This window comes from Balaenoptera musculus, chromosome 3 (assembly GCF_009873245.2).
Source record: "Balaenoptera musculus isolate JJ_BM4_2016_0621 chromosome 3, mBalMus1.pri.v3, whole genome shotgun sequence".
Lineage (NCBI taxonomy): Eukaryota > Metazoa > Chordata > Mammalia > Artiodactyla > Balaenopteridae > Balaenoptera > Balaenoptera musculus.
The window spans coordinates 155,168,087-155,240,175 of NC_045787.1; the positions used below are offsets into that span (position 1 = coordinate 155,168,087).

Consider the following 72,089-nt stretch of genomic DNA (forward strand, 5'->3'; position numbering starts at 1 on the left):
AGAAACACTGGTCTTAAATGACACATTAGACCAGATTGACTTAAAAGTTTTATTTACAACTTTTCATCCGAAAGCAGCAGAATACACATTCTTTTCAAGTGCGCATGGAACATTCTCCAGGATAGACCACATGCTAAGCCACAAAACAAGCCTCAGTAAATTTAAGAAAATTGAAATAGTATTAAGTGTCTTTTCTGAACACAAAGCTATTATACTAGAAAACAATTACTAAAAATAAACCACCAAAAACCTTCAACAAACAAAAAATATCTGAGGGGAATAAAGACAAAAACACAATGATCTAAAATCTGTGAAATGCAGCAAAAGCAGTTCTAAGAGGGAAGTTTATAGCAGTACAAGCTTAACTCAGGAAACAAGAAAAGTCTCAGATAAACAACCTACTCTTACACCTAAAGGAACTAAAAAAAGAAGAACAAACAAAACCCAAATTTAGTAGAAGAAAATAAATCATAAACATCAGCAAGAAATAAATGGAATAGAGAGTAAAGTACAATAGAAAGATTGATGAAAGTAAGAACTAGTTCTTTGAAAAGATAAACAAAATTGATAAACCTTTAGCAAGACTCATCAGGAAAAAAGAGAAAGAGCCCAAATCAACTAAATCAGAAATGAAAAAGGAGAAGTTACAAACAAAACCACAGGTATACAAAGAATTATGTGATTACTACAGATAATTATATACCAATGCAATGGACAACCTAGAAAAAATGGACAAAATCTTAGAAATGTACAATCTCTCACCTAAACAAGAAGAAATAGAAAGTATGAACAGACCAATTACCTATAGTGAAATTGAATCAGTAATTTAAAAAATCCCAACAAACAAAAGTACAGAACCAGATTGTTTCTTAGGTGAATTCTACCAAACATTTAGAGAATTAACACCTATTCTTCTCAAATTATTCCAAAAAATTGCAGAGAAAGGAATGCTTCCAAACACATTTGAGAACATCACCTGATAACAAAAACAAAGATATCACACACACACAAAATTACAGGCCAATATCACTGACAAATATAGATGCAAAAATCCTCAACAAAATATTAGCAAACTGAATCCAACAATACATTTAAAAGGTCATACACCATGATCAAGTGAGATTTACCCCAGGAATGCAAGAAATTTTCAATATCAGCAAATCAATCAATGTGATACACACAAACACACACACACACACTCACACAGCAATCTTATTCAGTCATAAAAAAGAAGGAAATCCTGCCATTTGCAGCAACATAGGCAAAACTTGAGGTCAATATGCTAAGTGAAATAAGCCAGACAGAGAAAGGCAAATACTTCATGGTATTACTTATTAGTGAAATCTAAAAAACAAACAAAAAAAGAAATTAAAAGATCAAACTCATAGAAACAGAGAGTAGAATGGTGGTTGCCAGGGGCTCAGAAGTGGGGAAAATGGGGATAAAGGGTACAAACTTTCAGTTATAAGATGAATAACGTATGAGGATTTGATGTATAACATGGTGACTATGGTTATAATACTGTATTGTACAGTTGAAATTTGCTAAGAGAATAGAACTTGAATTCTTACACACAAAAAAGTAACAATATGAGGTGATGGATATGTTAATTAACTTGACTGTAGGCATCATTTCATAATGTATATGTACCTCAAATTGTCACAGGTACACTTTTCATATATTATAATTTTATTTGTCAATTATACCTCAGTAAAGCTGAAAGAAAACTACTTTTTTAAACATAAAATGTATGTTTCTCACTGTTGGACAAAGCAGTTACAGATATGGAAAGGAGGCATGACCATTGCCAAAGCTGGCACTCTCTGGAAACTCTTTTCAATCTAAATTTTAAAAAATATCACAGAATTTGGAAAAATTTTGGATAAACAGGAATGCATGTAAAATAAATCAGAATCTTGATAGTGACATCTTTTTATATATGTTGATTCTTGCTTAGGATTATTCTAGGACCATATCCCAGGTATCTAATATATTTTGCTTTGCTTTGGAATTTTCCAAGAAAATACCTTTTAAAAATTCTTTCCTACAAAAGGAACAGTGATTTTTAAAATATATGCATGGAACAAGAGGAGTTTTCTGTCAAAAGCAGGCATAGTCCTTGGTAACAACTGAATTGTCTGGTGTTTCCACTTGAAACCTCTTAGCCACATTTCTGTTTCTGTAGGGCAAGAGCAAATCCCAGAAAAGTAAGTTTTCTTCCTTTATAGAAATTTCTTTATTTGGCAGAAAATAACTCATCAAACCTGTGGAAGGCAACTTTTCAACTCTCAGTCAATATAATCTACATTAAGCATCCATCAAATGAAGGATTTGAAGTGATAACTTAAAAAAAAATCCTGCTAGGCAACTAGTTATTGATTCTCTGTTCAGCCTGATGGATGAAGGTGCAAACACAAGTGATTGGAGAAATCACAAACCTGGCTGCCTGCCTGCCTGCATCAGGCCGTGTCAGGCAGGACTTCTGGCTAGAAAGCACCATCATTGGTTTTACCAAAAACATAGTTCCTTCTTCTTGATTAATCAGAATTTGATCCTAGCAGGAGGTCTGCTTTCCATCTTCTTTCTTTGGGATTTTTGGAGAAACCCAGAGGACAATTTACAATAAAACATAATTACTTTTAGCCTAGTTGCTTATATGCTTGGGATTATTTGAAGGATGAAGTTTGTGATTTATACCAAGAAAAAATTTGGCATGTTAATAGTATGAAGGAGCTTGTAGAAAGAGCTTAATTTATGTTAGAGATTAAATCCATTTCAGGGCCTTTAGAAGCATTGATTCATACTAAAATAAAAAATGTGCTAATTACAGTTAACAAAAAAGATCATACACCATGATCAAGTGAGATTTATCCCAGGGATGCAAGAAGTTTTCAATATCCACAAATCAATCAATGCAATACACCATGTTAACAAATTGAAGAATAAAAAACATACGATCATCTCAATAGATGCAGATATTTTTTGACAAAATTCAATCCATTTATGATAAGGACTGTCCAGAAAAAGGGTATTAAGGGAACATAACTCAACATAATAAAAATCGTATATGATAAGCCAGTGGTGAGCCATACTCAATGGTGAGAAGCTGAAAATATTTCCTCTATGACCAGGAACAAGACAAGGATGCCCACTCTTGTCATTTTTATTCCACATAGTATTGGAAGCTCTAGCCACAGCAATCTGACTAGAAAAAGTGAAAAAAGAAATCCAAATTGGACAATTACTATTTGCTGTTGACAAGATACTATGCATAGAAAATCCTAAAGATGGTACCAAAAAAACCAAAAAGACACATAGAGCTCATCAATGAATTTGGTAAAGGTGCAGGATACAAAATTAATATACAGAAATATGTTGCATTGCTATACACTAACAATGAACTATCAGAAAGAGAAATTAAGAAAACGATCCCATTTTCAAGTCACTTGAAAACCAATGAAATACCTATGCATAAACTTACCTAAGTAGATAAAAACCTGTACTCTGAAAACTGTAAGAAAGGATGAAAGAAATTAAACATGACACAAAGGGTGGAAAGATATACGATGTTCAAGAAACCAAGATGGAGGAGGAGTAGGAGAATGTGGAGTTCATCTCTCTCCACAAATGCATCAAGAATACATCTACAGATGGGACAGTTCTCACAGAACACCAGCTGAACACTAGCAGAAGACCTTGGACACCAGAAAGGACAAGAAAGATCCCTGCATACCTGGGTAGGATGAAAGAAAGAAGGGAAAAGCAAAAGGAGAGGAAGCAGGACAGAATCTGTGCCCTTGGGGGGGAGCTGAAGCAGAGGAGAGGTTCCCACATCCAAGAAAGCCCCCTCACCAATGGGGAAATCAGTTGGGACAGAAGGGGAACATCTGAAGCTGTTGGAGGAGGGTGAAATGGCCAGTCTGTGACAGACAGGACAGAGTGAGACCTACACAGATGTTCCATGCCACAGCCCTGCATGCCAGACTGGGATGTGTGTCAGTACACACAGGGGCTGAGAGCTGGAATGTGGGGATTGGAAAGCAAATCCATGGACCACTGATGGCTGTGAGTAGACAGCCTGAGGGGATGAGAGGGAGGAAGTCCAAAACCAGGAATGCTTGTGGAGGAAACCCAGACAGCCATAGAAACAAGGTGCCACTGTTGAGTGATGCTCAGGAGATGTAGCCACCATTGCAGCCTCTATCTCCCCACACGCCAGCCCCTGCCCCACCAGGTGCTAGGAAAAGCCCCCACCAGGGCTGGCCTTCTCACACCTGCCACTAGGCACTAGAAAAAGACCCCACCAGGGCTGGCCTTCTTGTGCCAGCTGCCAGGCGCTAGGAGAGTCTCTGACTAGTGCTGGATCCCTCACACCGGTGGCTGCCAGCTTTCCTGCACACCTGTTGCCACCAGGGCCCCCATGACCCAGGAAGTTGTGCCACCTCTGTGCCCTGTCCTCAGCGGGGCAGGCCTGAGTGCTCTGGGGCAGCCTCAGGAGCAGACTGCTGTGGGTTGCCCACACACAGAGCTGGGGCTAAAACCACAGCTGAGCCCCAGGAGTGGGGCAACTAAGAAAGAGGAACAAAACTTTTTCTGTGCAGCTGCACAAACCGCAGATTAAATCCTTGTTATCAGCTTGGTAAACCCTACATCTATGGAGTATCTGAATGGACAATGAGTGTTCCCACTACTGAAATCAGTCTAGCTCCAGCAACTGTGGACTTTGGGGACGAGTACACATGGGAGTTGGGCCAAGTCAGAGTCTGAGCTGCCCGGACAGTGCCCACAAAAGGATGAGAGACCTATATAGAGGTTTTGGAGGGCCCCCTGGGGAGGCAGAGGTTGGCTGTGACTCACATTGGGGCCAAGGAAACTGACAGCTGAGACCCCAGGAAAATATAATTATTAATATTTTTTATGTTTTCTTTTGTTCTGTTGTTTTTTCATTATTATTTGTTTTCATTTTTATTTACTTTAAAAAAATTTAATGTATTTTTAATTTTCTAATATTTCTATTTTTAGGATACTTTTCTGTTGTTCTGTGTTTTTTCCTGTTTTTTTCTTTCCTTTGTTCCATTTTGCTTTTATCTTTTTTCCTCTGTTCTATTTGTTCTTATCTTTTTTTTACATTTTTAAAATCATTTTTGTATGTTTGTTTTGTTTTCTTTGCTTCTTCCTTCAGTCTTCATTCTGCTTTTGTTTTGTTTTTTATTTTTCTTTTTGTTAGTTTTGTTTTTAATTGTTTGATTTTGTTTTGGGATTCTTTTGTTTGGTTGTTCTCTTGTTTTTGTTTCTTATTTTGTATGTGTGTGTGGTTCTTTGTTTTTTTCTTTTCTGTTTGTTTTTGCTTTTACCACTTATCTGGGGTTTTGTTTGCCTGTTCATTTGTGTGTTTTAAATTGTTACTGTTGGGGCTTCCCTGGTGACGCGGTGGTTGAGAATCTGCCTGCCAATGCAGGGGACACAGGTTCGAGCCCTGGTCTGGGAAGATCCCACATGCACGGAGCAGCTAGGCCCGTGCACCACAACTACTGAGCCTGGACGTCTGGAGTCTGTGCTCCACAACAACAGAGGCCGCAACAGTGAGAGGCTCGCGCACCACAATGAAGAGTGGCCCCCACTCACCACAACTAGAGAAAGCGCTCGAACAGAAACGGAGACCCAACACAGCCAGAAAAAAAAAAAAAAAGTTCTTTATAAAAAAAAAATACTAGCAAACTGAATCTAACAACACATTTGAAGGATCATACACCATGATAAAGTGAGATTTATCCCAGTGATGCAAGGATTCTTCAATATATGCAAAACAATCAATGTGATACACCATATTAATAAATTGAAGAATAAAAACCATATGATCATCTCAATAGATGCAGAAAAAACTTTTGACAAAATTCCACACCTATTTATGATAAAAACTCTCCAGAAAGTGGGAACAGAGGGAACCTACCTCAACATAGTAAAGGCAATATATGACAAACCCACAGCCAACATTGTTCTCAATGGTGAAAAACAAAGTATTTCCTGTAAGATCAGGAACAAGACAAGGGTACCCACTCTTGCCACTATTATTCAACATAGTCTTGGAAGTTCTAGCCATGGCAATCAGAGAGGAAAAGAAATAAAAGGAATCCAATTTGGAAAAGAAGAAGTAAAACTGTCACTGTTTGCAGATGACATGATACTATGCATAGAAAATCCTGGGGGCGGCCTTCAGGATGGTGGAGGAGTAAGACGGGGAGATCACTTTCCTCCCCACAAATACATCAGAAATACATCTACATGTGGAACAACTTCTACAGAACACCTACTGAACCTCAGAAGACCTCAGACTTCCAAAAAGGCAAGGAAATCCCCATGAACTGGGATAGGGCAAAATAAAAAATAAAAAAAGAAGAGACAAAGGAATCAGGACCGGACCTGCACCTCTGGGAGGGAGCTGTGAAGGAGGAAATATTTCCACCCACTAGGAAGCCCCCTCACTGTTGGGGATGGGAGTGGGGGGAGCTTCGGAACCTCAGAGGAGAGTGCAGCAAAAGGGGTGCAGAGGGCAATGTGGAGAGATTCCCACACAGAAGTTAGGTGTCGACCAGCACTCACCAGCCTGAGATGCTTGTGTGCTCACCTGTAGGGGCAGGTGGGGGCTGGGAGCTGAGGCTCGGGCTTCAGAGGTCAGATCCCAGGGAGAGGACTGGTGTTGGCTGTGTGGAGACAGCCTGAAGGGGGCTAGTGCACCATAGCCAGCTGGGAGGGAGTCAGGGGAAAAGTCTGGACCTGCCAGAGAGGCAAGAGAGCATTGTTTCTGGGTGCATGAGGAGAGGGGCTTTCTGCTCTGTGTGCCCACAGATGGCAGAGAACCATAAGCTAGCTTCAGAGGTGGGCGCGAGCTCTGGCTATCATCTCGGACGCCAGAGGTGGGCATGGACTGCTACCACTACTGATGCTGCCACCAAGGACCCTGTGTGCAAGTGCAGGTCACTACCTACACCCTCCCAGAAGCCTGTGCAGCATGCCACTGCCAGGGTCCCGTGATCCAGGGCCAACTTCGGGAGAACACATGGCACACCTCAGGCTGTTGCAACATCAGGCCGACCTCTGCCACTGCAGACACTCCCTGCATCCCAGTTGTGACTGCCGTATCTCTCCCTCTCCCTGGCCAGAGTGAGCAAGAGAACCCTAATCAGCCACTGCTTTAACACCCTCTTTTCTGGGTGGGGAACAGACGTCTGAGGGTGACCTACATACAGAGGTGGGGCCAAAACCGAAGCTGAACCCCAGGAGCTGTGCAAAGAAAGACGAGAAAGGGAAATCTCTCTGTGCAGCCTCAGGAGCAGCAGATTAAATCCCAGCAATTGGCTTGGTAAACACTGCATCTGTGGAATACCTGAATATACAATGAGTGTTCCGAAAATTGAGGTGGTGGACTTCGGGGGCAATTGTGGACTTGGGTTTTGGTTTTGGTTTTATGTTTATCTTAGCTTAGTTTTAGTGTTTGTCTTCGTTTGTGGGTTTGTTTATTGCTTTTTTTGCTCCCTTCCTTTTTTTTTTTCTCTTTTTGTGAGTGTGTGGGTATGTTTCTTTGTGTGATTTTGTCTGTTTAGTCTTGCTTTTAACATTTGTCTTGGGGTTCTGTCTGTTTTTTTTTTTTTTCTTTTTGTGAGTGTGTGTGTATGTTTTTCTTTGTGTGATATTGTCTGTTTAGCTTTGCTTTTACCAGTTGCTTTTGGGTTCTGCCTTTTTTTTTCTTTCTTTTCTTCCATGCCAAGCAGCTGGCAGGGAATTGGTGCTCTGGCCAGATGTCAGGCCTGAGCCTCCAAGGTGGGAGAGCTGAGTCCAGGATGTTGGACCATCAGAGAACTCCCAGCCCCCTGGAATATTAATTGGCAAGAGCTCTCCTAGAGATCTCTGTCTCAACACTAAGACCCAGCTCCACCCAACAGACAGCAAGCTCCAGTGCTGGATGCCCCATGCCAAACAACTAGCAAGACAGGAACACAACCCCACCCATTAGCATACAGGCTGCCTAAACACATAATAAGTTCACAGACAACCCAAAACACACCAATGGATGCAGCCCTGCCCACCAGAGGAACAAGATCCAGCTCCATCCACAAGAACACAGGCAGCAGTTCCCCCCCAACAGGAAGCCTACACAAGCCACTGAAACAACCTTACCCACTGGGGGCAGACACCAGAAGTAAGAGGAAGGACGAACCTGCAGCTTGCAAAAAGGAGACCCCAAACACAGTAAGTTAAATAAAATAAGGAGACAGAAAAATATGCAGCAGACGAAGGAGCCAAGCAAAAACCCACCAGGCCAACAAATAAAGAGGAAATAGGCAGTCTACCTGAAAAGAATTCAGAGTAATGATAGTAAAGATGATCCAAAATCTCAGAAATAGAATGGAAAAAATACAAGAAAAGTTTAACAAGGACCTAGAAGAACTAAAGAGCAAACAAACAGTGATGAACCACACAATAAATGAAACTAAAAATTCTCTAGAAGGAATCAATAGCAGAATAACTGAGACAGAAGAATGAATAAGTGACCTGGAATATAAAATAGTAGAAGTAACTGTCACAGAGAAAAGTAAAGAAAAAAGAATGAAAAGAATTGAGGATAGTTTCAGAGACTTCTGGGACAACATTAAACGCACCAACATTTGAATTATAGGGGTCCCAGAAGAAGAAGAGAAAAAGAAGGGGTCTGAAAAATATTTGAAGTGATTATAGTCAAGAACTTCCCTAATATGGGAATGGAAATAGTCAGTCAATTCAGGAAGTGCAGAGAGTCCCATACAGGATAAACACAAGGAGAAACATGCCAAGACACATATTAATCAAACTATCAGAAATAAAATACAAAGAAAAAAAATTAAAAGCAGCAAGGGAAAAGCAACAAATAGCATACAAGGGAATCCCCATAAGGTTGACAGCTGACCTTTCAGCAGAAACTCTGCAACCCAGAAGGGAGTGGCAGGATATATTTAAAGTGATGAAAGGGAAAAACCTACAACCAGGATTACTCTACCTAACAAGGATCTCATTCAGATTTGACAGAGAAATTAATACCTTTACAGACAAGCAAAATCTAAGAATTCAACACCACCTGACAAGCTTTGCAACAAATGCTAAAGGAAATCCTCTAGTCAGGAAAGAAACACGCAACTTAAAACAACCTTATATATATATAGACTGCTATATCAAAACCTCATGGGCAAACCTGGGCAAAACCTCATGCGCAAAACCTCACAGCAAACTCAAAAACTATAATAAATATACACACAAAAAAGAAAAGGCAACCCAAACACAACAGTAAAGATGGTCATCAAACCACAAGAGAAGAGAACAAAAGAGGAAGGAAAGAAAAAAGACCTACAAAAATAAACCCAAAGCAATTAAGAAAGTGGCAATAGGAACACACATATCAATAATTACCTTACATGTAAATGGATTAAATGCATCAACCAAAAGACGTAGACTGGCTGAATGGATATGAAAATAACACTCCTATATATGCTATCTACAAGAGACCCACCTCAGACCTAGGGACACATACAGACTGAAAGTGAAGGGATGGAAGAAATTATTCCATGCAAATGGAAATCAAAAGAAAGCTGGAGTAGCAACACTCATATCAGACAAAATAGACAAAAATAAAGACTGTTGTAAGAGACAAAGAAGGACACTACATAACAATCAAGGGATCAACCCAAGAAGATATAAAAATCGTAAACATATATGCACCCAAAATAGGAGCACCTCAATATATAAGGGAAATACTAACAGCCATAAAGGTAGAAATCGACTGTAACACAATAATAGTGGGGGAACTTTAACATCCCAATTGCATCAATGGACAGATCATCCAGACAGAAAATCAATAAGGAAACATGGGCCTTAAATGACACATTAGACCAGATGGACTTAATTGATATTTATAGAGCACTCCATCCAAAAGCAGAAGAATATGCATTATCCTAAAGTGCACACAGAACATTCTCCAGGATTGACCAAATCCTGGGCCACAAAATGAGCCTCGGTAAATTTTAAGAAAATTGAAATCCTATAAAGCATCTTTTCTGGCCACAATGCTATGAGATTAGAGATAAACTACAAGAAAAAAACTATAAAAAACACAAACACATGGAGACTAAACAATATGTTACTAAACAACCAACGGATCACTGAAGAAATCAAAGAGGAAATCAGAAATACCTAGAGACAAGTGAAAATGAAAGCACAATGATCCAAAACCTATGGGATACAGCAAAAGCAGTTCTCAGAAGAAAGTTTAGAGCAATACAATCTTACCTCAGGAAACAAGGAAAATCTCAAACAAACAACAGAACCTTACATCTAAAGCAACTAGAGAAAGAAGAGCAAACAAAAGCAAAAGTTAGTAAAAGGAAAAAAATCAAAAAGATCAGAGCAGAAATAAATGAAATAGAGACAAAGAAGACAATAGCAAAGATCAATGAAAGTAAAACTTGGTTCTTTGAAAAGATAAACAAAATTGATAAAACTTTAGCCAGATTTATCAAGAAAAAAAGGAAAGAACTCAAATCAATAAAATTAGAAATGAAAAAGGAGAAGTTACAACTGACACTACAGAAATACAAAGGATCATAAGAGACTACTATTTGCAACTGTATGCCAATAAAATGGAAAATCTGGAAGAAATGGACAAATTCTTAGAATAGTACAGTCTCCCAAGACTGAACCAGGAAGAATTAGAAAATATGAACAGACCAATCACAAGCACTGAAATTGAAACTGTAATCAAAAAAATCTCAGCAAACAAAGTCAAGGACCTGATGGCTTCACAGGCAAATTCTATCAAACATTTAGAGAGGAGATAACACCTATCCTTCTCAAACTCTTCCAAAAAATTGCAGAGGAAGGAACACTCCCAAAGTCATTATATGAGGCCACCATGACCCTGATTAAAAAACCACACAAAGATACCACTAAAAAAGAAAATTATAGGCCAATATCACTGATGAACATAGATGCAAAAATCCTCAACAAAATACTAACAATTCAAATCCAACAGTACATTAAAAGGATCACACACCATGATCAAGTGGGATTTATCCCAGGAATGCAAGAATTTTTCAATATCCGCAAATCAATCAGTGTGATACACCACATCAACAAATTGAAGAATAAAAACCATATGATCATCTCAATAGATGCAGAAAAAGCTTTTGAGAAAATTCAACATCCATTTAGGATTAAACCTCTCCAGAAAGTGGGCATAGAGGGAACCTACCTCAACATAATAAAGGCCATATATGACAAACCTACAGCTAGCATCATACTCAACGGTGAAAAGCTGAAAGTAGTTCCTCTAAGATCAGGAACAAGACAGAGATGCCCACTCTCACCACCTTTATTCAACAGTTTTGAAAGCCCTAGCTATGACAATCAGAGAAGAAAAAGAAATAAAAGGAATCCAAATTGGAAAAGAAGAAGTTAAACTGTCACTGTTTGCAGATGACATGATACTATACATAGAAAATCCTAAAGATGCTACCAGAAAACTACTAGTGCTCATCAATGAATTTGGTAAATTTGCAGGATACAAAATTAATACACAGAAATCTGTTGCATTTCTATATGCTAACAATGAAAGATCAGAAAGAGAAATTCAAGAAACAATCCCATTTACCACTGCATCAAAAAGAATAAAATACCTAGGAATAAACCTACCTAAGGAGAGAAAAGACCTGTACTCTGAAAACTATAGGGTGCTGATGAAAGAAATCGAAGAAGACACAAACAGATGGAAAGTAATCCATGTTCTTGGATTGGAAGAATAAATATTGTCAAAATGACTATACTACCCAAGGCAATCTACAGATTCAGTGCAACCCCTATCATATTACCAGTGTCATTTTTCACAGAACTAGAACAAAAAACCTTAAAATTTGTATGGAATCACAAAAGACCCCGAATATCCAAAGCAATCTTGAGAAAGAAATATGGAGCTGGAGGAATCAGGTTCCCTGACTTCAGACTTTCTACAAAGCTATAGTCATCAAAACAGTATGGTACTGGCAAAAAAAATAGAACTATAGATCAATGCAACAAGATAGAAAGCCCAGAAATACACCCACGCATCTATGGTCAATTAACCTATGACAAAGGAGACAAGACTATACAATGGTGGAAAGACAGTCTCTTCAAAAAATGGCTCTGGGAAAACTGGACAGATACATGTAAAAAAAAATGAAATTAGATCATTCTTTAACACCATATACAAAAATAAGCTCAAAATGGATTAAAGACCTAAATATGACACTGGACACTATAAAACTCCTAGAGGAAAACAGGCAGAACACTCTCTGACATAAATCACAGTTATATCATTTCCAATCCATCTCCCAGAGTAATGGAAATAAAAACAAAAATAAACAAATGGGACCTAATGAAACTCAAAATCTTTTGCACAGCAAAGGAAACCATAAACAAAATGAAAAGATCAGCCACAGAATGGGAGAAAATATTTGCAAATTATGTGACTGACAAGGCATTAGTCTCCAAAATTTACAAACGGTTCATGCGGCTTAATATCATCAAAACAAACAACCCAATAAAGAAATGGGCAGAAGGCCTAAATAGACATTTTTCCAAGGAAGACATACAGATGGCCAAAAGGCACATGAAAATATGTTCAACATCACTAATGATTAGAAAAATACAAATCAATAGTACAATGAGGTATCACCTCACACAAGTCAAAATGGCTATCATCAAAAAATCCACAAACAATAAATGCTGGAGAGGTTGTGGAGAGAAGGGAACCCTGCTACACTGTTGGTGGGAATGTAAATTGGTACAGCCACTATAGAGAACAGTATGGAGGTTCCTTAAAAAACTAAAAATAAAGCTATCATATGACCCTGCAATCCCACTCCTGGACATATATCCAGAGAAAAACATGGTCTGAAAGGATACATGCACCCCAATGTTCATTGCAGCACTGTACAATAGCCAAGACATGGAAGCAACATAAATGTCCATCGATAGAGGAATGGATAAAGAAGATGTGGTACATTTATACAATGGAATATTACTCAGCCATGAAAAAGAGTGAAACAATGCCATTTGCAGCAACATGGATGGACCTATTATACTGAGATAATGAGATTATCATACTGAGTGAAGTAAGTCAGACAGGGAAAGAGAAATATCATATGATATCACTTACATGTGAAATCTAAAACGAAATGATACAAATGATTGTATTTACAAAGCAGAAACAGACTCACAGACTTAGAGAATGAACTTATGGTTATTGGGGGGGCAAGGGTGGAGGGAAGGGATAGTTAGGGAGTTTGGTATTGACATGTACACACTGCTGTATTTAAAAAGAATAACCAACAAAGACCTACTGTATAGCACAGGGAACTCTGATTAATGTTATGTGGCAGCCTGGATGGGAGAGGAGTCTGGGGAAGAATGGATACATGTATGTGTATGGCTGAGTCACTTTGCTGTGCACCTGAAACTATCACAACATTGTTAATTGGCTATACTCCAATATAAAGTAAAAAGTTAAAAAAAATCTTATCAAGCATCTTTTCCAACCACAACACTATGAGATTAGAAATGAACTACAAGAAAAAGAACTGCAAAAAAACACAAACGTGGAGGCTAAACAATATGTTACTAAACAATCAATGGCTCACTGAAGAAATAAAAAATTCCTAGAAACAAGTGAAAATGAAAACACGATAATCCAAAACCTATGGGACACAGCAAAATCAGTTCTAAGAGGGAAGTTTATAGTGATACAAGCTTACCTCAGGAAACAAGAGGATAGGATATTCAAAAGACATCTGCTATTGTGAATAATGCTTTAATAAACATGGGAGTACAGATATCTGTGTGGTATTTATCTATCATTAATTGATCTACCTATATTTATATATGTTTTCTATATTGATAGATAGATAGATGATAGATACATACATACATATATGCATACATGCATACATACATACATACATACATATTATCCTGCCATTAAAAAGAAGGAAATCCTGCCATTTTTGACAACATGGATGGACCTTGAGAGCATTATGCCAGGTGAGATAGAGAAAAAGACAAACACTAAATGATATCACTTAAATGTGAAATCTAAGAAAGCCGAACTTGTAGAACCAGTTCATGGACCATTGCAGGGTCATAGCTGGGAACAAGGTCTGTATGCCTATTACCCAGTTCACAGGAGGGTGAGACTCCTACACGGTCCTTTGGCATATGGTACTGGATCTTATAGTTTCCAAAAAGACATTTTTTTGTCCAAGGTTTAATACCAAATTATTTTTGTTGAGGGTGGGGACAAAGTGAGAGATGCCTTATTTCAATAGATGAGGATGGCACTCGAGCTGATATTTTATTTTTAATATTAGTTTCCATGTGTTCCTTGCTCTTATATAGAAATATAATTTATATTTGTACGTTTTTCTCATATTCTGTGACTACTGAATTCACTTCTTTGTTCTCAGAGTTTTTTTGTAGATTCTTTTGTAGGTTCCACATCATGTCACATACAGTTAGGAAGTCTTGTTTCTTCTTTTTTTATTTATAAGATTTTATTTTATTTTCTTGGCTTATTGTGCTATGTTGAATAGCAGTGGTAAGAGAGAACATTCATTTTTGCCCTGTTGATAGTATTGGAGGAAAGCATTTAGTCCTTCAATATTAAATATGTTGTGGTAGATTGTCTTCATCAAGCTGATTAGGGTTGTATTGCTAGTTTAATGAGTTTTCCACATGTATTGATGTTGAATTTTGTAAATAACCTTCTTTTGTCTGTTGTTTATGGTGTTTACATTGACTGAGTTTTGCAAATTGAATCAACATTGCACCCTGGGCATAAACCTTACTTGGTAGTGTGTACAATTTATTTTATGTTGTTTAATTATATTTTCTGATATTTTGTTAAGGACTTTCATGTATACATTCATGAGGGATATATGTCTCTATTTTTCTTATTTTGTACTGCTCTTTCTGGTTTTAATATAAGAGTAAAACTGGCTTCATAAAATGAATTAGGAAGCATTTTGTCCACTTCTGTTCACTGGAAAAGAGTTGCAAAATTATTGTTAATTCTTCTTTACATGTTTTGTAGAAATTTCCAGTGATATCATCTGAGCCTAGAGATTTCTTTTTCAGAAGTTTTGTAATGATGAATTTAATTTCCTCCATAGTTATAGGGCTATTCAAATTGTCTATTTCACATTGGGCTAGTTGTAGTAGTTTGTGTTTTTGGTCTAATTGGTCCATTTCACATAAATGTTCAAGTATATATCAAATGTATGTGTCAAATGCAGGTATGTGTTCATAGTATTTCTGTACTATATATTGATGTCTGGGGTACCTAAAGTAATACCCTCTGTTTCATTTCTACTATCAGTCTTTTTTATTTTCTCTCATTTTGTCTTCATGAATCTGGCTAGATTTTGTCAATTGCGTTGATATTTTCAAAGATCATTGTTTTTTACAATGATCTTCTCTATTGCTTCCTATATTCAATTTCATTGATATTCAGTCATATCTCTATTGTTTCTTTCTTTTCTTGCTTTGAGTTTATTTTGTGACTACTCTTGTAATTTCCTGAGGTTGGCATTTAGACTATTAGCATGTGGCTTTTTCTCATATCTAATGTGAACATCTAGTCATAAAAATTTCTCTCTCAGAACTGCATAGCTGTCTCTCACAAATTTTAATATGGTGCATTTATTTTCATTTAGTTAAATCTCTTTTTAAAATTTCCATTGATGTATTATCTTTGCCATATAGATTATTCAGAAGCAGATTGTTTAATTTCTGAGTGTTTGGAGATTTTTGTTATTTCTATGTTATTTTTGTTATTTCTATGCTATTGACTTCTAACTTTGTTCCATTGTGGTCAGAGAACACACTCTATATGGATTCAATTGTCTCAAATTTATCAAGCTTTGTTTTATGGCTCAGGTCATGGTCTATCTATGTATATTCCCTGATCACTTGAAAAAACTGTGTATTCTGTTATTGTTGAGTAGAGTGTTCTGTAAATATCAGGTAGGGCCTGCTACTTGATTATATTGTTGAGTGTTACTATATCCTTGATAATTTCCTATCTAGTTATCTTTTCAGTAGTTAAGAGAGGGTTGTTAAATTCACCAACTGTAATTATGGATTCGTGTATTTGTCCTTTTAGCTCTTTTGCCTATTTTATAGCTCTGTTCTTTGGGGCATACATTTAGAATCACTATGACTTCTCGGTGGATTTATCCTTTTATTATTATATACTAACCCTCTTTTCCTGATAAATTTCTTTGCTCTGAGTCTGTTTAAATGATGTTAAATACCAACACTACTTTCTTCTGATGGATGTTCCTATGGTAAATCTTTTTTTTTATTATTTTACTTTCAACCTACCTATATCATTGTACATAAAGTGAATTTCTAACAGACTGAATATCCTTAGGTAGTTGAAATAATTCATTCTGCTCATCTCTGTCTTTTAATAGGTGTATTTAGACTCTTTACATCTAATGTATTATTAGCATATTAGGGCTATAGCTGCCATTTTATTATTTGTTTTCTGTTTATTTTGACTAATTTTTCCCTCTGTTTCTTTTCCTGCATTCCTGTGGGTTACTTGAATCTCCTTTAGAATTCCATTTGCTTTTTCAATAGTGTCTTTCTGGTATCTATTTTAGACAACTTCTTAGGTTTTTTTGGTATCACATTACTTATAATACATAGGTCTATTGGTGTCACCATTTCTCCAGTTTGAGTGAACTGTATATTTTTTTCCTTTATTTTATCTTACCTTTCCTCATTTATAATTGTCTTAAGGATTTCTTCTGCATGTGTTTCTTCAACATATATAAACATCACGGTGTTTTATGTTTGCTTTGACTGTCAAACATAATTTAGAAAACTTATAAAAAGAAAATGTCTATTGTATTTATGCAAAAGTTTACTCTTCCCAAAGTTTTTTCTATCTTCCTGATGTTCCAAGATTTTTCTTCAATAATTTCTTTCCTATTTAGAAAATTTCCTTTAGCCATTCCTTTAGGGTAGGTCTGCTGGCAAAAACTTCTCTTAGTATTTTGTCAGCTGAGAATGTGTTGATTTTTTCTTCATTCCCCAAGTATATTTTCAGTGGACATAGAATTATGGGTTGACTTTTAAAAACACCTAAAAAATACTGTGCCGTTTACTTCTGGCTTTAATAGTTACATTTTTAAATTAATTTTTATTGGAGTAGAGTTGATTTACAATGTTGTGTTACTTTCTGCTGTATAGAAAAGTAAATCAGTTATACATATACATATATTTTGTATATGAAAGCACAAAAGACCCTGAACAGCCAAAGAAATCTTGATAAAGAAAAACGCAGCTGGAGGAATCAGACTCCCTGACTTCAGACTATACTTCAAAGCTACAGTCATCAAAAAATTATGGTACTGACACAAAAACAGAAATATAGATCAATGGAACAGGATAGAAAGTCCAGAGATAAACCCACATGCATGGTCACCTAATGCATGACAAAGGCGGTAAGTATATACAATGGAGAAAAGACAGCCTCTTCAATAAGTGGTGCTCGGAAAACTGGACAGCTACATGTAAAAGAATGAAATTAGAACATTCTCTAACACCATACACAAAAATAAACTCAAAATGGATTAAAGACCTAAATGTAAGATGGGATACTATGAAACTCTTAGAGGAAAACATAGGCAGAACACTCTCTGACATAACTTGCAGCAAGGTCTTTTTTGACCCACCTCCTAGAGAAATGTAATTGTCTCTGATGAGAAGTCTGCTGTCACTCAAACTGCCTCCCACAACTCCCACCTACAGAGGTAAAATGCTATTTTTTTCCTCATGGATTTCAAGATTTTTTTGCCTATAGTTTTCAGAAGTTCGATTATAATGTTTCTTGATGTGGGTTTCTCTGCATTTACATGTTTGAGGTTCACTCAGCTTCTTGACTCTGCATGTTTATTTCTTCTGCCATTGTTGGACATTTTTCAGCCATTTTTTTAACATCTTTATTGGAGTATAATTGCTTTACAATGGTGTGTTAGTTTCTACTTTATAACAAAGTGAATCAGCTATACATATACATATATCCCATATCTCCTCCCTCTTGCATCTCCCTCCCACCCTCCTTATCCCACACATCTAGGTGGTCACAAAGCATTGAGCTGATCTCTCTGTGCTGTGTGGCTGCTTCCCACTAGCTATCTATTTTACATTTGATTGTGTATATATGGCCATGCCACTCTCTCACTTTGTCCCAGGTTACCTTTCCCCCTCCCCATGTCCTCAAGTCCATTCTCTAGTAGGTCTGTGTCTTTATTCCCATCTTGCCCCTAGGTTCTTCATGACCATTTTTTTTTTTAGTTTCCATATATATGTGTTAGCATACGATATTTATTTTTCTCTTTCTGACTTACTTCACTCTGTATGACACACTCTAGGTCCATCCACCTCACTACAAATAACTCAATTTTGTTTCTTTTCATGGCTGAGTAATATTCCATTGTATATATGTGCTACATCTTCTTTATCCATTCATCTGTTGATGGACACTTAGGTTGCTTCCATGTCCTGGCTATTGTAAATAGAGCTGCAATGAATATTTTGTTACATGACTCTTTTTGAATTATGGTTTTCTCAGGGTATATGCCCAGTAATGGGATTGCTGGGTCGTATGGTAGTTCTATTTTTAGTTTCTTAAGGAACCTCCATACTGTTCTCCATTGTGGCTGTATCAATTTACATTCCCACCAACAGTGCAAGAGGGTTCCCTTTTCTCCACACCCTCTCCAGCATTTATTGTTTGTAGATTTTTTGATGATGGCCATTCTCACCAGTGTGAGATGATATATAATTGTAGTTTTGATCTGCATTTCTCTAATGATTAATGATGTTGAGCATTCTTTCATGTGTTTGTTGGCAATCTGTATATCTTTTTTTTGAGACATGTCTAGGTCTTCTTCCCATTTTTGGATTGGGTTGTTTGTTTTTTTGATATTGAGCTGCATGAGCTGCTTGTAAAATTTGGAGATTAATCCTTTGTCAGTTGCTTCAATTGCAAATATTTTCTCCCATTCTGAGGGTTGTCTTTTCGTCTCATTTATGGTTTCCTTCGCTGTGCAAAGCTTTTAAGTTTCATTAGATCCCATTTGTTTATTTTTGTTTTTATTTCCATTTCTCTAGGAGGTGGGTCAAAAAGGATCTTGCTGTGATTTATGTCATAGAGTGTTCTGCCTATGTTTTCCTCTAAGAGTTTGATAGTGTCTGGCCTTACATTTAGGTCTTTAATCCATTTTGAGTTTATTTTTGTGTATGTTGTGAGGGAGTGTTCTAATTTCATTCTTTTACATGTAGCTGTCCAGTTTTCCGAGCACCACTTATTGAAGAGGCTGTCTTTTCTCCATTGTATATTCTTGCCTCCTTTATCAAAGATAAAGTGACCATATGTGCGTGGATTTATCTCTGGGCTTTCTATCCTGTTCCATTGATCTATATTTCTGTTTTTGTGCCAGTACCATACTGTCTTCATTACTCTAGCTTTGTAGTATAGTCTGAAGTCCAGGAGCCTGATTCCTCCAGCTCCGTTTTTCTTTCTCAAGATTGCTTTGGCTATTCGGGGTCTTTTGTGTTTCCATACAAATTGTGAAATTTTTTGTTCTAGTTCTGTGAAAAATGCCATTGGTAGTTTGATAGGGATTGCAATGAATCTGTAGATTGCTTTGGGTAGTAGAGTCATTTTCACAATGTTGATTCTTCCAATCAAAGAACATGGTATACCTCTCCATTTATTTGTATCATCTTTAATTTCTTTCATCAGTGTCTTATAATTTTCTGCATACAGGTCTTTTGTCTCCTTAGGTTGGTTTATTCCTAGGTATTTTATTCTTTTTGTTGCAAAGGTAAATGAGAGTGTTTTCTTAATTTCACTTTCAGAGTTTTCATCATTAGTGTATAGGAATACAAGAGACTTTTGTGCATTAATTTTGTATCCTGCTACTTTACCAAATTCATTGATTAGCTCTAGTAGTGTTCTGGTAGCATCTTTAGGATTCTCCATGTATAGTATCATGTCATCTGCAAACAGTGACAGCTTTACTTCTTTTTTTCCGATTTGGATTCCTTTATTTCTTTTTCTTCTCTGATTTCTGTGGCTAAAACTTCCAAAACTATTTTGAATAATAGTGGTGAGAGTGGGCAACCTTGCCTTGTTCCTGATCTTAGTGGAAATGATTTCAGTTTTTCACCATTGAAGAGGATGTTGGCTGTGGGTTTGTCATATATGGCCTTTATTATGTTGAAGAAAGTTCCCTCTATGCCTACTTTCTGGAGTGTTTTTATCATAAATGGGTGTTGAATTTTGTTGAAAGCTTTCTCTGCATCTATTGAGATGATCATATGGTTTTTCTCTTTTAATTTGTCAATATGGTGTATAACACTGATTTATTTGCAAATATTGAAGAATCCTTGCATTCCTGGGATAAACCCCACTTGATCATGGTGTATCATCCTTTTAATGTGCTGTTGGATTGTGTTTGTTAGTATTTTGTTGAGGATTTTGCATCTATGTTCATCAGTGATATTGGCCTGTAGTATTCTTTTTTTGTGGCATCTTTGTCTGCTTTTGGTATCACGGTGATGGTGGCCTTGTAGAATGAGTTTGGGAGTGTTCCTCCCTCTGCCATAAGTTGGAAGAGTTTGAGAAGGATAGGTGTTAGCTCTTCTCTAAATGTTTGATAGAATTCGCCTGTGAAGCCATCTGGTCCTGGGCTTTTGTTTGTTGGAAGATTTTAATCACAGTTTCAACTTCAGTGCTTGTGATTGTTCTGTTCATATTTTCTATTTCTTCCTGGTTCAGTCTCAGAAGGTTGTGCATTTCTAAGAATTTGTCCTTTTCTTCCAGGTTGCCCATTTTATTGGCATATATTTGCTTGTAGTAATCTCTCATGATCCTTTGTATTTCTGCAGTGTCAGTTGTTACTTCTCCTTTTTCATTTCTAATTCTATTGAGTTGAGTCGTCTCCCTTTTTTTCTTGATGAGTCTGCCTAATTGTTTATCAATTTTGTTTATCTTCTCAAAGAACCAGCTTTTAGGTTTATTGATCTTTGCTATCATTTCCTTAATTTCTTTTTCATTTATTTCTGATCTGATCTGCATGATTTCTTTCCTTCTGCTAACTTTGGGGGGGGGGGTTTGTTCTTCTTTCTCTAATTGCTTTAGGTGTATGGTTAGGTTGTTTATTTGAGTTGTTTCTTGTTTCTTAAGGTAGGATTTTATTGCTATAAACTTCCCTCTTAGAATTGCTTTTTCTGCATCACATAGGTTTTGGGTCGTCGTGTTTTCATTGCCACTTGTTTCTAGGTATTTTTTGATTTCCTCTTTGATTTCTTCAGTGATCTCTTGGTTATTAAGTAGTGTATGGTTTAGCCTCCATGTGCTTGTATTTTTTACAGATTTTTTTCTGTAGTTGATATCTAGTTTCATAGCATTGTGGTCGGAAACGATACTTGGTATGATTTCAATTTTCTTAAATTTACCGAGGCTTGATTTGTGACACAAGATATGATCTATCCTGGAGAATGGTCCATGAGCACTTGAGAAGAATGTGTATTCTGTTGTTTTTGGATGGAATGTTATAAATATCAATTAAGTCCATCTTGTTTAATGTATTATTTAAAGCTTGTGTTTCCTTATTTATTTTCATTTTGGAAGATCTGTCCATTGGTGAAAGTGGGGTGTTAAAGTCTCCTACTATGATTGTGTTACTGTCAATTTCCCCTTTTATGGCTGTCAGTATTTGCCTTATGTATTGAGGTGCTCCTATGTTGGGTGCATAAATATTTACAATTGTTATATCTTTTTCTTGGATTAATCCCTTGATCATTATGTAGTCTCCTTCTTTGTCTCTTGTAATAGTCTTTGTCTTAAAGTCTGTTTTGTCTGATATGAGAATTGCTACTCTAGCTTTCTTTTGATTTACATTTGTATGGAATATCTTTTTCCATCCCCTCACTTTCAGTCTGTATGTGTCCCTAGGTCTTAGGTGAGTTTCTTGTAGACAGCATATATACAGCTCTTGTTTTTGTATCCATTCAGCCAGACTATATCCTTTGGTTGAAGCATTTAATCCATTTACATTTAAGGTAATTATTGATATGTATGTTCCTATCACCATTTTCTTAATTGTTTTGGGTTTGTTCTTGTAGGCCTTTTCCTTCTCTTGTGTTTCCCTTCTGGTTTACAGAGTTTCTGCTGAAAGATCAGCCGTTAACCTTATGGGGATTCCCTTGTATGTTATTTGTTGTTTTTCCCTTGCTGCTTTTAATATTTTTTCTTTGTATTTAATTTTTAATAGTTTGATTAATATGTGTCTTGGTGTGTTTCTCCTTGGATATATCTTGTATGGGACTCTGCACTTCCTGGACTTGATTAACTATTTCCTTTCCCATATCACGGAATTTCTCAACTGTAATCTCTTCAAATAGTTTCTCAGTCCCTTTCTTTTTCTCTTCTTCTTCTGGGACCCCTATAATTTGAATGTTGGTGCGATTAATGTTGTCCCAGAGGTCTCTGAGACTGTCCTCAATGCTTTTCATTCTTTTTTCTCTATTCTGCTCTGCAGTAGTTATTTCCACTATTTTATCTTCCAGGTCACTTATCCGTTCTTCTGCCTCAGTTATTCTGCTATTGATCCCTTCTAGAGAATTTATAATTTCATTTATTGTGTTCCTCATCACTGTTTTTTTGCTCTTTAGTTCTTCTAGGTCCTTGCTAAACATTCCCTGTATTTTCTCCATTCTTTTTCCAAGATTTTGGATGATCTTTACTATCATTATTCTGAATTCTTTTTCAGGTAGACTGCTTATTTCCTCTTCATTTGTTAGGTCTGGTGGGTTTTTGCCTTGCTCTATTATCTGCTGTGTGTTTCTCTGTCTTCTAATTTTGCTTAACTTACTGTGTTTGGGATCTCCTTTTCGCAGGCTGCAGGTTTGTAGTTCCTGTTGTTTTTAGTGTCTGTCCCCAGTGGCTAAGGTTGGTTCAGTGGGTTGTGTAGACTTCCTGGTGGAGGGGACTAGTGCCTGTGTTCTGGTGGATGAGGCTGGATCTTGTCTTTCTGGTGGGCAGGTCCACGTCTGGTGGTGTATTTTGGGGTGTCTGTGGCCTTATTATGATTTTAGGCAACCTCTCTGTTAATGGATGGGGTTGTGTTCCTGTCTTGCTAGTTGTTTGGCATAGGGTGTCCAGCACTGTAGCTTGCTGGTCATTGAGTGGAGCTGGGTCTTGGCGTTGAGATGGAGATCTCTGGGAGATTTTCACCATTTGATATTAAATGGAGCTGGGAGGTCTCTTGTGGACCAGTGTCCTGAAGTTGGCTCTCCCACCTCAGAGGCACAGCCCTGACACCTGGCTGGAACACCAAGAGTCTTTCATCCACATGGCTCAGAATAAAAGGGAGAAAAAATAGAAAGATAGAAAGAAAAAGAGAAAATAAAATAAAATAAAATAAAATAAAGTAAAATAAAATAAAATAAATTTATTAAAATAAAAAATAAATAATAATTATTAGAAAAATTTTTAAAGTAATAAAAAAATAATAAAAGAAAGAAAGAAAGAAGAGAGCAACCAAACGGAAAACAAATCCACCAATGATAACAACTGCTAAAAACTATACTAAAACAAACAAACAAACAGACAGACAGACAGACAGAACCCTAGTACAAATGGTAAAAGCAAAGCTATACAGACAAAATCACACACAGAAGCATACACATACACACTCACAAAAAGAGAAAAAGGGAAAAAAAATATACATCTTTGCTCCCAAAGTCCACCTCCTCATTATGGGATGATTCATTGTCTACTCAGGTATTCCACAGATGCAGGGTACATCAAGTTGATTGTGGAGATTTAACCCACTGCTCTTGAGGCTGCTGGAAGAAATTTCCCTTTCTCTTCTTTGTTTGCACAGCTCCTAGGTTTCAGCTCTGGGGGCTCTGGCTCACTCAGGCCGGGGGGAGGGAATGGTATGGAGTGCAGGGTGAGCCTGCAGCGGCAGAGTCCAGCATGATGTTGCACCAGCCTGAGGCACGCCATGTGTTTTTCCAGGGAAGTTATCCCTGGATCATGGGACCCTGGCAGTGGTGGGCTGCACAGGCTCCCGGGAGGGGCAGTGTGGATAGTGACCTGTGCTTGCACACAGGCTTCTTGGTGGCTGCAGCAGCAGCCTTAGCATCTCATGCCTGTCTCTGGGGTCCGTGCTGATAGCTGCGGCTCATGCCCGCCTCTGGAGCTCGTTTGGGCGGCGCTCTTAATCCCCTCTCCTTGAGCACCAGGAAACAAAGAGGCAAGAAAAAGTCTCTTGCCTCTTTGGCAGTTCCAGGCCTTTTCCTGGACTCCCTCCCGGCTAGCTCTGGCGCACTAGTCCCCTTCAGTCTGTTTTCACACAGCCAACCCTGGTACTCTCCCTGGGATCCAACCTCTGAAGACCGAACCTCAGCTCCCAGCCCCCACCTGTCCCGGCGGGTGAGCAGACAAACCTCTCAGGCTGGTGAGTGCTGGTCAGCACCGATCCTCTGTGCAGGAATCTCTCTGCTTTGCCCTCTGCACCCCTGTTGCTGCGCTATCCTCCATGACTCCGAAGCTTCCCCCCCTCCGCCACCCGCAGTCTCTGCCTGCGAAGGGGCTTCCTAGTGTGTGGAAACTTTTCCTCCTTCACAGCTCCCTCCCACTGGAGCAGGTCCGGTCCCCATTCTTTTGTCTCTGTTTTTTCTTTTTTCTTTTGCCCTACCCAGGTACATGGGGAGTTTCTTACCTTTTGGGAGGTCTGAGGTCTTCTGCCAGCGTTCAGCAGGTGTTCTATAGGAGTTGTTCCACATATAGATGTATTTCTGATGTATTTGTGCGGAGGAAGGTGATCTCCACGTCTCACTCTTCCGCCATCTTGAAGCTCCGCTCACAAAGCTTTTTTGCCTACAATAGCCTATACAATTTAAAGCTTGCAAAATAAATTGAAAAGAAAGTATACCACAATACATTCACACAAAAATTTCCAGAATGAAGATAGAAGAGTTCCTCATTCTCATAAAGGAAATAGTAGAGGAAAAGCTCATTTAGAATGACGTTATGCTAAAATACCATTTTTAGCATCAATAAGAAAAAGTGTTTGAATAAGATTTTATCTGGGGAGAAAAATCTCAAAAAGGTGAAAATATACTTTATATTTAAAACACATTTATATGTATAAATGTAGATTTATATGTAAACTATATAGGGTCATAATAAAAACAAAGCATTAACTGTGTTTTCACGCCACAGAAAATTCTGCATCTGTGTGTCAGATCACAGTGTTTCACTGGTTCACTACACATTTAGAGAGCCAAGCTCCTTCCATCTTCCTTACCCATCATCTTTAGTGTGTGGCTTTTGTCTTCAGGCTATTTCTACACCTCCATATATTTCTTCCAAATTCTAAGAGAAAGGAGCATACAGTGAAAGAAAAGGCTTTGACCTTATGACAGCTTGCTTGAGGCATATCCATGCCAGATGCATTTATACAAAGAAATAAGTCTTCTGTCCATCTGGAGCTGTAGAAGGCTGAGAGACTAAATGTATTATTGGTAAACGTAGGAAGGAAAAGATGTCTAGTTGAACACATGATTTTAATATTTTTACATAGCTCTTAATCTTCTAAAGAGAGTTTCATATGCTACATATATAATATAACCTGCAGAAAAGACACTGAAGCATAAATTGAGAAAATGATTCACCTTATGCTACTACTGAGTAATGACAAAATCAGAACTAGAAATATATTCTGTAGGGTTTAGCAGAATGTTAAATATTGTATAAGTAATTAGCCAAAAGATAATGTAAGAAAATGATATAAATAAGCTCCTATTAAAAGATGTTTGGGACTTCCCTGGCAGTCCAGTGATTAAGACTCTGAGCTCCCCATGCAAGGGGCATGGGTTTGATCCCTGGTTGGGAAACTAAGATCCCACATGCCATGCAGCATGGCCAAGAAAGTATTGTAAAAAGTAAAAATTAAAAAAATAAAAGATCTTCATCACAGTATCACTTTAAAGTTTTAAAAGAATCATGTAACTATCTATCCCCAGAATCTTCCCTAGAATTTTTTTAATGCTCCTTTAACCTCTTTGCTTCTTAAAGTATAGATAAGAGGGTTGAGCATTGTGGTCACCACACTGTAGAAGAGGGAGACAAACATTCACTGGTCCTTGGCTCCACTCTTGGCTGACTGCAGATACATGAAGATGATGGTTCCATAGAAAATGGTGACAACCAGCAGATGAGAAAAGAAGTCTCAAATGCTTTCTTCCTTCCAGTAGCCAACTTGATCTTCAAAACTGCTTGGTAAATGTAGCCATAGGTCCAAAATAAAGGAGACAGGTACTATAAAAAGAGGATACCAGCCACACAGAGCTACATACACACACACACACACACACAAACACACACACTCACAAGTGGTGAAAGTGGTGTCCACACAAGCCAACTGGATAAACACAGGAACTTCACAGATGAAATGATCCACTTGGTGATGACTACAGAAGGGCAGCTGCATGGTGAGAGTGGACTATACCATGGTGGGATCTAGCTCGCTGAACCATGCCAAAGAGACCGGGATGTGACAAAGGTCAATGTGCATGATAAAGACATAATATAGAGGACAGCAAATAGCAGCATAGAAATTGTAGGCTATCACTGCCAGGAGGATACACACTATGAATCCCAGTGCATGGAATATGTAGAGTTGAATCACACATCTATGATAGGTGATAGACTTAACTGAATCTCTCAGATTAACTAGTATCTGAGGAATAATACCTATGGTGAAGTAGAGATCCAGGAAGGAGAAATTTAAAAGGAAGAAATATATTGGTATATGAAGCTTGGGATACAGATGAGATAATAGGATGACAGTGATGGTCCCCAAAATGGTTAGTAAATACAAGATCAAGATAATCACACATAGAACTTTCTGTAACTGAGGATAATTAGAAAACCCCAACAGAGTGAAAACTGTTAAGTTATTCTCATTAGTAATCCTCAGCATCCTCATGTGCAAATTATGTCCCAGAAAGCTGACTTATAGCTGAGAAAGATGACATATTATGTATGGTTAAGTGATTGACAATGTCACCTTCCCCCAAAGTATTGTATTTTAAACACTTAGAAGCTATGTTTACATCTAGTGATTTAGATCTGTTTTCCTACTTTGTAAATTTTAAGTAAATGCAATCCCTCTTTACCTCTTAGCTGTCCTCTCTGATGCTCTCTTAAGTAAAGAGCAGTAGATCTCTAATAAATACCATCATCTGCTTTGGGAAATAAAATGGACCATCACTTTCTCATAATCCAACTAAAGTTAACACTTTCTGTTAGTGTATTCCTGGTTACAGAAAGGGAAAAACTCAGATAATTCCAATTAGGGACACAAAACTTAGGTTTTATTTAGATTTTAAGGTTTTATTCAATTAAGGAAGAAAAAAATTTTGTCACCCATAAAGAGTGAAAATAATTATCAGGTTACATGATTGAAATACACTAAATGTGATTAGCATTCATTAAAAATTAACTCCTGAGAGCTTATGTGATGTGACAAAGCTGCCCAGCACACACAGTATGTATAGGGGATGCTCCTACAAAAGGCCATGCTTTTAAGACCAGGAGAGATACATGTATTGCCTAATTTATAGGGGAAAAAGTACAGAATGTCAAACAAAATGAGGAGATAGAGGAATTATGTTCCAAACAAAAGAACAAGATAAAACCCCAGGGAAAAAACCCTAAATGAAATGGACATAAGCAATTTACCTGATAAAGAGTTCAAAGTAATCATCATAAAGATGCTCACCAAACTCAGGGTAAGAATAGAGGAACACACTGAGAACTTCAACAAAGAGTTAGAAAATATAAGAAAGAACCAATCAGAGTTATAGAATACAATAAAAGAAATGAAAAATAAATACCTAGAGGAAATCCATAGCAGAATAGACAATACAGAAGAATGGATAAGTGATATGGAAGACAGACTAGTGGAAATCATCCAATCAGAACAGCAAAAAGAAAAAAAAAGAATTTTAAAAATAGCTTATGAGACCTCTGAGATGATGTCAAGCATACTAACATCCACATTATAGGGGTCCGAAACAAAGAGAAAAGAGCAGAAAATTTATTTGAAGAAACAATGGCTGATTGTAAAGCAAATATTTTCCAATAAAAATTCATTAAAAGAAACAGTGGCTGAAAACTTCCTTAACCTGGGAAAGAAAACAACCATCCAGGTCCAGGAAGAAAGAAAATCTCAAACAAGATGAACCCAAAGAGATCCACACCAAGACATACCACAGTTAAAGTGGTAAAAGTTAAAGATAAAGAGAAAATTTTAAAGGCAGCAAGAGAAAAATAACTAGTTACATACAAGGGAACTCTCATAAGGCTATCAGCTATTTTTCAGCAGAAAGTTTGCAAGCCAGAAGCAAGTGGCAGGACATATTTAAAGTGCTGAAAGGAAAAAAAAAACTTACAACGAAGACTACTCTACTTGGCAAGGTTGTCACACAAAATTGAAGGAGAGATCAAGAGTTTTCCAGACAAGCAAAAACTAAAGGACTTAATCACCACTAACCACCCTTACAACAAATATTAAAGGGTCTTCCTTAAACAGAAAACAAAAGGCCATAATTAGAAATAAGAAAATATATGAAAGGAAAAATCTCATTGGTAAAGGAAAATATATAGTAAAGGCAGTGGATCAGCCAATTATAAAGCTAGTATGAAGGTTAAAAACAAAAGTAGTATAATCAACTATAACAACAAGAAGTACCTAAGGGATACACAAAATAAAAAGATGTAAAATATGATGTTACAAACATAAAACCTAGGGAGAGAGGAGCAAAACTGTAGGGTATTTAGAATGCATTCAAACTTAAGCAACTATCAGCTTAAAATAAACTGCTGTATATATAGGTCAATATATATGGACCTCGTGCTAACCACAAACAAAAACCTACAACAAACGCACACAGAAAAACAAGTAACAAAATGATAATAAGTCCATACATATCAATAATCACTTTAAATGTAAGTGAACTAAATGCTCCAATCAAAAGACATAGGGTGACTGAATGGATTTTAAAAAAAGACCCATCTATATGAAGCTACAGGGGACTTACTCAAGACACACATAGACTGAAAGTGAAAGGATGGAAAAAGTTTTCCATGCAAGTGGAAATGAAAAGAGAGCTGGGGTAGCAATACTCATATCAGACAAAATGAACTTTAAAACAAAGACTATAGCAAATGACAAAGAATGACATTTATGTAATGATAAAGAGGTCAATCTGAGAAAAAGATACAACATTCATAAATACTAATTCTCCCAACATAGGAGCACCTAAATATATAAAGCAAATATTAACAGACATAAAGGGAGAAATTGACAGTAATACAATAATAGTAGGGGACTTTAATACCCCACTTACATCAATGGATCGATCGTCCAGACAGAAAATCAACAAGGAAATATTGGCTTTAAGTGACACATTAACCAGATTGACTTACTAAATATATACAAAACATTTTATTCAAAAACTGCATGATAGATTAGATGTTAGGTCACAAAACAAGTCTCAATAAATTTTAAGAGGATTCAAATCACATCAAGCATCTTTTCTGACCACAACACTATGAAACTAGAAATAATTATGAAAAGAAAACTGGAAAAAACATAAACATGTGAAGACTAAACAACATTCTACTAAACAGCTAATGGATCAGCAAAGAAATCAAAGGGGAAATTTTAAAAATACCTTGAGGCAATGAAAATGGAAACACAACTTTCCAAAATCAATGGAATGTAGAGTACTTTTGCCCACTATAGGCTGTACAACCTAATGTTTGCTATAATGCAGTGAAATAGAGACTATAATACTATATATTTGCACAAAATTTCTCAGAATCAAGATGCAAAAGTCCTCATTTCCAGAAAGGAATGTCCTAGGCAAAGGTCATTTAGAGTGAAATTATGAGAAAGAAATCAGTGTGGTAGCATAAATAATAAAAAGAGTTTGATTAACTTTCATCTGGAAAATGAGTCTCTGAATTATGAAAATATGTTTTTATATATAGAAATGTAGGGGTCAGAAGGTAAAAAAAAAACCAATAGTGTATTATTGCATATTTAAAAAGTGAAATAATCAGCAATAAGAAATGTACAGTTATACTAACAACAATAAGTGTTTTTATTTATATGTCTTTGCAAGCTATAGAATATTCTATAGCTGCGCTTTTTCCTAAGAATCAGACTCCAATGTTAGACAGTTTAAAGTGGTTCATTTGTTCATCTACAGAATAATAGAATCAAGCTCTTTCTGCTTATCCTCTACCTCAAATGTGTGGCTTTTGTCCTCATGTTGTTTATGCAACTCTACATATGTCTACGACATTTTAAATGGATAGAGTATAGGGTGAAGTAAAAGAATTGCTTTATGACAGCTTGCCCATAGTTCATCCATCTTAGACACATCCTTGAAAAAAAGTAAGCCATAACTCCATCTAGAGAAACAGAAAGGCTGAGAGACTAAATGTGTTACTCACAAATGAAAAAAAAGGGGATTGATTTAAATATTTCTTGAATATTTTCATGTTTGTCTTAATCTTGTAAAACATTTAATTAAAATAAGCCTCATATGCTGCATATATAATGTATTTTGGAGAAAAGACATTGACTAAAGGATTTATATTGTGTTACTATTGGGTAATTGTAAAGTTGGGACTAGACACACATATTCCACAGTGTATTACAGAATGTTGTATAAGAAATTAATCAAAAGGAAATGGGAGAAAAATGACCAAATAGGCTCCTATTAGAAGATGTTATGTCAGTTTCTTTTACCATAAAAAAGAGATGTTTATCACAGTAGTGCTTTTAAAAATTTTTTGACAATCATGTAAAATTTACTACCTGAATCTTCCCTAGAACTTTCCTTAGTGCCCCCTTAACCTCTTTGTTCCTCAGAGTATAGATAAGAGGATTAAGCATGGGGGTCACCACAGTGTAGAAGAGGGAGACAAACTTTCCCTGATCCTTGTATGTACTCTTGGCTGACTGCAGATACATGAACATGATGGTTCCATAGAAAATGATGACAACCGTCACATGGGAGGAACAGGTCCCAAACACTTTCTTTCTTCCAGTAGCTGACTTGATCTTCAAAACTGCTTGGGCAATGTAACCATAGGAGACCAGGATGAAGGAGACAGGCACTATAAGGAAGAGGATACTAGCCACAAAGAGCTCAGCCTCATTGAAAGTTGTGTCCACACAAGCCAACTTGATAAGTACAGGGACCTCACAGATAAAATGATCCACTTGGTGATGCCCACAGAACGGTAGCTGCAGGGTAAGAGTGGACTGTACCAGGGTGGTGGTCACCCCACTAAGCCACGCCAAAGATGTCAGGGTCATGCAGAAATGGGGATGCATTAAGAGAGTGTAGTGGAGGGGACGGCAGATGGCCACGTAACGATCATAGGACATCAGAGCCAGTAAGACACACTCAGTAGATCCAAGGGCAAGAGAGACATAGAGCTGAACCACACAGCCACCATAGGTGATGGTTTTCATGGGATCCCACAAGTTTACTAGGAGCTGTGGAATAACACTGCTGGTAAAGCAGAGGTCCAGGAAGGAGAGATGAGAAAGGAAGAAATACATTGGTGTATGAAGCTTGGGTTCCAGACGAGATATCAGAATGATGGTGGTGTTCCCCAAAATGGTTAGTAAATACAAGATCAAGATGACCACAAATAGAACCTTCTGTAACTGAGGATAATCAGAAAACCCTAACAGGATAAAACCTGTTATGTTGCTCTCATTGGTACTCTTCACCATCCCCATGTGCACAGTATATTCCAGAAAGCTGAGTCATAGCTGAGAAAGGTGACATATTACATAAGGTCAAATGAGTGACAATGTCATCTCCCCCAAAAGTATTCTATGTTAAATGCTTAGATCTAGTAACTTAGATCTATTTTCCTACTGTGTGCATTCTAAATAAATGCAGTGCATGCTCTCTTAATGTCACAGTTGTCTTCTGATGCTCTGCAAGATAGAAAAGAACAGATTTTTAAAAAAAACCATCATCAAGCTATAGTAATTAAAACAGTATGGTACTGGCATAAAGATAGACATGTAGATCAATGGAACAGAATAGAAAGCCTAGAGATAAATGCACTCATACAGCCAAATGATCTTCCATAAAGGCACCAAGAATACACAATGATGAAAAGGCAGTCTCTTCAATAAACAGTGTTGGGAAAACTGAATATCCACATGCAGAAGAATAAAATTGGACCCCTAGCTTACACCACACACATAAATCAGCTAAGAATGGATTAAAGACTTAAATGTAGAGTCTGAAACTAAAACTCCTAGAAGAAACATGGAGGAAAAGCTTCATGGCATTGGTCTTGGCAATGATTTTATGGTTATAAGACCAAACCACAGACAACAAAAGCAAAACTCTAGGGAGTGGGAGAAAATATATAAAATCATATATCCAGTAAGGGGTTAATATCCAAGATAGGTAAGGAATTCAAATAAGTCAACAACAACAACAATAACAAATAAGACAACCCAATTAAAAAGTGGGCAAAGGAGTTGAATAGACATCTCTCCAAACAAGACATACAAATGTCCAATAGGCATATGAAAAAGTGTTCAACATCACTATCATCAGGGTAATGCAAACAAACCCACAATGAGATATCACCTCATACCTGTTAGGATGGCTGTTATGAAGAAACAAAAGACAACAAAAGTTGGAAAGGTTATGGAGCAATTAGAATCCTTGTACAACTTTAGTGGAAATGAAAAACAGAATCAATGCTCCTCAAAATATTAAAAATAGAACTATCATGTGATCCAACAATCCCACACCTGGGTATACATCCAAAAGAATTGAAATCAGGATCTTGAAGTGAAATCTTCATTCCTGTGTTCATTGCAGCATTATTCACAATAGCCAAACTTAGTGTTCATCTCTGGATGAATAAATAAAGAAGACATGGTATATTATTTAACCTTAGTTAATGGAATATTATTAGAATATTGATGAAATTGTTATTCAGCCTTAAAAAGGAAACAAGTCTTGCAATGTGCAACAACATGGATGTACCTTGAGGACATTATGCTAAGTAAAATAGGTCAGACACAAAAGGACAAACACTTCTCTTATATGAAGTACGTAAGATAGTCAGACTTATAGAAACATAAAATAAAATGGTGATGGCCAGAGGAAGGGAGGAGGGGGAAACAGGGAGTTGTTCAATGGTTATAAAATTGCAGTTATGCAAGATTAGTTCTAGAGAACTTCTGTCCAACATATTGCTTACATTTGAAAGTATTATTGTGTACTTAACATTCATTAAAAGGGTAAATTTTGTTAAGTGTTCTTACCACACACACAGAAAGCAAAAGAAGACAAGGAGACTTTTGGAGGTGATGAATAAATTCATGAAATTGTATACATTAAATGAATTGTGCATTTATATATCAGTTCTACCTCAATAAAGCTATAAAAAATAAGCACCATCATCTGTTGTAGGAAATAAATTTTACCATCATTTCCATTCCACCAAATTTACCCCTTTATATTAATATCTTTCTAGTCACAGGAAGGGGGAAACTCAGTTAATTTCAAATGGAGAAAAAAACCCTGAGGTTTATTTAAGCAATTTTCAATAAAGGGAGAATATGAACATTTTTCATCACCCCAAAAGAGTGGAAATTAGTTGTAAGTTTATATTTTTTTTCAATATACCAGATGAGATTGGCATTAATTAAAAATTACTCCTCAGAGCTTCTATGACCCAGTCAAAGGCACATAGATATTAAGTAAGTGTTTAAGACAACACTTGACTCTATTTCTTATGACCAACCAGTTAATTCTATACTCTTACCTATCTTTCTTCTTCTTTCCCTTAGTGTCTGTGTGCCTTTTTTTTTTTTTTTTTAATTGCTTGTTCCTTCTTTTCAGAGACCCAGGATCCTTAAGAGTCCATCTTTAGGAAATGAAATGCTATTCATATGATTTTAGATTTCTTTTTCCTGTAATCATTTGCATTTTCGCCATCTCCTCAAAGTGTGGGTGCAAAATGTGATTCCTGTTTTGAAAGCAAGTCGTTAAGGGGATGTTTTATTTCTAATGGGGGATTGTATCTGACTTATGAAACAATACTACTCAGGATGCTAGTAATTATGGGTTCATTATTTTTTTAAAAAGCTAGTTTTTCCTTTATCCCACAATTACCATAGAAACTTCCCTCAATAAAAATAGTATTTTACTACTATACACTCCAAAAATCTTTCTTCTTAATTATCTGGGAAACTTGCTAATGGATTAGTATATTTTTGCATTTGACTAAGTTGTACATGTGTCTATCCACAACAGCTTGTGAGATTCATGAGGCCAAGAATCATATAAGATATGATTTTGCAGCCTCTAGCCCTTAGGGTGGTCAACACAAAGTAGCTTCTCAAAAATTATTCAGCAGTTCACTCATATTATATCCATCATATTATATCTCTTTCTTTTTCCCTAGAGAAACTAACATATCTCTAGTCAACTAGTAGATGGTAGATATCACTACCAAATAAATGAATGATCAGAACTTACCAGCCTTCCCCCAAATTAGAGATGTCTCAAACATATATGGCTCTGCCATCTATTTGAATGTGGCTTTATCAAAAGCATGAATGTGAGAAGGGAGACTTGTAATGTGGTAACTAGGCCATCCACACATGGCCCTCTTCTTGATTTTTATGAACGCCACCCCAGTCTTGTAATTACAAAATGGACACACTCTGCAATATCCTCATTATTATTATGTCTTTTTTCCCCCTTTCTTTCCCAGTAGGAAGCATCATATATTTTATGAGTATTACTAAAACAAATATTTCCTTTTCAAATATACTTTTAGTAAATACTATGCAGTAGTAACTATTATTAGTTCTTTCTTTGTCACTGCAGGTCAGTGTCCTGCAAAATGTCTACCTACCCCTTCACTGGCAATCTTCCAAATCACAGCCTTTTTATTTGCGTAGTAAACAAGTACTACTTCAGTTCACCATTGTATTCATTCTGAATCTTTAAAAACTTCACAATAAACATGCATAAGTGGACTTAGAGAGAACAGCAGCTGTGTCCAGTCACCTCCCAAAGGTGCATTGCTGAGTTCACAGAAAGTAATTAATTCCACTTATAGATATCACTGAGCTTGGACTCATTTAATAACAACATTTTTCTGAACAAGCAAAATATATTGCTCATTAAGAACACCATACAGTACTAAGCAAAAAAGGTTTGAAATAAGTTCTATAAAACATTTTTAAGACGTAAATACCGACAGTGAATGCAGTATTTCCACTTCTCTGTTTAAAACTAATAGCTTGAACACAAATAGCAGAAAACAGAAAGTGAATACTATTCTAAACAGGAGCAGTTCTAAAACTACGAATGCCTATAAGCCTATATTGCATATTCTGCATATCATGTGCCTGATACGTTGAAATTTAACAAAATCACATGAACAGAGTATGAAATCCTCTTCTCTAAGCACCATTCTATACATGCCTCATCTTGGACGAACAAAGTATAAAGTGTAGCAGGCTATAAAAACTGGCTATATCATACTGGAGATGTAGTCTATATAGGAGATGACTCCATAGCTGGAAAGATAACTATTTTCATAAGTAAGTGACAGGGCTAAAGGTCAAGTTGAGCTGGGCATGTTCCAAAGCTGAGATTTCATTAAGGGAAGAAATGATTAAAAAGACTTTATCTGAGTAAACATTCCAGATGCCCTCTGTACTTTCCCACCAAATGATTGAAGGACAGGACACAAATTTTAAATTACCAACATTTAATTCTCCATCTTACATTCTAAAAATACAACTAAAACAGCACAGAGGGGGAAAAAAAGACAGAAGAAACAAGACAAAATGATCCTTTTATATTTGGGAAAAGACAAGCCTAGATCACTGTCTACATCAAAAGATGATGAATATGTAAAAAACATAAAGCACTGAACCTAGGGTTTACACTTTTCAAAATCTATAATGCAAAAAAAAAAAAAAAAAAAAAAAAACACCTCAAAGACAAAGAAAAACAACAAAAGAAAGGTCTCTAAGAAACAAAAGTTAGATGGAGAACATATACTTGAAGGAGAATTTCTCCAAGAAACAATGTAAATATTTGGGAAGTAAAAAGTATTCCTCCACACTCTCTAAGAATTTAAGACAACCTATAGCTACTAAATCAAATGATTCAAATCAACAGTAGTTTTTAAAAGAGGGACTGTCTGAACCATGTGAAAAATGTTGAGAAAATTTATAATGGTTACTTCCTAAGTTATATTATATTTAGGAAGTGAAAAAAAGTTGAATGAAGAATATGTTTGAGTAATTTGCATAGAATGCAATGGGAAGGAAAAAATAGAATTATTAAGAAAGATAGAAAGATGACATGAAAAAGTCAAAAACATAATATTCTAAACTTCTCACAGTAAATTTTCTTGACATCAAAAGCTCACAGTTTAAGGACTTTCCTGGTGGTCCAGTGGTAAAGAATCTGCCTTCCATTGCAGGGGATGCAGGTTCAATCCCTGGTCAGGGAATTAAGATGCCACATGTCATGGGGCAACTAAGCCGGCATTCCACAACTACAGAGCCCATGTGCCCTGGAGCCCACGCGTCACAACTAGAGAGAGAAAACCTGCATGCCACAACTAGAGAGAAGCCTAAGTGCCACAATGGAGAGCCCACGGACCTATCCCTCATACTGCAACTAAGACCAGACACAGCCAAAAAAATAAATAAAATAAAGAAATAAAATACTTTTTTTAAAAAAGCTCACAGTTTAACATTATGAAAGCAAATATTCAAGCTAAAGTAATAATTCTTACAGTAGCTTTATGATAATATGTAATGTATTCAACAATGAAGACATATCACTATTAGATTTTCAGGCTCCAAACATAAAATAAACACAAACCAAACGTACTGGTGACATAAAGTTTATGTCATTGACAAGGTATTAAGCTTTAATGAGAATTTTGATTATGTATAGAACAAAAAATTTTACTTTTTGTATTGTCTAATTCATTACTGTAAAACTGAAATTAATAAGTAGGAAGTTAGGTCAAACAAGATGCCAAAATTCCAATTGAAGATTATTAAATGTATCATTTTTTTAAGGATTTCTCTGGTGGTGCAGTGGTTAAGAATCCACCAGCCAGTGCAGGGGACATGGGTTCGATCCCTGGTACGGAAAGATCCCACATGCTGCAGAGCAACTAAGCCCGTGTGCCACAACTACTGAAGCCCGCACTCCTAGAGCCCTGAGCCACAACTACCGAGCCTGCGTGCTGCAGCTACTGAAGCCCATGTGCCTAGAGCCCATGCTTCATAACAAGAGAAGCCACTGCAATGAGAAGCCCACACACCGCAACGAAGAGTAGCCCCTGCTCACTGCAATGAAGACCCAACACAGCCAAAAAAATAAATGAAAAAGAAGTATCAGTTTTTAAAACCCTAAATATTAAAATATAAGAATATTCACAGTTTAACACTCTTTATAAACAAGATAAAAATAAGAAAAAAATAGGTAAATAAGTTATTAAAATACCAGAAAATAAAACTTTATAAAAACTAAAATAACATTTTAAATAAACAAAATTAATCCTGGATATTAATGAGACATGCCTTAAAAAGCATAGAAAAGAATCTAACAGGATATCAAAGATAGTAATACAAAATTAACAAATAGGATAATTTCTGGAAATATTTCAGAAACATCTTAATAGAGTTTACTTCATAAAAAAGTTTTCATACAAAACAGCAAATTGAGGTTATATTGTAAAAATTTGTACTCTTTATTACAAAACTGTAAATCATTTGTTGTGCAAAATACCATCATTAAAGTTTTTAATTAAAGTAGAAGTATATTTGTAAACAAAGACACATTTCCTTAAATATACAGTGATATTGTGGAAAGAATCAGGTTGTCTAATTGGGACTGAATGAATCATGCTAATAATTGTTACTTCCACCAGTATCTAAGGAGTATCTTCCAAGTTTCAACCTGACTTCCCTTCCAGCTCCCCACAAATGCTGACTGTGCCCCCTGCAATTATGTTTCTTCTTTCTGTGCTCTTCCTTGGGCTCCCTTGGGCTCCCCACACACTATGGTATGGGCCTTAAATCACTGTATGAAGCTAAATTTTGGATTTGGTAGCTGAAAAGACCTCCTAACATGGGCACTTTTGGTCCCTTTGTTTTGAACCAATCTTCCATGACATGGGGCATCCCACGAGAGAGATAGGGTTCTCTAAATCCTTGAAGATAATGCTCTTTGTGTCCCAACAGCCACCTACCACATTTAAAGACCACTGATTACCTGTGCTACTCTCAGAAAATGAGATAGTCATAATCAATGATGTCTTGAATTGTCACCCAATCAATGTTGTCACCTGCAGCCTAACCATCTACCTACACAACCATCTACAGGGTGTTTTCATATCACACTGATTATTCATGCCACCCTCAGGAAACGAGATATTCATAATTCATGTTGTCTTGGGTATACCTCTAGGGTATCTACTTTAAAGTATAGAAAACTTCTGGATTTTTCATATCACACAGTGTCCGTCCTGACTGTAACATAAGCATTGATAAACCCCCTCCCCCTGCTTGTGCTGGACATACCCACAACACCTCACACCCACCTGGAGCTCATCCCTCCCTCAAGAACCTCTTCAGTCCTTGCCTGTTCCTGAGACTCCAGCTCTAGTGTACATCCCCAATTTGTTCCTCTTGGTTCACCCACCAGAAACACCACCTGTGTCAACAAATGTTATAAACTCTCATATTGTGCTTCTTCTCTAACCCTGAAATTTTTTCTCTTTGAAAGTAGTCTGGCATCGATTATTTCACTGTGTAATTATAGACTGTGAGTTCAAATTCTGTCATAGTGTTGAGCCCATGAATTATTATTCTCCTTAAAATACTTTCCAGTATACAAATGTTGCTATGAATCATTCAACCTTCTACTCAGTTTTGGTAAACTCTTTTTTTATTTCTAAAATCCAGCAACAAAACACAAAAATAAGTTTATTTTTAAATATACTAAACACAACTTTCTCATCCAAATAAAATAGAAATAACTCTAGACTAAAGGCCACAAATATTGTCCGCTAACTAAACCTTTTTTTTTTTTTTTAAATTGAGTTCAAATGTCCTTTCAATAGAAAAAGGAGATTATGGGATGTACAATGAGAGGGGACAGCATCCTGATATGAAAAACAAGCATTTTAATTGTCTATGGGGTCAATCATAGCTCCAGAGCAGATTAAGAGACTGAGATTGTTATTAAATAAAGGGGCAGCAGAGTGATAAGTGGGGAAGTGAGGCACATGCTAATCTTTTAGAAGTGAATTTCTGAAAATTTATTTGTAGTTGCAAGTGAGATCAATTGGTTGAGCAGATAATGTATATCTTGACTTAATTCCCTTTTAAGTCAATGAGATTTTCTCTAGACTTTGGCAAGATGCTTCACAAATGTGTATCAAATGCAAAACTATTTGGGTCGGAGGATTTTTTTTTCATTTTGAAGAATATAGAAAGGTCAGGACTGATCAATTTAAACCCATTCTTTGCTGCCTTTGAACAGAGGTGATATTGAGCATCAAAAAGAAAGAGAAAGAAGGAAGGGAGGAAGGAAGGAAGGAAGGAAGGGGGAAGGAAAGAAGGAAGGAGGAATTCAAGGCAATTTTATGAGGAAAAAAAGTTTCTGAAATAGTCAAAGACAACATGAAAAGACTGTTTGAAATTCACAGACTTCACAATTCTGAGTTTCTTTAATTTCATAGTTTGCTCTACATGCAGTAAAACATACAACCAGACTATGATGACTGCAGCTGATGCCACCTGTCAATGTACCTGTTTCAGGCCAAGAACATGCATTCTGGCTTCAGGAGTTACTTCCTTGTCCACAGCATCTCCAGGCGCCTGTGTCTTGAGAGGAAATATAAAGGTGTTCCCAGTTAAGGTCCCAGAGCCAGGGGAGCTGTTCAAGAAAGAGCAAGCTAGGAACCAAATGTGATGTTCTGAGAAAAGGAATTGTTCAGGTTGTTGTAAAGCCCTGTCAGTGACTACCACCTAAACTAATGTCAGTACGCCCAGAAAGATGATACCTATTCTTTCTCCCCTACCTGGAAGAGTATGCAAGAATATTGAAACTATCTTTGGAGTTTGCTGCACAAATGAAGTTTGACCCTCAGTTATGAGTAAGAAGTATCACAATGGCTAGAAAGCTACTTCTCTGGGGGCTGAATCTCTCTGCAACAGCTCAAAAAGATGTTGTTCCTGGCTCATGCAGTCTGTGGTACAACATGGAAATGCCCATTCCAAATGATGAAAAAGTAAATGGTTTCTAAACTAGGTGCTGGGGCTTGCATGGTAATGTGTCAGAAGAAAGTGAGCTATCCCCAGTGATGCCAATTTCAAAAAAAAAAAAAAAATGAACTTGAAAGGGAGAAACCCCAGTGACTTATTTTCTCCGTAAGGAGATGGTTTATGCTAGGAGACAAACAAAAAAAGACTTTGTTAATGTGGCCTCAGCATGTCCCCAGAAGGGTAAGAGAATTACCATATTTCCTCTATGGAAAATATGCTGCTCATTAAAATGTCCATAACAGAAGATCCTGGATCTTGAAAGATCATGAAAAAATGAAAAGATGCCCTATGGTCATAATTTATTTCTACCACTTAAAGGTTTATGCAGTAAGATACCAGGAACTTACCATGGCACTTTCCAAAACATTTGCCAGTTCAATTCATCCTGATTATCCTTTTATAATGCTTGCATGAGGCAACAGAAAAATACTATGTTTGGTAATTACAGAGAATTCAGAGAAATTACAGTAATTCAGGAAAATAACCTCATGAGTAGATCTCCTAAGTAATTGGCCCACAATATCAAGGTGGCTATAGACCGAGTTCCAATTGAACAGCAGATGTCAGGCATTATTGCGCTGCTCTGTTCTCACTATTGTAAAATGCCACTTTGCATTTTTGAGCAGACAAATTAATAATTCTATTCTTATTTCTCTTTTCTACTCTTATACTACTTCAGTTGTTCTATAGAAAACTAATTGCTGCTTTATTGTTATTCAAAATAGAAGAGTCCCCATTTTTCCTTGATTATCTAAATCTGATCATGTTTACCAACAATCTCCAAATTCTACATCCTGCCTATTAAGTTGTTTTGTGCTGGTCTCAGACTATCAATAATCAATATTGTGGCTGGACCAGCCATTGTGATTCTCATTATACTTACAAAACACCCTTCAGCAATAACCATCAGGAGACTTTGAAAAATAAAGTTTTATTACATACAAGATTTAAAAATTACACAGCACACCTGGGGCTACACGGGGGTGGGGGGGCAGGGGAAGAGCAGCAGGCTTGGGGTTCTGATTTTATTGGGATCATGGGTGGCGACCTAGGGTTTCTTGGGTTCATTCATTGTTGGTGAACTTAAAATATAAGAGCAGGAATTTAAAGTGCCAAAAGCCAGAGAAAGACAAATATCACATGATATTGCTTATATGTGAAATCTGAAAAAAAAAATGCAAGTGAAGTTATTTACAAAACAGAAATAGACCCACAGACATAGAAAGCAAATTTGTGGTTACCAAAAAGGAAGGCAGGGGAGGGATAAATTAAGAGGATGCGATTAACATTTACACACTCCTATATATAAAATAGATAACCAAAAGGACTACTATATAGCACAAGGAACTATACATACTCAATATTTTATAATACCCTATAAGGGAAAATAATCTGAAAAAGAATATATATATATATATATATATATATATATATTTATATACACACACACATACATATATATATATACATACATATATATTATATGTATAACTGAATCACTGTGCTGTACACCTGAAACTAACATGACATTGTAAATCAACTATACTTGAAAGAAAGAAAGAAAGAAAGAAAGAAAGAAAGAAAGAAAGAAAGAAAGAAAGAAAGAAAAAGAAAGGGCCAAAATAGAAAAAAAAAACAAAACCCAGCAACCCCAAATCTCAGTTATTAAAATGAACCAAGAGCTCTAAAACAAAGAAGCCTCAGTGGATGGAGGTTGCCTGTCTCTTTACCAAGTCAAGTGGCTGACAATGTGTTCATTGGAGATAGCCATCTTTGAAGTGGATTCGCCATTGAAATGGGTGCCTCAACAGTCAAACCTTAAGTCAGGCATTCATATTACAAAACAAAAACAAAAACAAAAACTGTCAGGGCTTATGCTGTGGAAGCTTACTTTCCTTTCCATTTTTCTAAATCACTAAGCCCCAGTTTACTTGGAGTCCAGAGATGTTTGTACCCTCCTCAGCATAAGGGAGAACATTCTATTTCCAACCATATCCTGCTATATTTGTGTGCATATCACATAAGTCTTCTAATGATTTTAAAGAAAATGTACTCTCTGTCACCAAAAACATACCACTTGAAGACTATTTGGTTAGTATAAACTGTCTGCCCCTTTAAAACTCACCCATACATTCTTTCCTTTCTTATACACATATTAACATATTTGTAAGTTAGCAAATAACAGTATAAGCTCGTCCCTCCTTCTTCAAGGTGAGGTGCTACTGCCTAGATAATGTTGCTTTGCAACCATATCAATTTAATATAAAAAATAAAAATAAAATAAAAATACATAGCCATTAATATTATCACTTCATTGAGATAGATTTGATTTTACAAACAATTTGCTGAAAGTGAGGGTTTTTTCCTACTAACATTGACTTCTATTGTTTGATAATAGATACCATCACATAGTGAAAATCTACCAATTGATTGAGTTGGACAATTAACATACAAACTCTCTAAAAGTGTGGGTGCTGTTTTGTTCATATCTGTGTCCTCAACGTCTCAACAACTGTTAATAAACAAATATATTTCATAAAGGAGATAAGACAAACATAAGTGCCATGATGCATTAAAAATTGCATGTACCTAGTAATATATGAAAAGGAAAAGGTGAGTAATTCATTAAATAAATATCTTCTGTCTAGTAAGGAGACCATCTTAGAAGTGCACAGGTGGTAGAAAATTAAAATGGAAAGAAGTGGATAGACCAGAGAGATAACTAAAAGGTAAAATCCACAGGATTGTGTATAAGTTACACACAGCAGGTGAAATAGGAGACAGGAGTTGGGATGATGTATGTTCCATTTTGTGATATTGGGAATAGTAAGAAAGAACCAAAAAACAGAGAGCTTTTGATTTAGTTTTGATGTGCTAATTTTGAGGTTGGTTTAATACACCTAGCTGTAGAAGTGAGATACATAGTTGAACATGAGAATATGGACAGTAAATATCTGTGTTGAAACAAAAATCTGGGAGTCAACTTTGTACAGATTTTACTTTAAACTGTGATGAAGTCATAACATAGTTGCCATTCTCAAAAACCTAAGGAGAGAGGTACAAAAAAAGTCAGAAAATTGTCAAACAGGATGGAAAGTGCAGCAATAGAGGTGAGCTCAGTGTATAATGGGAACACAACCCGAGGGGTTCAGGAATCCATGGTTAGTTGAGAGAACAATGCCATGGAGGTTTAGGATTTGCTCTTTCTGATATGAGTAACTGGTCAAAATATTTCAATCTATGCAAAAGAAAAATTATAATACCCATAGCATATAGTTATGGCTATTAAATAAATTAAATTTATGAATAAACTTTATAAACAATAAAACACCTAGAATAATCTAATTTTAATTTGGGTTGCTCAATATTATTCATCCCAGTTTATAGCTGATGTAAAGGTTATGCAAATTGTTCAGGTAACACAGCTATTATGTGGTGAAATGGGCATTCAAACTCAGGTACGTCCAGCTTGAAAATTCAAACTCTATTTAAAAATTTTCTACCAACACTCACTTATAGGGTTATGAACATAACCAAATTATTTGTTGCAGCATAATCCATTAAATTACTCAGTCTTAATAATGCTCTTCTAAATACCTTTTGATAATCACTAAATCATAAAGTTTTCCCCAGCATTTTTTTTCAGTGTTATTTTCACTTCCTTATTTCTCAGGGTATAGATAAGGGGGTTAAGCATGGGGGTCACCTCAGTGTAGAAGAGAGAACACAAACTTTCCCGGGTCCTTGGATCTACTCTTGGCCGGCTGCAGATACATGAAGATAATGGTTCCATAGAAGATGATGACAACCATCAGGTGGGAGGAACAGGTCCCAAATGCTTTACGTCGTCCAGTGGCTGACTTTATCTTCAAAACTGCTTGGGTAATGTGCCCATAGGACATCAGGATGAGTGACAAAGACACCACCAAGAATAAGACACTAACCACAAAGAGTTCTGCCTGGATGAAAGCGATGTCCACACAAGCCAACTTGATGAGCACAGGAACCTCCCAAAAGAAATGATCCACTTGGCGATGCCCACAAAAGGGGAGCTGTAGGGTGAGGGTGGGCTGTATGAGGGTGGTCACCACCCCACTGAGCCACGCCATAGATGCCAGGATATGACAGAGCCGAGGGTGCACGACAAAGGCATAATGTAGAGGACTGTAGACTGCGACATAGCAATCATAGGACATTACAGCCAGGAGGACACACTCCCTGGATCCCAGGGCAAGGGAGACATAGAGATAACCACACAGCCCCCATTTGTGATAGACTTATCTGAACTCCCCAGGTTGACTAGAAGCTGAGGAATAATACGGCTGGTGAAGCAGAGGTCCAGGAAAGAGTGATGGGAGAGGAAAATGTACATGGGATTGTGGAGTTTGAAGTCCAAGAGGGATACTAGGATGATGGTAGCATTGCCGAGGAGCATCATGAGATAATGGAACAAGATTACCCCAAAGAGCAGCAGCCCTAACTGAGGTCGATCAGAAAAACCTACCAGAATGAACCCAAGGAGGGTGCTGTCATTGGTCCACTGCATTACTCTTGCTTTGATTATTCACTCCAGAGTGATGAAGTCACATTAAACAGATACTGCAGGAATTTTATGTCATTTTCCTGGCAATTAAGATCTAGATGTTGAGAAATAAGATTTTGGATATAGGTAAAGAGAAAAGGAGAAAGTAGAGAATACTGGTGTGTGATATTGATTATCTCATAAGTGGCATGCCTGTCCTGTTGGGCATAGGTTTTCCATCTACCTTGAGGATAAAACAAAAGTTAAAATGCATAAGGTTGAGATTCTCCACACCTTTGTATCAATATCAATTGTTTTCAATATAAAGGTAATGGAATTTTGTAGGAAATGTGGGAATTACAAACACCTATGTGCATTCTCAGAATCTACCAAATAGATAGATAAATAAGGTAAGAACATGATGAAACATGTCAGAATATGCAACTTATCATCTGTGTAAGAAGTGCATTATGAGAATGCAGAGTAGGGAGAGGAATCTTTAGAGAAGAAGGCTTAGATTGAATTCACCTTGTTCTTAAAGAGACGATAAGGAGAGCAGTACAAGACCAAAAAATTTCTTGATGGTAAGAAAAGAATATAGAAATGGAGAGTACATTATAGGATGTCATAGAAAAAGGGAACTAAATCTGAAGCATGATTATTGCTTATCGACTATGCCACATAATAGAATATGATACTTACAAGGTAAATTTGAATCACTTTTTCAAGAACCACAAACATCAGTACACATTATTTGCATAGCATAAGCCTTGTAGGAGGGTTTTAGTTTGACTTAAATTTTCCTTTTCAAGATAAATATGGCTGCACAGTGTAGAATCATTTAAAACAGAAGACAGCCTAGTCCAGAAACTATGTAACAGCTAACGTAACAGTGGACAATCACAATTAGAGAGAGGAAAGGTAATATCAAGAGAATTTAAGAAATGCTGCAGAACGTTAAGTGAAAATCATTAAGATTTAACTACCAATGGGATATTGAGAAAATGAATAAGAAGAAGTTAAAATTATTGAAGTTTTACATACGATGAAATAAGAAGATCGAGTAGTTAAGAACAGTGTGCATCAATTCAGTCCCAAGTCAGTTGATGCCTGGAAGAATCAGACTGATCATTTCTACAAAGGCCAAGGACAAAATTAAGAACCACTGTTTTGATGCTCTTCTTGTCATAAAGACTTTGACCTAGAGTCCCACCCAACTTGTGACACATTAATACCAGCTACTCATTTGACACTATCCACAATTAATTTTCTATATAAATACATAAATCATGTATATAGCTTATATGACTATGACAATTGCATAATAATATGATTAGGGAAGCTAAATGAATATAAGCACTATCCCCAGTCAAGTGCCAAAACCCTGGATGTCTGAAGAACATATGGCAAATTAATCGTTGTCATTCTCCAGTCTCTTTTAAAAAGCAAATGCAGCTGAAAGGGGTAACATTTTAAGACCCTAAGTCTTTGCTCTGAAGTTTTTATTTAAAAACAATCCTGTCAAGTTTTAAAAATCTTGTTTAACTATATCTCTTTTACCACCAAGTCTGTTGTCTTAGCACAAGTTTTCAAAATTTCTCTTTTGTTTCATTAAAATGGACTTACAACTAGTGTCTTGCCACCAAGACACCACTGAGCCATATTTATTGTGCCTAATCACACATGCAATCATTGCCACTCCTTGTGTTAATGGAAGTCCATAGAGCATGATGAAAAGTCAAGGACTTTGGTGACAGAAAAGGCTTAAGCTTAAGTCCTGCTCTTTCACATTTTAGTTGTATACCTTGAATAAATCGCTGGATATCACTGGGCTTTGGTTTGCTTGTCTGTAACATGGAGATGATGAATAGTTCTAATTTCCAGGGATAATGTAAGGACTGTTTGAGATAGTGGATCTAGAATGCAAGTGCTTTGGTTGGGGATGAAGGTAGGTGAATAAACATTGTATTTGTTGTGTGGGTGGGAGTGTTAAAAGGTAAGGTAAAAGTCCTTCATATGGTTTACTGGCCCCTCAATAATCATGCCTAGGCCAAACTTGCCGGCTTTTGATGCCTCCTTCCAAGCCTCAGAAGGAACCACTTTCATTTCTCCAAACTTAGAATATGGTTTTCCATTGTTAAGTTTTACTACATGCTGTGCTTTTAATAGCATTCACTCATACCTCATATGCTTAGACATTTTTATACATTCCTTAAGACTCAATTTAAATAACATTTTCTGGGAATCTTTGCAGAAAAGTCACCTTTGCAATTCATTTCTACAACACTCTGTGTTTCTATACTTATATATTATTAGCATTAAAGAGTATTGAATGTAATGTCTCATTTATCTTGATGTCCTTACTATCTAGCATAGTTTCCAAAAAATGATTGTTAAATCAAAATGCATATATAAATATGTATAAATAAAAATTAAAATAAAGAGCTTGTTATTTATTTCATTATATATTTATCTTTTATCATTTAATATATGTATCATTTTATATATTTATATATTAACATATTTTTAACTTTATCATTTATTCCATTGTATATAATAATATATTATATATTTCATTACATACATATAATAAAAGATAAAAGTTCTGGAATAATGAATTTATAATATATATTCATATATTACATTATAATATATTTATATTATACTTATAATAAAATGAGTGATAAAGACAAAAGATCTAAATATTTAGAAATAAGACTTTGTAAATAGTTGAAGAGAAAGAGCTAAAGTAGAGAATACCAATGTGTGATATCATCAATTATCCTATGTTATCTGGTCTGTTGATCAGAGGTTTTCCATCTACCTTAAAAACAAAACAAGTTAGAATGAATCAAGGTTGAGGTTTTCATCACTTTTTCAGCAATATCAAATTTATGTATACTTAATTTTTACACACTGCTCCATTCAGTCATAAACACATTGAGGACATGTTTTCCCATCTTTTTAACATGTATTAAGTACTTTATACGTATCAGGTGAATAACTACAACTTAACTATTTCTCATTGGACATTATATCAGCTAATATATCCATCAATATTTATTGTATATATACTATGTCCCAGGCCCTATACTATATATAAGGGGAATATGAAATTTTAAAAGGCATGAATTTTGCTATCAAGAATTTTGCTGGCTAGTATAAGTACAGGCAAACTCAAAAAGTAAGTACAATAAGAAGTTTTAGGTGCAACTGCATAGCAAATCTTATTCCATTCTATAACAACTAATAGAGGGGAGAAAAAAGAAGAAAGGAAGATTTCAGAAAGCAGATTTGAGTTGAGTTTTTAAGATTATAAAGTGCTCTTGAGTTGTACAAGTTTATTTCAGGAAGAAGAAGCAGTCTGACGATAAAAAAGACTTGAAAAAACCTGGCATCATCAGTAACTGCTGAAAGTTATTGCCTAGAGCTTAAACTGTGAGGGTTGGAGAGAAAAGAGGGGTATAGAAGCTGCAACAAGCTGTTGATTGATCTTAGGCTGTTTAGGTACTAGAAATCCAGACAGCACTTTTCTGAACTATGACAACAATGTGGGCAATGTTATGAAAAGAAATGTCAAGAAATTATTTTGAAGACTTCAGCAGTGGCTAGGTGAGAGGAACAGGATCTGAAAGAGCAAGAAGGAAAGGATAAAAAGGTCTGCTGACCTCTACTTTTACCTTCCACTGTCTTTGATCCAATTTATATCTTTGAAAATAAAAATAAATTCATCTCATTGGTACTTCTGAACAGGACATTCTGATAAGAGAATTCCAAATGGGTTTTCTATTTATCTACAAATGTTTATCGTATAATATAGAGAATTGGAATTTCAGCCTTCCCATCCACACTTAAATAAAATATTAACAGAGGACAAAACTGTGCAGGATTTCTAGTAGTAGGATCAATGGATGTGAAGCAGCCTCAGGTCATTTCTTTGAACCTTCCCTTCACAGTAATCATGCAGAGATTAGTAAAGATGCATTTAGGTAGGAGAAGAAAAGTAGGCAAAAAAATGATAGATGCAAGGCAAGCAGTAAAAGTGTAACAAGGGTTTAATAAATACCAATTGATAGCAGCATGAGTAAAGGAACACATGATGCATTTAGGAGAGATATAAAGCATGATTTACATGCCTTTCGAAAAAGGGCATAAGTCCTTAATTTCAGAGAAACAGTTCTTAAAATTCTTAAGGTCTTTTAGGAGATTATATAAAAAAGCCGAGATTGCCAGTTTCGACAGCTGTGTAGATCAATGTTTCTCTGCACCCCTTAACTCAAATACCCTGGTATGTTTTCCTTCTTGCCGTAAGCTTGAGCAAGCTCTTCCAGGGGAGTGCTACCAACTGAGTGTAATTAACATCAACTTGGAAAGTGACTTTGAAGTGAAGGGACAGCCTGGTCTGATTCTGTAGGGAAGTGATCATCAGAATATTCCTCTGAAGACTGAGGTGCTGAGAACTTCCAGAACAAATGTCCAGGTCGGACAGCAAGCCAGGCACTTAGAAAATAAACCCAGTGGTGCATCATTCATAGTTGAGCTTGTGAGCTGCTTCTCTCTTACACAACAAAATGCATGACCTGGTCTCAATACTTTGCTACAGAAAGCTTCTGCCTGCTCTTACCTTTTTTGGAACAGAGAAAATTGTCTTGGCCTGTTTATGCTATGTCTATCCTGAGAGAATGCTAAGACTGCAATCTGCATAGTTGCATAGGAATTCACTAGATGAAAGATGAGATTTGGAATTCACTCTAAGGGTGATCCCTGACTCCTTGGCTAACCTTGGGGAATGATTTTATGTCCCTAGAACTAAGTATCTTCATATATAAAGTTAGGATTTTAACATCAGTTTTTCCATGCATCTAAGATATATTGCCATGAGAAATTAAAATATTCTTTGTAAATATCACTGAAAGTCAATAATCCAGCCATGAGTACATGATGATCATTATATAATGAGACACAGAGGACTCATCATACAATAAATGAGTATGTGCATTCTGTGAACCTGTTTAATTCTCTACATGAGACTAGTGGTTTTACTATTCTTACCAACACAGATGAGGAAACTGATGCTGAGAGTGGAGAAGTAACATGTTCAAGGTGACTTTAGTGGCAAAGCCAGAATCTGAGCCCAGGTGTCAGCATTCCCAAACTCCTCACGCTCTGCTGACCTCCTGGATTCTTGCTAAGATGGAAAAAATGAATATACGTGTAACTGCTGTGCAACTACCACTACCTTCTAAGTCAGCTCTTTAGTGTGTCATTCATAGTACTTTGTTTTCTCCTAAGCTCTTTGTTTTGATGAAAGTTGCTCTGTTTTGAGTTATAGCTTCAAGCCTTCCAGGCTGTGCTAGTGCCATGGAGAGCTCTCAGATATTTAACATCCAAACACTGCAAGACTGCAGATAGGAAACAGTGTCTCCATGGTGGTATACCAATTCGTATTGCATACATACATATCTGAATGCTCTGCTTTGAGGTGAAGAGAGGAAGGAAAATTGAATAAGAATATATAGACAGAGCCAGCGACAGATGGGATTCTGACAAATATTAGGGACAGAGAGTAACACTGGGAAAGAGGATGAGGAGCAAAAGCAATACAACTGTGGGGAAACTGTCATATATGATACATCTTTGCAGTTTCTGGAAATTGTCATATATGATACATCTTTGCAGCTTCTGGAAACTGTCATATATGATACATCTTTGCAGTTTCTGGAAAACAATTAGAAAATTATACACCCTATTTATTAATGTCTAGCTATTATCATAGATTCTGAAGTCTGTGATGGTGGCTTGACAATTGTATCTCTAGCACTTAATTGAGTGCCTGATACATAGCCGTTGTGCAATAAATATTTTAAAATCAGATAGTTATTTTAATACACCCAACCATACTTACATTCTTTCCATCAAAAATTACTTCATGTTTGAAATACTTTTATGTAAACATATAAAACTTAATAATAATATACACTTCATGTTATTGAGGGCAGAGATCTTGTCTTATGGGTCTTTTTAACTCCTTTATATTAATAAATGCATACTGATTTAAATCAAGTATTAAATAACTACTTCTTATTCAGACATTATTAAGGTTTTACTTCAGTTATTTCTTAAACATTTATCTTCTTCTATCCTCTGCTCCAGAAAATACAGATGTAGCAATGAACCTGCATCCAGATAGACCACATGATAAATGAACATCCATGTACCCACTACAGAGTTTTAGAGAATATCACCAATGGCATTACAACCTATATGTTAACATGTTAACATGATACTCCATTGGCTTTATACAATAGATTTAATCTGCCTCCTAGAAATTATAGATTCAATATACTAACATAGAATACAGTAAGCTTTTTTGACACATGCCAAGCTAATTCAATAATTTATTTGAAAATTCAGTGGGATGGAAAAAGTAACAACAACAACAAAATGAAAAGACAAAAAAATTGAAGGAATTTATTCTACCATATTATCAAGACCACTTACAATAGTAATTAAGAGTGTGTGGTAACAAGGCACAGATAGGTAAAAGGTCAATATAAGGAAGAGAAAGTCCAATGACAAGAACATGTATCTATAATTCTTACCAGTGGGGAGGGTAGAACAAAGAGAGAAAGGAATGTCTTATTAATAATAGTTCTAGGCCAATTAGATACCCAAATAAAAATAAAATTGTTAAAAAGGTTCTATTTGGGATGAAGAAAAAGTCTGGAAATAGATAGGCAATAGTTTCTAAACAGTGTAATTATATTCAGTGCCAATGAATTGTACACATAAAAATGTGTAATTAGCTAATTGGCTAGAGGAGATATTTGTAGCACATATAAATAACAAAAAAAAACTTGAATGTAGCATATTTAAATCAATAAAAAGGAAAAGGTGATCAAGACAGCAGAATATAAGGATGTGGAACTCACATCCCCCCCACACACAAATACATCAAAAATAAATCTACATGTGACCAATTCTCACTGAAAACTAACTTGAAATTAGCAGAAAGACTCCTGTACAATCAAGGCTGAAAGAAAGATCTACATGGAATTGGGTAGAAAAGGAAGAGACACAATCTGGTTGGGACTTATGCCCCAGAGGGGGACTCAGAGGAAAGAGAGATTACATGAGTGAGAGATCCTTCCTGGTTAGTGAGCAGTTGAAGCCACATATTGGGCACCCCAGTTCTGAGGTCCAACAAAGGGAAGACTAGCCCGCTTGGCTTGTTGGAGGGCCAGTGGAACTAACAGGATGGCTGTGGGAAGCCTAGACTCCACTCAGAAGGAGCACATGTGCTTGCTTACTCCCCAGACAGGGTAGAGAGGGTGGGTTGAAACGGTGAGGGTGGCTGACTAGTTTCCCATGACCATCCCAGCATGCACCCCAGACTGAGCCAAGTGAACACTCCAGCCCCGCTAACTTCATGTCACGGTTCCATGCTGGATCAAGTGTTGCCATGACCAATTAAAGAACTCGACGTTAAGACACAGAGACAGCTGAGACAGAAAGAAGTGTTTGAACAAGGTGGAGGAAGACATAGCTGTTGCTTCCACAGGCAGCACATCAGAAACAGCCCCCAAATCTGTCTGTAATGGCTGCAGCCTGCTCCTCATCAAACACTGAGTGACCACATGAGTCCCACTTGCTCCAGCACTGTTTCCCTCTGGGGTGAGGGTGCTGGTGCTTGAAGGGGTGAGAGCTCACACTTAAAGGGAAAAGAGGCAGGTAAGAACTAACTCTCAGGATTTCTGCTCCAGCAACTTAGGATCACGTCTGGTCCTTGATAGGGCAGTGACAGCCACTGAGCAAAGGGAAAGTTCTGGCTCACACCTGACTCTTCTCTAGAGCCTCCTTCTACAGCCCCACCTCCTACCAAGGTGATAACTGCCAGAACACCCTGAGGAAAGACATGAATTTTGTTCACTACAAATCTAGTTCCTGCATGAAAACCACTGGGTATACACATACTGCATAGGGATACTCCCACAGAAGGACACCCCTTCAAGACCACAAGAGGTAACTGTTTCACCTAATTTCATAGACACATAAAGTTAAGCAAAATGAAAAAACAAAGGAAATGGCCTCAATTGAAGAGCAAGAAAAAAAAAGTACTTATAAAACAACTGATGTATATATGTCAATACACTACCAAATGTAAAATAGATAGCTAGTGGGAAGCAGTGACATAGCACAGGGAGATCAGCTCTGTGCTTTGTGACCACCTAGAGGGGTGGGATAGGGAAGATAGGAGGGAGATGCAAGAGGGAGGGGATATGGGGATATATGTTTATGTATAGCTGATTCACTTTGTTATACAGCAGAAACTAACACAACATTGTAAAGCAATTATACTCCAATAAAGATGTTAAAAAAATAAAATAAAATAAAATGGTAAAAGTAAAAAAACCCAAAACCAAAAAAAAAACAACTGATGAAACAGAAACAATTTACCAGATAAAGAATTCAAAGCATTAGTAATAAGACTGCTAACTGAATTCGGGAAAAGAATAGATGAATACACTAAGAATTTTAACAAGGTACTAGGAAAAAAAATAAAAACCAACTGTCAGAACTGAAGAACACAGTAACTGAAATGAAAAACACAGTAGAAGGAATTAATAGCAGACTAGGTGATAGAGAAGAACACATAAATGACCTGGAGGATAGAAAATTGGAAACCACCCAATCAGGGCAGCAAAAAGAAAAACAAATTTAAAAAATGAGAAAAATTTAAGAGAACTCTACAATAAAATGAAGAGTACCAGGATTGGCATTCTAGGGCTCCCAGAAGGAGGAGAGAGAGAGAAAGGGGTCAAAATGTATTTGATGAAATTATGGCTGAAAACTTCCCAAACCTGAAGAAGGAAACATATTCAGCTACAGGAAGCACAGAGGGTCCCAAAAAAGATAAACACAAACAGACCCATAATAAGACATATAATTAAAATGGCAAAATTTAAAGATAAAGAGAAAATTCTAAATGCAGCAAGAGAAAAGCAAAAGAGTCATACAAGGAAACTCCCATAAGGCTATAAGCTGATTTTTTCTGCAGAAACTTTGCAGGCCAGAAGGGAGTGGAATGATATATTCAAAGGGCTGAAAGGAAAAACATGCAATCGAGGATACTCTGCCCAACAAGATTAGCATTTAGAATTGAAGGAGAGATAAATAACTTCTCAGACAAGGGAAAATTAAAGTAGTTTTTGATTGGTTTAAACCTATGCTAAAAGAAATGTTAAAGTGTCTTCTCTAAGTGTAAAAGAAAAGGCTATAGCAAGAAGTAAGAATTTATTGAAAAGGAAAAATCCCAATAGAGAAGGCAAATATATTGTAAAGACTGAGGATCAACAATTTAAATATATTTAAAAGAAAAAAAAATTGTAAAAGCAACTATCACTGCAATAAACTGTTAAGGGAAAAACATGAAGATGTAAAATATGATATCAAAAACACAAAATGTGAGGGAGGGGAGTAAAAAGTGTAGATCTTTTAAAATGTATTTGAACTTAAATGACTACCAGTTTAAAACAAGTAGATATAATTATGCGTCAACATATATGAACCCCATGGTAACCACAAATCAAAAACTGGCAACAGACACACAAAAACTAGAGAAAAGGGAACATAAGCATACCACTAAAGAAAATCATCAAACCACAGAGGAAGAAACTGAAAGAAGAAAAGAACAGGTAAAAACTACAGAAACAACCAGAAAGCAGGTAATATAATGGCAGTAAGTACATACCTATCAATAATTACTTTAAATGTCAAAGGACTAAATGACCCATTCAAAAGACATAGGGTTACTGATTGAAGAAAAAAAAAAGGCTCATCTATATGCTGCTTACAAGAGACTCACTTCAGAACTATAGACACACACACTGAAAGTGAGGGGATGAAAAACTATATTTCATATAAATGGAAAAAACAAGAAAGTGGGGATAGCAATATATATATCAGACAAAATAGACTTTAAAACAAAGGCTATAGCAAAAGACAAAGAAGGACATTATATAATGATAAAGGGATCAAATAGAAGAAGAGTATATCACACTCATTATCATATCTGCACCCAATATAGCAGCATTTAACTATATAAAGCAAGCACTAACAGACATAAAGAGAGAAACTGACAATAATGCAACCATATTACGGGACTTTAGGACCCCTCTTACATCAATAGACAGATTATCCAGAGAAAATTTAATAAGGCAACAGTGGTCTTAAATGACACAATGGACCAGTTGGACTTAATAGATATCTACAGGAGAGTCCATCCCCAAACAGCAAATACACAATCTTTTCAAGCACATAGAATGTTCTCCAGGATAGATCACATGCTAGACCACAAAACAAGTCTCAACAAATTTAAGAGGATAGAAATTATATCAAACATTTTTTTCTGACCACAATTGTATGAAACTAGAAATCAACTACAGGAAGAAAAATGGGAAAAGGAAAAGCATGTGGAGACTAAATAACATGCCACTTAAAAAAAAATCTATGGGTCAATGAAGAAATCAAAGAGGAAATCAGAAAAACACTCAAGACAAATGAAAATGGAAAAAACTTTCCAAAATCTATGGGATAAGGCAAAAGCAGTTCTAAGAAAGAAGTTTATAGTGATACAGGTCTACCATATGATCCAGCAATTCCACTACTGGGCATATATCCAAAGGAAATTACAACCATATTTTTGAGGAGCTATATGTACTCTAGTGTTTATTGTAGCATTATTCACAATAGCCAAGATATGTAAACAACCAAATGCCCATCAGCAGATAAATTGATTTAAGAAAAGACATAGCATATATAAACAGTGAAATATTATTTCACCATGAGATAGAAGAATATCCTGCCATTCACAGCAGCATGGATGGACCTTGAGCCCATTATGCCTAGTGAGATAGGGCAGACAGAGTAAGACAAGTACTATATGATATCAATTATATGTGAAATCTAAAAAGGTCAAACTGGTAAAAAAAGAAAGTGTAAATAATAGTTACCAGAGGATGGAGGTTAGGAGATACAATTCATGTCATTTAAGGATACACGCTATTAATGAATAGTTAACATGCCACAGAGAGCTATGCTTAGTATGATGAATATAGACAACAATATTATACTATAATTATCAAATTTGCTAAGAGACTAAAACTTAATTATCCCAATCACTAAAAAGAAAGGATAATTATGTAATGTGATAAAGGTGTTAAGTATTGTTACAATGGCAAACATATTACAATATATAAACACATTGTACACCTTAAATTTATACAATGCAATATGTCAAATATATCTAATTTTAAATAAAAGCACTCAATACCACTAGTCATCAGGAAAATACAAGTAAAAATCCAAAAGTGATACCACCACACACCCACCACAATGGCTGAACTTAAATAGAGAGATAAAGACAATTGCTAGCAAAGATGTGGAGCATTCAAACATCATAAATTATTTATGGGAAAGTAAAATGATAAAACCACTTTTGCAAAAAGTCTACTAGTTTTCTATGCAACTAAACACATACTTATCCTCTGACATAGTTAATCCACTTCTAGAAATTGATTGAAAGAGAATGAAAATATATATCCACAACAACCCATGTGAAAGAATGTTAATAGGTAGATCACATGATTATCAATAGTCAAATGAATTAACAGTGTGGTATGTTGATGCAATGGAATTGTAAAATAAAATAAAATAAAATAAATAAAAAAGTAAATTACAATATAGACAGTAAAATGGATTTGTCTCAAAAACCATATGCTGAGAAAAAGAAAACTTACATAAAAGAGTCTGATTTAATTTATTTGAAGTTTTAGATTAAGGAAAATTAATCTATGACGAAAAAAATCAGAGTAGTTGTCTCCAGGAAGCAGTGTGAGGACAAGAATCTATCAGAGGGAGCATGATGGAATATCTGGGATAATTTCAGTTTACAAAGATATATGCATTTGTCAGAAATTCAATGGACATGCACTTAAGATTATTTTATTTCACTGAATTTAAATTTCACATCAAAATAATATTATGATAGGAGGAGTCAAGATGGCAGAATAGGAGGACATGGAATTTGACACTCCTCACAAGCTCATCAAAAACACATTTACAAATGGAACAATTCCCACAGAGCTCCTGCTGAACCATAGTGGTAGGCTTAAGATACCTAAAAGAATGAAAGAAAGAAGAAAAAAGAAAAAAAGAAAAGAGGAATCAAAAAAGAGACCAGCAAACCTGGAGAGAAGCTGAAGGTAAGGAGAGATCCCCACATTAAGAAAGACTCCCTCATGGAGGGGAAATCAACTGGGACAGAAAATGAACTTCAGGAGATCAAAGGAGAATGAAGCAAACAGTCTGTGGAATGCAGGACAAAGTAAGAACCACACACATGATCTACACCACAGCTCTGTGCATTCTAGCCTGAATCATGAGTCGTCTGTTGTGAAGGGGAGCTGGATGCTGGAAAGAAGGGTTTGGGGTGCAGACTCAGAGAGAGCACAGCTCTTGGCTGTGAAAAGACAGCCTGAAGGGACAGGAGCAAGGGGAGCCACAACCAGGAAAGTCTACGGAAAAAGCCTGAGACACCACAGCAAGGCATCATTGTCAATCTGCGTGCAAGGGGCAGAGCCGCCATTATAACCCCCTTCCCCAGTAGCTGGGTTCTTAGGCCTCTGTGGGCATTGGGAGGGGCTCCCACCAGAACAGGTCCACCTGCCCCTTGGGCTGGGGTCGCCTCTGCCTGCGTAGGCTCTGGGGGCCTGAGCACCACCCACCCCAAAACCTCCTGGGAACCCCTGCTTGGGACAAGAGTCCACCAAAGCTGGCAGGGTCAGAAGGCTAAAGCATGGGGTTGGAAGAACAGACCAGGGAGAGAAACACAGTTGGCTGTGCAGATACAAGAGAAGGGACAGGAGTGAGGGGTCGCATGGCCAGGAATGCCCCTAGAGGAAGTGGAGTCTGCCTGGAAGGCAAGGCACAATTTTTGAGAGGCTCACAGGGGGGCAGGGCTGACAACGCTCCCATAGCTAGCTCCTGCTGCTGCAGGTACTGGGTGTACCCAAGTGTGCTCCAAGCAGCCATTGCTTTCGCTCCCTCTCACCTGGGCAAGGATCAGAAGCCTGAGGGCAGCACACACACAAAGGTGGGGTTAAAACCAAAACTGAGATGAGGGGCAGGGCAACTAAGGAAGAGAAACACAAATCTTTCTATGCAGCAGCACAAGCTGTGTATTAAATCCCCAAGATCAGCTGAGTCAATCCTGCGTTTGTGGAATACCTGAATAGACAACGAGTGTTTCAGCATCTGAGACCAGTCTAGCCTTTGCAGTACTGGGCTTTGTTGGCACATACACACAGGAAATGGGCCAGAACAGAGTCTGAGCTGGCTCCACAATGTCCACAGCAGGTCCAGAGACCTACCTAGAGGTATTGGAAAACCTCCTACGGAGGTGGTCCCAGGAAAATATTCTTATTACTACTATTCTTTGTTAGATTATTTCATTTTGTTCAGTTGTTGGTATTGTTGCTTTTGTTATTTTTTATCTTTTATTTTCTACTTTTATTTTTTTATTTTTTATATTATGTTATTTTCTTAATATATATAAAGTATTTATTTTGATATTTTTCCTATACTTTTTTATTGCTCTGTGGCTTTTGTCTTGTTTTTGTTCTTCATTTTACATATATTTCCCCACCCCTTTTTTTCAATTGTTTTTAGGTGTACATTCTGTTTTATTCGCTTTTCTGTTGTTGCTGTTGTTGATATTGTTTGTTTGCCCCCTTTTCTCTTTTATTTTTTATTCTTTGTTTTTGTTAGAATAATCCTTATCAACTGTTCTCATATTAGAATATATTAGAATTCTCTTGTTTGATTATCTCTTCCTTTGTTGTTTTTCTTTTTTTCTTTTCTCTCTCTCTCTCTCTCTCTCTGTGTGTGTGTGTGTGTGTGGGTGTTGTGTTGCTGTTGCTGCTGTTTGTTTGTTGCTGTTCTTGCTATTTGCCCTGAGATTTGCTTGTCTGTTTTTTTTTTATTTTTTGTTTTATTTTGTTTTTCTTTTTTCTTTTCTTTTCTCTATTTTTTATTGGGCCACACTGTGCAACTGGTGGGTTCTTGGTTCCCCGACCAGGGGTTGGGCCTGCATCTCTGGGGTGGCAACATAGAGTCCAGGATGCTAGAACACCAGAGAATCCCAGGCACAGGGAATATTAATCGGCATGTACATTCCTGAACATATCCATACCAACACAAAGACCCTTGGCCCACACAACTCCCTGCAAGCTCCAGTGCTAAACACCTCACACCAACAAACAGCAAGACAAGAATGCAACCACATCCATCAGTAGACAGGCAGCCTAAAGTCATACTAAGCTCACAGACACCCCAAAACACACCACATGATGCAGCCCTGGGCATCAGAGGGAAAAGACTCAACTCCATCCAACAGAGTGCAGGCACCAGGCCCTCCCACTAGGAAGCATACACAAGCCCCTGGACCAACCTCACTCAGCAGTGGGCAGTCAAAAGACATGAGAGGAACTATGACCCTGCAGCCTGTGGAAAGAAGACCATAAACACAGTAGGTTAGACAAAGTGAAACGACAGAGAAATATGCTGCAGACAAAAGAGCAAGATAAAATCCCACAAAACCAAATAAGTGAAGAGGAAATATGCAAGCTATTTGAAAAAGAATTGAGAGTAATGCTAATAAAGAAGATTCAAGATTTAAGAAATAGAATGGAGAAAATACAAGAAATGCTTAACAAGGACCTAGAAGAACTAAAGATCAAACAATCAGTGCTGAACAACACAATAGCTGAAATGAAAAATACACAAGGAGAAATCAACAGCAGGATAACTGAGGCAGAAGAATGAATAAGTGAGCTGGCAGATAGAGTGGTGTAAATAACTGCTGAGGAACAGAATAAAGAAAAAAGAATGAAAAGAATTGAGGACAGTCTCAGAGACTTCTGGGACAACAACAAATTCACCAGCATTCGAATTATAGGGGTCCCAGAAGAAGAAGAGAAAGGGAAAGGTCCTGAGAAAACATTTGAAGAGATTATAGTCAAAAACTTTCATCACATGGGAATAGAAATAATCAAGTTCAGGAAGCTCAGAAAGTTCCATACAGGATAAACCCAAGGAGAAACATGCCAAGACACATATTAATCACACTAACAAATATTAAATACAAAGAAAAAATATTAAAAGCAGCAAGGAAAAGCAACAAATAACATACAAGGGAATACCCATAAGGTTATCAACTGATTTTTCAGCAGAAATGCTGCAGAACAGAAGGGAGTGGTAGGATATATTTAAAGTGATGAAAGGAAAAACCAAGAACCAAGATAACTCTAGCCAGCGAAGATCTCATTCAGAATCAACAGAGAAATCAAAAGCTTTACAGACAAGCAAAAGCTAAGAGAATTCAGCATCACCAAACCAGCAATGTAACAAATGCAAAAGGAACTTCTCTTGGTGGGAAACACAAGAAAAGAAAAAGACCCACAAGAACAAACCCAAAACAATTAATAAAAGGGTAATAAGAGCATACACATGTATAATTACCTTAAATATAAATGGATTAACTGTTCCAACCAAAAGACACAGACTAGCTGAATGGATTAAAAAGAAAAAGACCCATAAATTTGCTGTCTAAAATAGATCACTTCAGACCTAGGGACACATACAGACTGAAAGTGAGGGGATAGAAAAAAATATTCCATGCAAACGGGAATCAAAAGAAAGCTGGACTAACAATACTTGTATCAGATAAACTAGACTTTAAAATAAAAACTATTCCAAGAGAAAAGGAAGGACACTACATAATGATCAAAGGATCAATCCAAGAAGAAGATATAACAATTGTAAATATCTATGCACCCAACATAGTAACACCTCAATACATAAGGCAAATGTTAACAGCCATAAAAGGGAAAATGGACAGTAATACAATAATAGTCGGGGACTTTAACGCCTCACTTACACCAGTGGACAGATCATCCAAAATGAAAATAAATAATGAAACACAAGCTTTAAAAGACACAATAGACCAAAGACTTAATAAATAATTAAAGGGCATTCCACCCGAAAATGGCAGAATACACTTTCTTCGCAAGTGCTCATGGAACATTCTCCAGGATACATCACATCTTGGGTCACAAATCAAGCCTCAGTATATTTTAAAAAATTGAAATCATATCAGACATCTCTTCTGACCACAAATCTATGAGATTAGAAATCAATTACAGGAAAAAAAAACTGGAAGAAATACAAACACATGGAGGGAAAACAATATGCTACTAAATAAGCAAGAGATCACTGAAGAAATCAAAGACAAAATCACAAAATACCTAGAAACAAATGACAGTGAAAACAAATGACCCAAAACCTATGGGACACAGCAAAAGCAGTTCTAAGAGAGAAGACTCTAGCAATACAATCCTACATCAAGAAACAAGAAAAATCTCAAATAAACATCCTAACCTTACACCTCAAGCAACTAGAGAAAGAAGAACAAACAAAACCCAAAATTAGAAGGAAAGAGATCATAAAGATCAGAGCAGAAATAAATGAAATAGAAATGAAGAAAACAATAACAAAGATCAATAAAACTAAAAGCTGGTTCTTTGAGAAGATAAACAAAATTGATAAACCTTTAGCCAGACTCACCAAGAAAAAAAGGGAGAGGACTCAAATCAGTAAAATTAGAAATGACAAAGAGAAGTTACAGCTGACACCATAGAAATATAAAGGATCATAAGAGAATACTGCAAGCAACCTCATGCCAATAAAATGGACAACCTGCAGGAAATGGACAAATTCTTAGAAAAGTTCAACCTTCCAAGACTGAACCAAGAAGAAAGAGAAAATATGAACAAACCAATCACAAGTACTGAAAGTGAAACTGTGATTAAAAACTCCCCAAAAATAAAAGTCCAGGACCAGATGGCTTAATAGGTGATTTCTATCAAACATTTAGAGAAGAGATAACATGTATCCTTCACAACCTCTTCCAGAAAATTGCAGAGTGTGGAACACTCCAAAACTCATTCTAGGAGGTCACCATCACCCTGATGCCAAAACCAAACAAAGATATCACAAAAATAGAAAATTACAGGCCAGTATCACTGATGAACATAGAGGCAAAAATCCTCAACAAAATACTAGCAAACAGAATCCAACAACACATTAAAAGGATCATACACTATGATCAAGTGGAATTTATGCCAGGGATGCAAGGATTCTTTAATATATGCAAATCCATCAATGTGATACACCATATTAACAAATTGAAGAATAAGAACCATATGATCATCTCAATAGTTGCATAAAAAGCTTTTGACAAAATTCAACACCCATTTATGATAAAAACTGTGCAGAAAGTGGGCATAGAGGAAACCTACCTCAACCTAATAAAGACCATATATGACAAACCCACAGCAAACATTATTCTCAATGGTGAAAAACTGAAAGCATTTCCTCTAAGATCAGGAACAAGACAAGGTTGTCCACTCTCGCCACTATTATTTAACATAGTTTTGGAAGTCTTAGCCATGGCAATCAGAGAAGAAAAAGAAATAAAAGGAATCCAAATTAGAAAAGAAGAAGTAAAACTGTCACTGTTTGCAGATGACATGTTACTATACATAAAAAATCTTAATGTTGCCAACAGAAAACTACTAGAGATAATCAATGAATTTGGTAAAGTTGCAGGACACAAAATTAATACACAGAAATCTCTTGCATTCCTAGACACGAACAATGAAAGAACAGAAAGAGAAATTAAGGAAACAATCCCGTTTACCACTGCAACAAAATAATAAAATATCTGAGAATAAACCTACCTAAGGAGACAAAAGAACTGTTTTTCAAAAACTATAAAATGCTAATGAAAGAAATCAAAGATGACACAAGCAGATGGAGAGATATACCATGTTCTTGGATTGGAAGAACCAATATTGTGAAAATGACTATACTACCAAGAGAAATCTACAGATTCAACGCAATCCCTATCAAATTACCAGTAGCATTTTTCACAGAACTAGAAAAATAATTTTACAATTTGTACAGAAACACAAAACACCCCAAAATAGCCAAAACAATCTTTAGAAAGAAAAACGGAGCTCGAGGAATCAGGCTACCTGACTTCAGACTATACTACAAAGCTACAGTAAACAAGACAATATGGTACTGGTACAAAAAGGGAAATATAGATTAATGGAACAGGATAGAAAGCCCAGAGATAAACCCACGCACCTATGATCAACTAATCTATGACAAAGGAGCCAAAAATATACAATGGAGAAAAGACAGCCTCTTCAATAAGTGGTGCTGGGAAAACTGGACAGCTACATGTAAAAGAATGAAATTAGAACACTCACTAATACCATACACAAAAATAAACTCAAAATGGATTAAAGACCTAAAAATAAGACCAGACATTATAAAACTCTTAGAGGAAAACACAGGCAGAACCCTCTTTGACATAAATCATAACAACGTCTTTTTTGACCCACCTCCTAGAGTAATGAAAATTAAAACAAAAGTAAACAAACGGGACCTAATTCAACTTAAACGTTTTTGCACAGCAAAGGAAACCATAAACAACACGAAAAGGCAGCCCTCAGAATGGGAGAAAATATTTGCAAACGAAAAAACTAACAAGGGATTAATCTCCAAAATTTACAAGCAGCTCATACAGCTCAATATAAAAAACAAACAAACAAACAACCCAATCAAAAAATGGGTGGAAAACCTGGAAGAAATGGACAAATTCTTAGAAAGGTATAACCTTCCAAGACTGAACCAGGAAGAAACAGAAAATATGAACAGACCAATCACAAGTAATGAAATTGAAACTGTGATTAAAAATCTTCCAACAGGGCTTCCCTGGTGGCGCAGTAGTTGAGAATCTGCCTGCCAATGCAGGGGACACGGGTTCGAGCCCTGGTCTGGGAAGATCCCACATGCCGCGGAGCAACTAGGCCCGTGAGCCACAACTACTGAGCCTGCGCATCTGGAGCCTGTGCTCTGCAACAAGAGAGGCCGTGATAGTGAGAGGGCCGCTCACTGCAATGAAGAGTGGCCCCCACTTGCCGCAACTGGAGAAAGCCCTCATGCAGAAATGAAGACCCAACACAGCCATAAATAAATAAATTTAAAAAAAAATCTTCCAACAAACAAAAGTCCAGGACCAGATGGCTTCACAGGTGAATTCTATCAAACATTTAGAGAAGAGCTAACACCCATCCTTCTCAAACTCTTCCAAAAAATAACAGAGGAAGGAAGACTCCCAAACTCATTCTATGAGGCCACCATCACCCTGATACCAAAACCAGAAAAAGATACTACAAAAAAAGAAAATTATAGACCAATATCACTGATGAATATAGATGCAAAAGTCCTCAACAAAATACTAACAAACAGAATCCAGCAACACATTAAAAAGATCATACACCATGATAAAGTGGGATTTATCCCTAGGATGCAAGGATTCTTCAATATATGCAAATCAATCAATGTGATATATCATATTAACAAATTGAAGAATAAAAATCATATGATCATCTCAATAGATGCAGAAAAAGCTTTTGACAAAAATCAACACCCATTTATGATAAAAACTCTCCAGAAAGTGGGCACAGAGGGAACATACCTCAACATAATAAGGGCCATATATGACAAACCCACAGGAAACATCATTCTCAATGGTGAAAAACTGAAAGCATTTCCTCTAAGATCAGGAACGAGACAAGGATGTCCACTCTTGCCACTATTATTCAGCATAGTTTTGGAAGTCCTAGCCACAACAATCAGAGAAGAAAAAGAAATAAAAGGAATACAAATTGGAAAAGAAGAAGTAAAACTGTCACTGTTTGCAGAAGACATGATACTATACATAGAGAATCCTAAAAATGCCACCAGAAAACTACTAGAGCTAATCAATGAATTTGATAAAGTTGCAGGATACAAAATTAATGCACAGAAATGTCTTGCATTCCTATACACTAATGAAGAAAAATCTGAAAGAGAAATTACAGAAACACTCCCATTTACCATTGCAACAAAAGGAATAAAATACCTAAGAATAAACCTACCTAGGGAGACAAAAGACCTGTATGCAGAAAACTATAAGACACTGATGAAAGAAATTAAAGATGATACCAACAGATGGAGAGATATACCATGTTCTTGGATTGGAAGAATCAATATTGTGAAAATGACTATACTACCCAAAGCAATCTACAGATTCAATGCAATCCCTATCAAGTTACCAATGGCATTTTTTATGGAACTAGAACAAATCATCTTAAAATTTGTGTGGAAACACAAAAGACCCCGAATAGCCAAAGCAGTCTTGAGGGAAAAAAATGGAGCTGGAAGAATCAGACTCCCTGACTTCAGACTATACTGCAAAGCTACAGTAATCAAGACAATATGGTACTGGCACAAAAACAGAAGCATAGATCAGTGGAACAAGATAGAAAGCCCAGAGATAAACCCACACACCTATGGTCTACTAATCTATGACAAAGGAGGCAAAGATATATAATGGAGAAAAGACAGTCTCTTCAATAAGTGGTGCTAGGAAAACTGGACAGCTACATGTAAAAGAATGAAATTAGAACACTCCCTAACACCATACACAAAAACAAACTCAAAATGGATTAGAGACCTAAATGTAAGACCAGACACTATAAAACTCTTAGAGGAAATCATAGGAAGAACACTCTTTGACATAAACCACAGCAAGATCTTTTTTGACCCAGCTCCTAGAGTAATGGAAATAAAAACAAAAATAAACAAATGGGACCTAATGAAACTTCAAAGCTTTTGCACAGCAAAGGAAACCATAAACAAGACGAAAAGACAGCCCTCAGAATGGGAGAAAATATTTGCAAATGAATCAACGGACAAAGAATTAATCTCCAAAATATATAAACAGCTCATGCAGCTCAATATTAAAGAAACAAACAACCCAATCCAAAAATGGGCAGAAGACCTAAATAGACATTTCTCCAAAGAAGACACAGATGGCCATGAAAAGCTGCTCAACATCACTAATTATTAGAGAAATGCAAATCAAAACTACAATGAGGTATCACCTCACACCAGTTAGAATGGGCATCATCAGAAAATCTACAAACAATAAATGTTGGAGAGGGTGTGGAGAAAAGGAAACCCTCTTGCACTGTTGGTGGGAATGTAAATTGATACAACCACTATGGAGAACAGTATGGAGGTTCCTTAAAAAACTAAAAATAGAATTACCATATGACCCAGCAATCCCACTACTGGGCATATACCCAGAGAAAACCATAATTCAAAAAGACACATGCACCCCAATATTCATTGCAGTACTATTTACAATAGCCCGGTCATGTAAGCAACATAAATGCCCATCGACAGACAAATGGATGAAGAAGATGTGGTACATATATAAAATGGAATATTACTCAGCCATAAAAAGGAACGAAATTGAGTCATTTGTTGAGACGTGGATGGACCTAGAGACTCTCATACAGAGTGAAGTAAGTCAGAAAGAGAAAAACAAATATTGTATATTAACACATGTATGTGGAACCTAGAAAAATGATACAGATGAACCAGTTTGCAGGGCAGAAGTTGAGACACAGATGTAGAGCACAAACTTATGGACTCCAAGAAGGGAAAACCGCGGTGGGGTGGGGATGGTGATGTGCTGAATTGGGTGATTGGGATGGACATGTATACATTGATGTGTATAAAATTGATGACTAATAAGAACCTGCAGTATAAAAATAAAACAAAGAAACAAAAAAAAAAAACTAATACTAAACTTTCTTTGGGTTATTTGTATGGAAATATGTTAATATAAATGTTTCAGACATTACATGAAACTCCTAAAAATCTTATATGTTCTGGTATAATGTTATAAGTCATAATTCTAGTTATTACTTTAAAATGTATATCTCAGAAATAACTAAATTTCCTTGTCAATTGCATTATTATGAACTTTCATCAAATCTTTAACTGTGGTGATTTTTAAGTCTTTTGTCATTTACAGACAGTTCTGGGTGTACTCTGATGCTTTTGCAAAAATGTTCCTATAAAAGGGTTTCATCTTCAAGGAATTCATGGAAAAGACTCTGACAAGTACAGGTTTCTGGTAACTGACTATACTGCTGAACTGAATGAATAAGCACTTTCAGAACTCTAATGCAAAACTGATGAATTCATAAAAGTGCTAACAAAAGATCAAGATGAAAAAAAATTAATTACATGGGACTGAGTGAACTGATGAGGATGATTATAATTTTTGTGACTTTCTGTTTGAATAAAAAAAAAATCCCACAAGGACTCAGTGGCAAAAAATATACGAATCAATTTTCACTGCAAAGTAAAGGAGCTGTTACAGTGGAGGATTACTGGACTGAATGTAAATATTATGACATAGTATGAGTGTGTTTTGTGTTTGGTAATTGCAATCATTGTTGCTTTTGTTGTGTTCATCCATTTACAATGCTTGGTGTCAGTTTATTTATCTCTTGTAAAAATAAAATTTAGTGTGTGTGTGTGAAAAATTAAAAAAAATGGGTGGAAGACCTAAATAGATATTTCTGCACAGAAGATATACAGATGGCCAAGAGGCACATGAAAAGATGCTCGACATCACTAATTATTAGAGAAATGCAAATCAAAACTACAATGAGGTATCATCACACACCAGTCAGAATGGCCATCATCAGAAAATGTACAAACAATAAATGCTGGAGAGGGTGTGGAGAAAAGGGAACCGTCATACACTGTTGGTGGGAATGTACATTGTTACAGCCACTTTGGGAAACAGTTTGGAGGTTCCTGAAAAAACTAAAAATAGAACTACCATATGACCCAGCAATCCCACTACTGGACCTATACCCAGAGAAAACCATAATTTTAAAAAACACATGTACTCCAATATTTATAGCAGCACTATTTACAATAGCTGGGACATGGAAGCAACCTAAATGTCCATCAACAGACAAATGGATGAAGAAGATGTGGTATTATATACAATGGAATATTACTCAGCCTTAAAAAGGAATGAAATTTGGTCATTTGTAGAGACCTCCCAACCTCCCCCAACCTCTCCCTTGGTAGCCTTAAGTTCACCCTTTAAGTCTGTGAGTCTGTTTGTGTTTTGTAAATAAGTTCCTTTGTATCATTTTTTTTAGATTCCCCATAAAAGCAATATCATACAATATTTCTCTTTCCCTGTCTGACTTACTTCACTCAGTATGACAATACTAAGTCCATCCATGTTACTGCAGGTGGCATTATTTCATTCATTTTTATGGCTGAGTAATATTCCATTGTATAAATGTACCCCATCTTCTTTATCCATTCCCCTGTTGATGGACATTTAGGTTGCTTCCATGTTTTGGTTATTTTAAATAGTGCTGCAATAAACATTGTTGTGCATGTATACTTTCAGACCACGTTTTTCTCCAGGTATATGCCCAGGAGTGGGATTGCTGGATCACATGGTAGCTTTATTTTAGTATTTTAAGGCACCTCCATACTGTTCTCCACAGTGGCTGTACCAATTTACATTCCCACCAACAGTGTAGGAGGGTTCCCTTCTCTTCACACCCTCTCCAGAATTTACTGTTTGTGGATTTTTTTATGATAACCATTCAGACTAGTGTGAGGTGATACATCATTGTAGTTTTGATTTACATTTCTCTAATAATTAGCAATGTTGAACATCTTTTCGTGTGCCTCTTAGCCATCTGTATGTATTCTTTGGAGAAATGTCTATTTAGGTCTTCTGCCCATTTTTTCCTGGGTTGTATGTTTTGATGATATTAAGCCACATGAGCTGTTTGTAAATTTTGGAGACTAATCACTTGCTGGTCACCTCATTTGCAAATATTTTCTCCCATTCTGTGGGTTGTCTTTTCATTCTGTTCATGGTGTCCTTTGCTGTGCAAAAGTTTTTGAGTTTAATTAGGTCCTATTTATTTATTTTTGTTTTTATTTCCATTACTCTGGCAGACATATCAAAAAAGGTATAGTTACACTTTATGTCAGAGAGTGTTCTGCCTACGTTTTTCTCTAAGAGTGTTACAGTGTCCGGTCTCATATTTAGATCTTTAATCAGTTTTGAATTTATTTTTGTGTATGATGTTAAAGAATGTTCTAATTTCATTTTTTTACATGTAGCTGTCCAGTTTTCCCAGCACCATTTATTGAAGAGACTGCCTTTCCTCCATTGTATACTCTTGCCTCATTTGTCATAGATTGATTGACGATAGGTGCATGGGTTTATTTCTGGGCTTTCTATCCTGTTCCATTGATCTATATTTCTATTTTTGTGCCAGTACCATATGTCTTGTTTACTGTAGCTTTGTAGTATATTCTGAAGTCAGGGAGCCTGATACTTCCAGCTCTCTTTTTCTTTTTATTTTTTTTTTGATTTTTTAAAAAACTTAATTTTATTTATTTATTTTTATACAGCAGGTTCTTATTAGGTATCTATTTTATACATATTAGTGTATATATGTCAATCCCAATCTCCCAATTCATCCCACCACCACCCTCCACCCCTGCTTTCCCCCTTTGGTGTCCATACGGTTGTTCTCTACATCTGTGTCTCTATTTCTGCCTTGCAAACTGGTTCATCTGTGCCATTTTTCTAGATTCCACATATATGCAATAATATATGATATTTGTTTTTCTCTTTCTGACTTACTTCAATCTGTATGACAGTCTCTAGGTCCATCCATGTCTCTACAAATGACCAAATATCATTCCTTTTTATGGCTGAGTAATATTCCATTGTATATATGTACCACATTTCTTCATCCATTTGTCTGTCGATGGGCATTTATGTTGCTTACATGACCTGGCTATTGTAAATAGTGCTGAAATGAACATTGGGGTGCATGTGTTTTTTTGAATTACGGTTTTCTCTGTGTATATGCCCAGTAGTGGGATTGCTGGGTCATATGGTAATTCTATTTTTAGTTTTTTAAGGAACCTCCATAGATGTTGTATCAATTTACATTCCTACCAACAGTGCAAGAGGGTTCTCTTTTCTCCATACCCTCTTCAGCATTTGTTGTTTGTAAGTTTTCTGATTATGCTCATTCCTGCTCTGTTTTTCTTTCTCAAGATTGCTTTGGGGCTTCCCTGGTGGTGCAGCGGTTGAGAATTCGCCTGCCAATGCAGGGGACACGGGTTCGAGCCCCGGTCTGGGAAGATCCCACATGCCGCAGAGCGACTGGGCCCGTGAGCCACAACTACTGAGCCTGCACGTCTGGAGCCTGTGCTCCGCAACAAGAGAGGCCGCGATAGTGAGAGGCCCGCGCACCGCGATGAAGAGTGGCCCCCGCTCGCCGCAACTAGAGAAAGCCCTCGCACAGAAACGAAGACCCAACACAGCCGAAAATAAATAAATAAATTTATATAAAAAAAAAAGATTGCTTTGGCTATTTGGAGTCTTTTCTGTGTCCATACAAATTTTAAAGTTTTTTGTTCTAGTTCTATGAAAAATGTCATTGGTATTTAATAAGGATTTCATTAAATCTGTAGATTGCCTTGGGTAGTACAGTCATTTTGACAATATTGATTCTTCCAGTTCAAGAATATGGTATATCTTTCCATCTGTTTGTGTCCACTTCGATTTCTTTCATCAGTGTCTTATAGTTTTCGAAATACAGGTCTTTTGTCTCCTCAGGTAGGTTTATTCCTAGGTGTTTTTTTCTTTTTGATGCAATGGTAAATGGGATTGTTTCTTTAATTTCTCTTTCTGATTTTTTGTTGTTACTGTATAGAAATGCAACAGATTTCTGTGTATTACTGAGTTCATTGATGAGCTCTAATAGTTTTCTGGTAGCTCCTTCAGGATTCTCTATGTACAGTATCATGTCATCTGCAAACAGTGACAGTTTTACTTCTTCTTTTCCAATTTGGATTCCTTTTACTTTTTTCCTGTGATTGCTATAGCTAGGACTTCCAAAACTGTGTTGAATAAAAGTGGTGAGAGTGGACATCCTTCTCTTGTTCCTGATCTTAAAGGAAATGTTTTCAGCTTTTCACCATTGAATATGTTGTTAGCTGTAGGTTTGTCATAATGGCCTTTATTATGTAGAGCTATGTTCCCTCTACACCTACTTTCTTAAGAGTTTCTAACATAAACCAGTGTTGAATTTTGTCAAAAGCTTTTCCTGCATTTATTGAGGTGATCATATGGTTTTTAATCTTCAATTTGTTTATGAGGTCGATCACACAGATTGATTTGCAGATATTGAAAAATACTTGCATCCCTGGGATAAATCCCACTTGATCATGGTGTATGATCCTTTTAATATATTGTTGCATTCAGATTGCTAGTATTTTGTTGAGGATTTTTGCACCTCTGTTCATCAGTGATATTGGCCTGTAATTTTCTTTTTTTTGTGAATATCTTTGTCTGGTTTTGGTATCCAGGTAATGGTGGCCTCATAGAATGAGTTTGGGAGTGTTTCTTCCTCTTCAATTTTTTGGAACAATTTCAGAAGGATAGGTAGTAGCTCTCCTCTAAATGTTTGATAGAATTCACCTGTGAAGCCCCTGGTCCTGGACTTTTGTTTATTGGGAGTTTTTAAATCACAGTTTCAATTTCTGTGCTTGTGACTGATCTGTTCATATTTTCTATTTCTTCCTTGTTCAGTCTTGGGAGATTGTACCTTTCTAAGAATTTGTCCAATCTTCCAGGTTGCCCATTTTATTGGCATACAGTTTCTTGTAGTAGTCTCTTATGATCCTTGGTATTTCTTTGGTGTCAGTTGTAACTTCTCCTTTTTCATTTACAATTCTATTGATTTGTGTCCTCTCCCTTTTTTTCTTGATAAGTCTGGCTAAAGGTTTATCAATTTTGCTTATCTTTTCAAAGAACCAGGTCCTAGTTTTATTTATCATTGCTATTGGTTTCTTTGTCTCTATTTCATTTA

The 72,089-nt window shown here is 36.5% G+C and overlaps 2 protein-coding genes and 1 pseudogene across 2 annotated transcripts; all 3 read right to left on the minus strand.

The window, feature by feature from the left end:
- Positions 1-26,180: 26,180 nt before the first annotated feature.
- Positions 26,181-27,137, minus strand: LOC118892584 (annotated as a pseudogene).
- A 3,888-nt stretch (positions 27,138-31,025) lies between these two features.
- LOC118892585 (olfactory receptor 2G2-like) lies at positions 31,026-31,979 on the minus strand. Its single transcript, XM_036847332.1, has one exon. It carries the CDS (start codon positions 31,977-31,979, stop codon positions 31,026-31,028), a length of 954 nt encoding a protein of 317 aa, XP_036703227.1.
- Positions 31,980-44,205: 12,226 nt separating this feature from the next.
- LOC118892586 (olfactory receptor 2G2-like) lies at positions 44,206-45,141 on the minus strand. Its single transcript, XM_036847333.1, is given in 3 exon segments — positions 44,206-44,319; positions 44,321-44,844; positions 44,847-45,141. Coding segments are annotated over 3 exon segments (933 nt in total).
- Positions 45,142-72,089: the final 26,948 nt, after the last annotated feature.

Excerpts from the sequence above, each read along its gene's own strand:
- LOC118892585 (XM_036847332.1), bottom strand. The coding sequence starts at position 31,979 with ATGGGGATGGTGAAGAGTACCAATGAGAGCAACATAACAGGTTTTATC.